Source organism: Mustelus asterias, chromosome 11 (assembly GCF_964213995.1).
Source record: "Mustelus asterias chromosome 11, sMusAst1.hap1.1, whole genome shotgun sequence".
In the NCBI taxonomy this organism is placed as follows: domain Eukaryota; kingdom Metazoa; phylum Chordata; class Chondrichthyes; order Carcharhiniformes; family Triakidae; genus Mustelus; species Mustelus asterias.
The window spans coordinates 94,817,083-94,889,171 of NC_135811.1; the positions used below are offsets into that span (position 1 = coordinate 94,817,083).

At 42.5% G+C, this 72,089-nt stretch overlaps 3 protein-coding genes across 4 annotated transcripts in view; 1 reads left to right on the forward strand and 2 right to left on the reverse strand.

The window, feature by feature from the left end:
* Positions 1-1,274: 1,274 nt before the first annotated feature.
* rpl27 (ribosomal protein L27) lies at positions 1,275-8,689 on the reverse strand. Its single transcript, XM_078224011.1, has 5 exons — positions 8,585-8,689; positions 7,748-7,830; positions 5,477-5,646; positions 2,235-2,345; positions 1,275-1,405 (listed from the first exon to the last, which is right to left on the reverse strand). Exons 2-5 carry the CDS (start codon positions 7,826-7,828, stop codon positions 1,357-1,359), a joined length of 411 nt encoding a protein of 136 aa, XP_078080137.1. The 5' UTR covers positions 7,829-7,830; positions 8,585-8,689; the 3' UTR covers positions 1,275-1,356.
* Positions 8,690-27,669: 18,980 nt separating this feature from the next.
* Positions 27,670-39,836, reverse strand: rundc1 (RUN domain containing 1). Its single transcript, XM_078223993.1, has 5 exons — positions 39,387-39,836; positions 31,833-31,991; positions 30,178-30,376; positions 29,358-29,468; positions 27,670-28,711 (listed from the first exon to the last, which is right to left on the reverse strand). The coding sequence occupies exons 1-5, from the start codon at positions 39,729-39,731 to the stop codon at positions 27,855-27,857; spliced, it is 1,671 nt and encodes a 556-aa protein (XP_078080119.1). The 5' UTR covers positions 39,732-39,836; the 3' UTR covers positions 27,670-27,854.
* Positions 39,837-52,712: 12,876 nt separating this feature from the next.
* The window catches only part of LOC144500683 (ceramide synthase 6-like), a 48,138-nt gene continuing 28,761 nt past the window's right edge, over positions 52,713-72,089 (forward strand). Inside the window, exons 1-3 of one of the 2 annotated variants that reach the window (XM_078223994.1) lie at positions 52,713-53,311; positions 69,830-69,935; positions 71,153-71,283. In XM_078223994.1, the coding sequence (XP_078080120.1) occupies positions 53,118-53,311; positions 69,830-69,935; positions 71,153-71,283 (431 nt within the window). In that variant the 5' untranslated portion in view covers positions 52,713-53,117. The remainder of the gene's footprint in view (positions 53,312-69,829; positions 69,936-71,152; positions 71,284-72,089) is intronic. The other variant, XM_078223995.1, reaches the window with a different exon arrangement.

The following is a 72,089-nucleotide window of genomic DNA, read 5'->3' on the forward strand; positions in this document are numbered from 1 at the left end:
CTGCTTCAGCATCAGTTTGTGGGCCAAATTGACACAGAATATGGAACACTTGGTCATGCACACTGAAGTGCACTGGCTAAGCAGTGGTAAAATACTGGACTGCTTCCTGGCACTTCTACCAGAAATCCAGCCCAGAAATCTCAAATGTACCCAGAGTTGGAAGATGAAAATTGGATTTTGGATGTGGCTTTTCTTGCCAACATCACTGGCCACCTGAATGTGTTGAAAGAGTCATCGCTGGGGAAAAAAATCACCTCTTGCCCACACTAGGTGAAACTCACTACATCTACAGTAAACATTCAGTTATTTTCACGACATTACAAAGTATTGCTGGAAAAACACTGATCAAGTCAAAGAATATAATCCATCCGTTCACATACAAGTGCTGTCCACGCCTATTCTCGCATCCTATTCCTGTAACCCCACACATTTACTCGGATAATCCCCCTAAGCTACAGATATTTGGATACTAAGGGGCAATTTAGCCTGGCCAGTCCATCTAACCTGCGTGACTGGGGGGAAACCGGAGCACCCAGAGGAAACTTATGCCGGCAGGGAGAATGTGCAAACTCCACACAGTCACCCAAGGTTGGAATCGAACCCGGGTCTCCTGCGCTGTGAGGCTAACCACTGTGCTAACCATTTATCCATGTTAAACTCCATCTGCCAAATTTTGACAACCGCTTATTTCTGAGTGATCAGAAACCCGTCCTCTCACTGCTCTCAAATCCATTTGAATTTGAGCAAATGTGGCATAGCATGTCAAAAGGATCGGGGTTGATAAAAGGGAGTTTGAGGAGGAATTAATTCAGGTCCATGCCCTGGACGAAGGCAAAATTAACCAGCTCAAGAGGAAAGGTATACAAGAACTTTGATTGAGTAGCCCTGGTCCAGTTCTCCGGCATTACATTGCAAAGCTGATGCCAATTTTTGGATCAACATCCACGCAAGAGCAGAGCTTTGTTGCACATCAAATGCAAGAAATGCCACAAGCGGTAACCTCAGTGCTGAATTGTAAAGCATCTGCAATCCTCAAAGAAAGCTCGTGGAGGTCAGATCCAACCAGAAGTCGCACTGCACACTGTGAATAATTAATCATTTCTACAATTGGTTATGAAATATTCAGTGTCTATAAAATGTATTTAATCTTATTCATGGGATCACGGTTAGTGCACATGCCCGATTTCAATCTTGAGGCCCACAGATGAAGGAAAGCCACTCATGCGGCCCATTCACTGATTTAGTGGGCAATACTGAACACTTCTAAAGCAAAATTCAAACAAAGTAAATTTATTCACATACCACACCAATACGCAAAACATTTAAACTGAATATTTATTTATACCGAAATAAAATTTAGAATCGGAGCTTCTGGAAAAACCATTTATTCTTTCCTGTCTTGTACCTGCAGGGAAAAAAAAAATCATAATTTAACATTAGAAACGACAATTTTATTTTTACAATAATATCAGGTATAATCCTGATTAATGCTCAATGCTAAACATAAGCCATAATGGCGCTTAGGTCTGAACCCTTGGTAAAATTTATCGTAGTTTGTTCTCAACACTCATCCATTGAGAAGAAATCATAGCAAGGCAGGCCAAACTGAAATTTGGAAAGATTATATTAAATATTTATTTTACAGACTACGGGTCAGAGGTAAATATTACATCTACTACTGCTTGCATTATGTGACAGCTGGTTTTGGACATCATTTGGTTGTCACCTTGAACTTGGTTAAAACTAAAATGTCAACAGTCGACACTTGTGAGGATTGCTCCATTTCAATGTTACGAGCATGGTTATCTAAACTTAGGGAACCTGCAAAGCACAGAAAACATTGCAGTCTGCATTTTTGGGACAGGTCATTCACACAGCTCTGAGGTTAGAGGCCTTTCTGGCCTGCATATTTTTAATACAACAATCTCTTAAAGATGTTGCCTCTCTGTTGGTCGACAATCTTGCTTTTAAACAGAGACCTTTCCTCTGTACAGCGATCAACAAATATATTCACTTAATTGTAACCTTGCTGGGTGGGTATGACATTGGCAGAGTTAGCCTAAAAGGCTATTTTGATCATTAACCTGCTGCCAGCTGCCAAGTACAATGGGAGTAAGCAAAACGGACAATGCCCAAGCACAAAGCTTTATTAAAACAGGTAAAAATATTTTTGAAAATATTCCACCTTATTTGACAATACTTAAATTTTGTCTTGAATCCACACTGACTCATACCTTTCTTCAAACTTTACTTTGGCTTCCCGCCTGGCTTTGCGTTTCAAAGCAGGATCCCTAAAAACATCCTTGTTCACCACGGTCTTATCCAGGGGAATGTCAACTGAGTACCTGGAAGTAAAGAAAAACAATTAAGATTCAGCAAAAGGAAAAATTACTCTTTACCCATTATGAAGGGTTGCCAACGGCTCATTGATATTGGACATTTAATAACACCAGCCCAGGTTTTCACAACTCCCACAAACAAAACTAGAACTCTACTTTGATCTGATCCAAAAAAGCAGGAAGCTGGAGCAGTGACGGGGATGGTAAAAATTGTCCCAGTGCACCTGGTAGAACTATGTCATATGTGAACAGGACTCTAATTTTCCATGCTTCACAAGGTGAACATTCGCTGCCTAGGATTACAAAGAAAGAAAGGAACTGGAAGGGAACCAACATCTATAGAATCATACTTCAAAAAGAGTCAACAGTATCTGGAGGAGAAAGGCTCAACAGGAAAACCATTGGTTTTGTGTACCAAGCTCCATCAATGTCAGTAGTCAATAGTTAAGGCAGCTAATGGAATGTCAGCCTTTATTAAGGAATTAACACAAAAGTGAGGGTTCTAAGCTTCAGTTATACGGGGCATTGGTGAGGCCACACCTCGAACAGTATATGCAGTTTTCATCTCCTTATTTAAAGGATGCAAATGCATGGGTTCAGAGATGATTTACTAGATAGTTAGAATGTGTGCTGCCCCATGACAAAAGGTTGGACAGACTGGGTTTCTTTCCACTGGAGTTTAGAAGAGTGAGGGGTGACTTGATTGAGTATACAAGACCCTGAAAGGTTACAACAAGTTGGATGTGGAAAGGATGTTTCCTCTTGTGGGTGAGTGCAGAATTAGGGGACACTGGATTAAAATTAGAGGTTGCCCTTTTTTAGGCAGAGATTAGGATAATTTTTTTTTGCTCAGGAAGTTGTGTGACTTTGGAACTCTGCAGCAGTGGAGGTGGGGTCATTGAATATCTTCAAGGTGGAAATGGATATTCTTGTAAGGCAAAGGAATCAAATGTTATCCGGGGTAGATAGGAACGTGGAATTTGAAACACAAACAAATCAGTCATGATCTTCTCGAATGGTGAAGCAGGCTCGAGGGGCTGAATGGCCTACTTCATATTTCATATGGTTTGTATGAATCATGACAACAGGTCAACCGGGTTAAACAATAAATGTTACCTTATCAGCACTGTCCAGAACACATGATTTATATCAAAGAAAAACATGTGGTCCGTGGTTGTTGATAGGTTAAAGTGAAATCTGATCTTGTCTTAAAATCTACCATCGCATACACATCCAGTGGGAGTTTCGCCACCATAAGTGCAAGAACATCCACTGTCTTTCCTATTCTAGCCCAGGTTCTGCCAGGCACAAATTCTACCCCAGCTAAGCACAAGTAAACTCAACTCAGCTGAAATCTGGGACTTTACCTCCATATTTATGGTATTCAGTGCTTTAACCCTGGGAAGATACCGAAGAGTCCGGTGCATTGTCTGCACTGCATCTGACAAAGAGCTCTTAAACAGCAGGAAGTAGCTGTTGTTCCTCCACCTGCTTACTGACTAGAAACCCTTGTTCGATGTGCGAGAACATTGGGATTCTTCAGTTCTCTGCCCAAAGACAGATCAGACCCTTAGAGCCAGAACCTCCACCTTGGTTAGGCAAAGGAGGCAGTTCCAAAGCCACCCCAGCTGGAAGGGAGAACGAACCCCATGCAGTTGGCACCAATCTGAGCCATACCTTCTGTCAGTCACCTGAGCCAACCCTTATTGTGCTGATTCGATCTTTGACTTCACTCCTTGGAACCATGTTCTGAACGTAATGTGACTCTAATGATTTTCATTCCACCCCAAGTGTCTTGAGGTACCATTATGGCCAAAATATTAATGCAAGAACTGTTCATTTTCCCAACACCATTTCTCATCTTGTCCAATTCAAGGAGGGAAGTTAAATAAAAAGTACCTTTATTTCACACATTAGGTCTCAACTTTCAAACAAAGGGTGCACTTTACACAGCAAAGAAAAATATGCAACTGCTAAGTACATAAGATATTTGCAGTTAAACCTAACCAGAACATCTTTCATTTTGAAGATTATGTTTAGAGACAAATGTCCATTATTTTCTCTGCATGTTTATAAGCGCTTGAAGCGGGAAGCAGCTTACAACTGCAGCAATCCAAGTAAAGGGTCAGTGACATTTAGGTAATTTAGCGCTCCAAATATTTGAATCAATCCGCATTCCCACTTCTAGTCATGCAGTGAACAACCTTCATAACACTCCACACCATCAGACCACAACTAATTAGATAGCCAAGATTCAATTTTCAAATTGGCATTTCAATTCTCTATTCAAGTTGATGGATTCCTTCTACGTGAATTCTGTACTTTCTATCTAACGTACAACAGCAATCAATCTATTCATTCTCTCTCACTTTTGTATAAGGGGAGATGAGTGATTTGCATTCAGGCTCCCAACACCTCACTTCATTCTAAATGAAGGCTACGGGGACATGTAACATTTTGGTGAACTGTTTTTTCCACCGTAGCAAAAATTGTGGCTGGACAGGTACAAAATTTAAGAATGCCCAATACAATTACTTCCGCAATCAAAAACCGCTATCCATAAATTTCATACAAAGCATACCAAGGTTGAGTAGGGGATAGTGTGGGTCAAGGATAAAGATAATAAACTGAGGGTAACCAACTTATCACATCCCTTTCTTCACCTGGTCCAGACATGCAGCAGATGATGGACAGGATGGAGCACCACCGTCCACTTTAAAAAAAAATTATCTCCCCACATACCAAGCTAATGTTTTCCACAGGAAATGTTGACAAAAGCACCAAAGCTCCCAGGATAACACTATGGAATGGCAAATAAAATTGCACATAAAATCAAACAGTTAAGTCAACCTTGTACACTGAATTTTACAACATACGCATTGGATCTGAAAGGTTCTGCACCAGCAATTCAACATTGCTGTTATTCTGTTTAAAACTACCTGTTAAGTCGACAGGTCAAGTTCTGAAAAACTCTCAGTACATCAAATATCGGAGGATTTTATAACAGAAGTGCATCTCCCAACCTTGGAATCTGGCCTTCTACCTAGGAATGATCATCTAGCCCAAAAAACATTTGGAACATACCACTGCATTGTTAAATAAACTCTCATGATTTGCACATTTGTTCCGACACTTACCTGGTTGGCATCAGGTGGTTGTAGTTGTATACTTTCACAAAGGATTTGATCTTGGACCTCTTGGCTACCTTCTTCTTTCCCATTTTGGCAGTCACTTTGCGGGGGTAACGATCTATACCAGCGACAAGGGCGTGACTGTAGGGTCGGTCAGAGGTCCCATCATCGATGTTCTACAAGATTAAGCACAGTATTTTGTTTATAGTATTACAATATGGAAACAGCTGGTACCAGCAATCTAGCCACCACACTCAGGGCAATCAAGCTAATTTTCTGCTCAGTTGCTGGCAGGCTGGGTGATGTGTAAAACCCACTCCAGAATCAGGTGGCATTTTTCACCTCGAGTTTGAAGGCTTTGGATTCCACAGCTCCAGCACATAACACAGGCTGACCTTCAATGCAGAAATGAGGGCATATGGAATTTTATAGGGCTCTCCAACAGATGTTAAAGACCCCAGTGCACACAGACAGAAATTTCCCCCATGACAGTGGCCAATATTTTACCTTTAACCAGGAACAACAGAACAGCAGATTACTAATTTCCTGTCATTTCTGGAATTTTCCAACACAAGTCATCAGTTACTGTGTCTTTGCAGAAACAGTCACTGCATATCAAAATAATTAACCTGCTAAGAAGTTGAGCTGATATATCAAGGCATGACACAAATAGAAGTCTTCACCATTGCCCTGCAATTATTGCAGATAAAATACCAGATTGATGGCTAGATTGTCCTGGTCAAAACCATGGACATTGTAATAATGAGCCCACCATAGTATCTTTCCTTGCCTATCTTTCCACAGCCTTATTAGTTCATCAAATGCCACCCTTTGACTGTGGTCTGCCTCCTTGGCACTGCTCATGGCCAGTGCCACACCCACCACTGGAGCCAACAGAGCAACAGTCATGCAGAGGTCCCATCACCGATGTTCTACAAGATTAAGCACAATATTTCGTTTTAGTATTACAATATGGAAACAGCTGGTACCAGCAATCCAAATCCTCATGTAGCCAAAGGATCACATGTTCAGTGCTCAAAGTCTCTCCCCCACATCCCATTTCCCCTACCTCATGCCAAATCTTGCAACATTATCCACAGGTACAGCAGACATAGGGATGCTGGACCAAATACCAGCTACAATGTGCAGGGAATCTTGACATAGGAACAGGGAGCAGACAATTCAACTCATCGAGCCTGCTCCATCATTCAATAGATCATGGATGATCATCCAACCCAACGCCACTTTCCCGCACTATCTCCATACCTCTTAATGTCATTAGTCCTCAGAAATATATTGATTTCACTCTTGAACGTGACTGAGCTTCGACAGCCCTCTGGGATAGAGAATTTCAAGATTCACTACCCCCAGTGAGGAACTTCCTCAGTCATAGAATCCTATAGTGCAAGAGGCCATTCGGTTCATCGAGCCTGCACCGACAACGATCCCACCCGAATCCCCCTACACTGAGGGGCAATTTAGCATGGCCAATCCACCTAACCCACACATCTTTGGACTGTGGGAGGAAACCAGAGCACCTGGAGAAAACCCACACAGATACGGGAAGAATGTGCAAACGCCACACAGGCAGTGACCCAAGCCGGGAATTGAACCTGGGTCCCTGGCACTGAAGCAGCAGAGCTAACCACTGTGCCATCCTTAAAGGGCCTATTCATTATCCTAGTTATTTACCCTGGTTTTAGATTCATCAGCCAGGCTATCTACATCCCCTCTGGGGCATGCTGTAAGTTTTAATCAGGACACCCCTTTATTCTTCAAAACTCACAGAAATACAAATCCAATCTCTTCATAAAATCACCACCCTATCTCAGGGATTAATCTGGTAAATCTCTGATGCACTCCCTCCTCGGCAAGTATATCAGTCGTTAGAGAAAGTGCCAAAATTGTACACCATGCTCCCGGTGAGGTCTCACCAAGGCTCTATACAACCACTGCAAAACATCTTTACTTCTCTACTCAAATCCCTTTGCAGTGAAGGCCAATATAGCATTTGCCTTTCCAATTGCTCGATGCACCTGCATGCTAACTTTTAGCAACTCAATTCCCTCCACAAATATTGCTGCGCTCTGGACATCAAGACAGATGTTTCTCCAGTTGACTATAAAGCCACGTAATTTAGCTCCCACAAAAAAACACCTGTTAAAATAATGCCCAATACGCCATGAAAAAAACCCACTACGGGACAGATTTAAGTCTTTGAGACCAATTCACAATATGGTCGAGTGCATCTCTTAACTATAATCAGAATCAGGGTACCTTCACGATGACACCTTTGCGCCCAGCGTAGCGTCCGGCCAGCACCAGGACCACCTTCCCAGGTTTCATAAACTTGCCCATTTCTGTAAAGGCAAGGCAGACCAGTGTCACACAAAATAGGTAGCAAATCAAAACAGGTGCACCGCCAAGAGATAGGAGCTCTCTTAGGGAGGTGATCAGCACCTAGCCCACAATTCAGTAATCATCTTATTGCATTTGTACGTGAACCTTGTTGTTTCTCAATTTGCTTTTTCAACGCAACTTTAAAAGTAAGTCATTGGCTGTGAAGCACTTTGAGAAGTGATTGGGGGGGGGGGGGGGGGTTGGTGGTGGTGAAAGACATAAATTACATTTCTGTCCTTCCACAACGAGTGCCACTGGTTTGAGTGCAATGCTGGATTCTGCCATAGGCACAGCTTCCCCCAGTTAGTGGAGCCTCATTGGGAAGCCAGTCTTTCCACATTTAACACTGTCTGACCTAAGGCAGTTTCCCCGCATGGGTGGGGAGGGGGACACATATGGCTGGAAAGCAGTCACCCCGGAAGCTGAGTGCCATCCCTGCGGTGAAAACTGAGGTCTTGCTGCCCAGGTATGGGAGACGGGGAAGCCGCTCTGAGGCCTCGGGCAGAGAAGCAGGGATGGAGTCGCACGCAAAGGCCTGGAGGAGGTGGGGGGCACTCATAAACCTCATCATCGGCGGCCTAAGCTGGGAACCCAGCTCACAAATAGGGCGCCGGTCGCTCTCGGGGGCGCCCCGGGTTTCACGCGGGGCTGGAACGGGGAAGGTGTGCTACGCCCCGGCCACGGATGGAGACTGATTCAAATGGTTCCATTCACCAGCTCCGCTGCTGCTGCTCAATGGCCGCCACCCGCCCGAAAGGAAGCTGCCCGGCTCGCGCTGAACTTTGACTCCACGCTCCCCCCCCCCGCTGACGTCACACCACTTCCGTCTTGGTCCTGGAGAATCTGCAAAGAATCCAGGGGCAATGCAGAGCAGCAACTTAACACTCCCAGTGAAACACTGAGATATACATATAAAAGCAAATACACTGCAGATTAAACACCAATGCAAAAGTATAATATTGTGGATGGTAGAATGCATAGAAATAAATTTATTTCATTTATTTATTAATGACACAAGTAGGCTTACATTAACACTGCAATGAAGTTACTGTGAAAATCTCCTTGTCGCCACAATCCGGCACCTGTTCGGGTACACTGAGGGAGAATTTAGCACGGCCAATGCACCTAACCAGCTTGTCTTTCAGAATATGGGAGGAAACTGGAGCACTCGGTGGAAACCCATGCAGACACGGATAGAACGTGCAAACTCCGCACAGAGTGACCCAAGCCTGGATCGAATCCGGGTCCCTGGCGCTGTGAGGCAGCAGTGCTAACCACTGTACCACCATGCTGCAGCCACATACTCAATAAAGGTTTAATGTTGCTGGGTGCTATGTTATGGTGTCATTATTTTCTTCATAATAATATGGGCAGGATAGAACTGCTGAGCGACCAAGGACATATAACAATTGTTGATTATGTACTCTGAGCAGCACTTACATTCTTCCACTCTGCCCATGTTTTGGGGTGAACTACCATGCTCCCGACATGGTGGCACAGTGGTTAGCACTGCTTCATAGAAACATAGAAACCCTACAGTGCAGAAGGAGGCCATTCGGCCCATCGAGTCTGCACCGACCACAATCCCACCCAGGCCCTACTCCCACATATTTTACCCGCTAATCCCTCTAACCTACACATCCCAGGACTCTAAGGGGCAATTTTTAACCTGGCCAATCAACCTAACCCGCACATCTTTGGACTGTGGGAGGAAACCGGAGCACCCGGAGGAAACCCACGCAGACACGAGGAGAATGTGCAAACTCCACACAGACAGTGACCCGAGCCGGGAATCGAACCCGGGACCCTGGAGCTGTGAAGCAGCAGTGCTAACCACTGTGCTACCGTGCCGCTTCCTCACAGCACCAGGGACCCAAGGTCCATTCCAACCTTGGGTGAATGTGTGGAGTTTGCACGTCCACCCCATGTTTGCAAGGGTTTCCTCTGGGTGCTCCGGTTTCCTCCCACAGTCCAAAGATGTGCAAGTTAGGTTGATTGGCCATGTTAAATTGTCCCTTAGTGCCCCAAGATGTGTAGGTTAGGGGAATTAAGGGGGGAAATGTGTGGCGTTATAGGGGATAGGGCACAAGGTGGTCTTGGGTAAGATGCTCTGTTGGAGAGTCGATGCAGACTCAATGGACGAAATGGCCTCCTTCTGCATCGGAGGTTTCTATGACATATGACCCCTTAAGTAACTATGTTATATAGGGAGGCAGTGGTGTAGTGGTATCGCCATGGACGAGTAATCCAGAGACCCAGGGCAAGAGTTGGGAACCCAGATTTGAATCCCACCATGGTGAAATTTGAATTGAATAAAAATTTGGAATTAAAAGTCTAATGATGACCATGAAGCAATTATTGTAAAAACTCATCTGGTTCACTAATTTCCTTTAGGGAGGGAAATCTGTTATCCTTACCTGGCCTGTGTGTGACTCCAGATCCAGATCCACAGCAATGTAATTGACTCTGAATTGGAGGACAGTCAGGAATGTCCAGCTAGTGACGCCCACATCCCCTAAATGAATTCTTTAAAAATTCACATTGTCAGGGTGGCATGGTGGCACAGTGGTTAGCACTGCTGCTTCACAGCTCCAGGGTCCCAGGTTCGATTCCTGGCTCGGGTCACTGTCTGTGTGGAGTTTGCACATTCTCCTCGTGTCTGCGTGGGTTTCCTCCGGGTGCTCCAGTTTCCTCCCACAGTCCAAAGATGTGCGGGTTAGGTTGATTGGCCATGCTAAGAAAATTGCCCTTAGTGTCCTGAGATGCGTAGGTTAGAGGGATTAGTGGGTAAATATGTAGGGATATGGGGATAGGGCCTGGGTGGGATTGTGGTCGGTGCAGACTCGATGGGCCGAATGGCCTCTTTCTGTACTGTAGGGTCGTCTTGCGGACGACACGAAAATGGCTGGACTTGCAGATAGTGAGGAACATTGTCAGAGGCTACAGAAGGATATAGATAGGCTGGAAATTTGGGCAAAGAAATGGCAGATGGAGTTCAATCCAGATAAATGCGAAGTGATGCATTTTGGTAGAACTAACGTCGGGGGGAGCTATACGATAAATGGCAGAACCATAAAGGGTGTAGATACGCAGAGGGACCTGGGTGTGCAAGTCGACAGATCCTTGAAGGTGACGTCACAGGTGGAGAAGGTAGTGAATAAGGCATATGGCATACTTACCTTTATAGGACGGGGCATAGAGTATAAAAGTTGGGGTCTAATGTTGCAGTTGTATAGAACATTGGTTCGGCCGCATTTGGAATACTGCGCCCAGTTCTGGTCGCCACACTACCGGAAGGATGTGGAGGCTTTAGAGAGAGTGCAGAGGAGGTTTTCCAGGATGTTGCCTGGTATGGAAGGGCTTAGTTATGAGGAGAGATTGGGTAAACTGGGGTTGTTCTCGCTGGAAAGGCGGAGGATGAGGGGTGACCTAATAGAGGTGTATAAAATTATGAAAGGCATAGATAGGGTGAACGGTGGGAAGCTTTTTCCCAGATCGGTGGTGACGTTCACGAGGGGTCATAGGTTGAAGGTGAGGGGGGGGGAGGTTTAACACAGATATCAGAAGGACATATTTTACACAGAGGGTGATGGGGGCCTGGAATGCGCTGCCAGGCAAGGTGGTGGAGGCGGACACACTGGGAACGTTTAAGACTTATCTAGATAGCCACATGAACGGAGTGGGAATGGAGGGATACAAAAGAATGGTCTAGTTGGGACCAGGGAGCGGTGCGGGCTTGGAGGGCCGAAGGGCCTGTTCCTGTGCTGTATTGTTCTTTGTTCTTTCTATGGTAACTGTCATGTGATCTACATTTTCCATTTTTAAGTGGGGACAACAGGTGTTTCTGAGCTGCAACGGTGTGTGCAAACTTTAACTGTGTGCAAATCATTTTACAACATACAAATTGAACAGATTTACAACACATTTTACACTGGGTGAAATACGGATTAGGCTGCTGAAGCTGGTGCTTATATCTGTGGTTGAAGTTTATGGATTCGTGTCACAAGTAGGCTTACATTAACACTGCAATCAAGTTACTGTGAAAACCCCCTAGTCACCACTCTGCCACCTGTTCGGGGACACTGAGGGAGAATTTAGCATGGCCAATGCACCGAACCAGCATGTCTTTCGGACTGTGGGAGGAAACTGGATTACCCGGAGGAAACCCACGCAGACACGGGGAGAATGTGCAGACATCGCACAGACAGTGACCCAAGCCAGGAATTGAACCGGGGTCTCTGGCGCTGTGAGGCAGTAGTGCTAACCACTGTGCCACCGTGCTTTGTTCCATTTGCCACATTTATTGCAATGTTTATCAAAAGTCAAACATCCTGTTCTGTTCTGAGGGTGATGGCCACCACAGTTGGGAGCAGGGCGTGCCCCTGTACCGTGAAATCTTTCCACCGTAACTCTTTGCTGCCTTTTTCTGACTTTGTTTAGCATGCAGATGCCGATGGCTGATTGCAATGTTAGATCTTTCTTACAAAGAAGCTGCTTGTGGACAAGATCACAGTGAACCCCACAGATTGTGTGATCCCTCATTAACTCATTGGTAAGGGTGCCAAAAGCACATTTTTTTGCTAAGATTTTGAAAGTTGCAGTTTAGGACTATATCATTTTGTCAGATCTTTTGTTTGTAGAGTTAAACACATGCCTGCCAAGTATTCTGGTCTTCACTGCAAGCAAATGTTCTCAAACCTTTTCAAGATTATCTCAAGGCCCTCTTTCTCCTCCACCATTTGGAAAACAAAAGATTCAAACTTCTCAATGGCCTCAGTGCTTGCTACATTTAGTAACGTATAAGCCAATATCTTTTTGGATTGGTCCGATAAACTGGCACTGCAGTAGATAGAGTCATAGTCATAGAGGTTTACAGCATGGAAACAGGCCCTTCGGCCCAACTTGTCCATGCCACCCTTTTTTTTAAACCCCTAAACTAATCCCAATTTGGGATTTGGCCCATATCCCTCTATACCCATTTTACCCATGTAACTGTCTAAATGCTTTTTAAAAGACAAAATTGTACCCAACCCTACTACTACCTCTGGCAGCTTGTTCCAGACACTCACCATCCTCTGTGTGAAAAAATTGCCCCTCTGGACACTTTTGTATCTCTCCCCTCCCACCTTAAACCTATGCCCTCTAGTTTTAGACTCCCCTGCCTTTGGGAAAAGATATTGACTATCTAGCTAACCTGTGCCCCTCATTATTTTATAGACCTCTATAAGATCACCCCTTAGCCTTCTACGCTTCAGAGAAAAACGTCCTAGTCTAAGCAGCCTCTCCTTATAACTCAAACCATCAAGTCCGGGTAGCATCCTAGTAAATCTTTTCTGCACTCTTTCTAGTTTAATAATATACTTTCTATAATAGGGTGACCAGAACTGTACACAGTATTCCAAGTGTGGCCTTACCAACATCTTGTACAACTTCAACAAGACGTCCCAATTCCTGTATTCAGTGTTTTGTCCGATGAAACCAAGCATGCTGAATGCCTTCTTCACCACTCTGTCCACCTGTGACTCCACTTTCAAGGAGCTATGAACATGCACCCCTAGATCTCTTTGTTCTGTAACTCTCCTCAACGCCCTGCCATTAACTGAGTAAGTCCTGCCCTGGTTCAATCTACCAAAATGCATTACCTAGCATTTATCTAAATGAAACTCCATTTGCCATTCGTCAGCCCACTAGCCCAATTGATCAAGATCCCGTTGCAACCCTAGATAACCTTCTTCACTGTCCACTATGCCACCAATCTTGCCTACTAAATTCTCATCCAAATCATTAATATAAATGACAAATAACAGCGAACTCAGCACCGATCCCTGAGGCACACCGCTGGTCACAGGCCTCCAGTTTGAAAAACAACCCTCTACAACCACCCTCTGTCTTCTGTCATCAAGCCAATTGTGTATCAAATTGGCTACCTCACCCCTGGATCCCATGAGATTTAACCTTCTGCAACAATCTACTATGCGGTACCTTGTCAAAGGCCTTGCTAAAGTCCATGTAGACAACATTGACTGCACTGCCCTCATCTACCTTCTTGGTTACCCCTTCAAAAAACTCAATCAGCATATTAGCAATTAAAATTTGGCAGCTAGCACAAAAGGAGACAACAAGCTTTTATATAACACCTTGAATTCAGCAAAACAGTCCAAGGCATTTCACCAGAGGTTCCATCAGAATTTGAGCCACAGAAGGAGATATTAGAAGAGATGACCAAAAGTTCCAGCAAAGAGGTAGGTTTTAAAGATTATTTTAAAAGGCTGAGAGAGAGTTAAAGAGATGGAGAACTAAGACTAGTCTAAGCAGCTGAAGGCACCCTCGCCAATGCTATATCGATTAAAATATGGGCTGTGCAAGAGGCCAGAATTGGAGTGCAATGAACATGGAGGGTTGTAGGAGCTTAGAAAGATAGGAGGAGGATAAGGCCATGGGGAATTTGAAGGCAGGGATGAGAATTTCAAAATTGAGATGTTGCTGGAGTGAAGTCTAGTGGTTATCCCTCAAGCAAAAGGCTGATGGGTGAATGCCAAGTTATGGACACCAGAGATTTTGGGTGAGCACAGGTTTACATTGGATCAAAGGTTGGAACCTGGGCACGAGAGTATAGGAGCACTTGAGTCCAGAGTTAACAAAGGCATGAAACACTAAAATAACAAAATTGCATTACAAAGAACAAAGAACAAAGAAAATTATAGCACAGAAACAGGCCCTTCGGCCCTCCAAGCCTGCAGCGACCATGCTGCCCAACTGAAGTAAAGCCCCTTACCCTTCCGGGGACCATATCTCTCTATTCCCATCCTATTCATGTATTTGTTAAAAACTCACTATCGTATCTGCTTCCACTACCTCCTCCGGCAGCGAGTTCCAGGCACCCACCACCCTCTATGTAAAAAACGTGCCTCGTACATCTCCTTTAAACCTTGCCCCTCGCACCTTAAATCTATGCCCCCTAGTAATTGACTCTTCCACCCTGGGAAAAAGCTTCTGACTATCCACCCTGTCCATGCCTCTCATAATCTTATAGATGAGATTAGCCAGATTAAAACAAACACTCAACAAGTGACTTGAGGGAGGGACGGAGATTGACTCTATTATGCTAAAGGAGGAGACAGTTTTGTTGGTGGATCATATATGAGGATCATATTACTGAAGATGCCATAAGGTCATAACATCAGAGTTTTACAGCACAAAAAGAGGCCTTTCAGCCCATTGTATCTGAGCCAGCCATGTAAGCACCTATCTATTCTTGTCCCATTTTCTAGCATTTGATCCATAGCTTTATATGCGATGACATTTCAATTAAATATTGTGAGGGTACCCGCCTCTACCACGCTTTCAGCTAGTGTGACAATATTGCGCCTTTAAGAGCGAAAACCAACAGCGCGGGTTCAATTCCCGTACTGGCTGAAGTTATTCATGAAGGCCTCACCTTCTCATCCTTGCCTGAGGTGTGGTGATCATCAGGTTAAATCATCACCAGTCACAGCCTATCTGGGACAATGGTGACCTTGTGTTTACCTTATTACTGAGCAACATGAATAAGGTGCCATAATTCAAGAAACAGTAACATTCAGAAACACACTGACGCAGAGAAAGATTTTATGAGCTGGTGATTCACACTTGTGCGAACTGAGTGTCTGGGTGTACAGTTTTGAATGCTTATGATGAAAGCAAATGCAATGTCCATTCTGTACGTAAGAAAACCCACAAACCTCAATCAGATGAACAGACAGTTTATCTGTTTATGGCAATACTGGTTGAGTGAAAAAGCTTTGTCATGACAATTGGAGATCTCCCTGGACTGAAATATTAGCTGAAACCTTGAGTTCAAACTCATGGAATAAGTACAACCACTGACCTTGAAGTGAAGGAGCCACAATCAAGCCAAACGCCTACATAGTAATTCCTTGGAGAGATAGCATAGAACAAATCACAGTTCAACATTCACAGCATCCATTGATGACTGGGTCATTTTGGTGGATCTTTGAAATAAGCAGCCCAAAACCCATCTAAACTGGCAGGCACTTCATTAGTCAACACAAATCAGGGTTTTATGACATGAATGGTATGCTTTGTCTGTATAGCGCACAAGAAACAATACTTTTCACTGTATCCCAATATATGTGACAATAATAAATCAAATCAAATCAATAGGACTCCAGAGCAATTTTCCGATATCCACCTGGAGTATAAAAATTGATAAAGGGCTCTTGATTTGATTTATTGTCACATGTATTGGTGTACAGTGAAAAGTATTGTTTCTTGTGTGCTATACAGGCAAAACATACCTTTCATAAAGTATATAGGGGCGATGGGAAAGGAGAGAGTGCAGAATGTAGTGTTGCAGTTACAGGTAGGGTGAAAAGAAAGATCAGCTTAATATATAATAGGACCCGTTCAAAAGTCTGATGACAGCAGGGAAGAAGCTGTTCATGAATCTGTTGGTTTGTGTTTTCAGACTTTTGTATTTTTTTTCCCGATGGAAGAAGGTGGAAGAGAGAATGTTTGAAATGCGTGGGGTCCTTCATTATGCTGGCTGCTTTCCTGAGGCATCAGGAAGTGTAGACAGAGTCAATGGATAGGAGGCTGGTTTGCGTCACTGGCCAGCAATGTATGTGCTCCACCTACCTGATGTCTACCAAGAGAGAAAATTAGCTTCAGTGACTCATTTTTTGGGGGGATGACAGGAGGGTTAGTGCCATTTTACATGAGCTGCAACATAATCATACCACCAACGATCAGTAGATGTCAGTGTCCTTCTGTTTATGTTGACATTTTTTAAAGGGGGACTACATAGGAATGCTGTTACAAAACAGAACTCGCTGCTATAGGAATAATCTTGAAAAAGATACACATTGTAAGCAAATCTGTGTTTGGATCAATGCTGCCAAGAGAACATTTTAACTATAACCTCTGTTTGTCCTGCAAAACCTAACTCAACCTAATGGACCTCAGTAAGAGATCACCTCCAGTGATTTGGGTGAAGTTACACATGACACAGCTGATAGCCAGTAGCAAAAGACCCAGCTTGTGAGCAATGCAAAATGTGGTTTAAAAACTCTTTGTTTCTCAAAAGAAAATAAAACTGCAATTTCCAGACTTGAAGCAGAACGTATAGAATCTTTATGAAAGAATCCATTTGGCCCATCGAGTCTGCACCGACTCTCCCAAAGAACATCCCATTCGGGTCTTCCCCTCCATCCTATCCCTGTAATCCTGCACATTTACCATGGCCAATCCACCTAACATACACATCTTTGAACACGAAGGGGCAATTTAGCATCTCCAATCCACCTAACAGGCACATCTTTTGACTGTGGGAGGAAACTGGAGCACCTGGAGGAAACCCATGCAGACATGAGAAGAACATAAAACTCCACACAGGTAGTCATCCAAAACCGGAATTGAACTCGGGTCCCAGGTGCTGTGAGGCAGTAGTGCTAACCACTGTGCCACCATATCCTTCAAGCTAAACTAGTAACTTCAGATTCTAAGATAAAGCAACTGATTAGTTTGAGGCATAACAACATCCCAAGCAAATGTTAAATTCTGAATCTACTGTCTGTGCAGTGGGAATTTCTTCCATATTGTAAATTTACAAGGTACGCCCTTTGCAGCTTTCAAACAAAACGGAGTGATTACAAGTCCGTTGCCCTGATTATAAAAACATTTTCTTCCCTATCATTACCACAGGAAGTAGTTGATGCCAAAACACTGAATGTATTCAAGAGGCGGCTGGATATAGCACTTTGGGGTGAACGAGATCAAAGGTTATGTGGAGAAAGCAGGATTAGACTATTGAGTTGGACGATCAGCCATGATTGTGATGAATGGTGTAGCAGGCTCGAAGGCCCTAATGGCCTCCTCCTGCTCCTATCTTCTATGTTTCTATGAAATAATTTGATCAGAAAAGCTCCCCGTCAGCTAGTCCATATATAATGGCACATTTTAATGAATGGGAAATTTTTATGAGACTTTGACCCACAATCTTCTGAACCAAAGGTACTATCAATCAAGTTAAATAGTCGCATTCACTACAGAATATACTTTGGAAATAGAAAAAGATTAGATCAATGGTGGGCAGCTTGCAGCTTGGGGGGCCACACGTGGTCCATTTGGGTCCTGAGTGCGGCCTACGAGACATTATGTTGACTGTTGCCCATATGCAGGGTTGCCACATTGCACTGATTTCCATCAGCATAGTTTTTTCCTACTGGTGTGACTGAAGCAATACGCACATAAAGCAAGGGTGACTGTGAGAGCCATGCACACTCTCTGTGCCCAACGTGTAAATATTACTTGTGTTTTTACTAATTGAAGTTTATGACAGTTCTATTCTATATATATATTATATAAATTTAAAAAAAATATTATATATATATGATATATATAGAATATAGATATTCTATCTATATATCTGTATATATATATATTTTAAGCATTATCTATAACTCATTCTGAAATATTGGGTGTGTGTATTAAATGTATTTAATCTTATTCATGGGCTCAGGGTTAGTGAACAAGCCTGGTTTCAGTCTTGCATTCTACTGAGGTGAAGGAGGGCCACTCATGTAGCCACTCACTAGCCTAGGTTGCCCATCACTGGATTAGATAGTTAAAAAAATTGTAACCATCATAAATTTTGACTGGAGAGAAACAGGGAAGAATAGATCAGCTAGCCTAAAATCAGTAGTAGGTAAAATGCAAGAACCTATGACCATATTCAACTTGAAAAATTAACTGATTTTCTCTCCACAGATGCAGCCAGACCAGCACTTCCTGTTTTAATTTCAAACCTCCAGCATCTGCAGTACTTATTTTTTAATATTGAAAATCTCCCTCACCAAGACACCCGCATTGAACAACATAAGATCCGTCACTACGATCAAGTCAACATAAATTTATGAAAGAGGAAGTGTTGGATAAATCTGTTGCAATTTTGTTTTTAGAGGATGCATCTAAAGATAGATATAGGGAACCAGTGGATAAAACATTTGGGTTTCCAAAATTCATTGCTGAGATGCCACACAAGGCTCATGGGATGGTGCCAACATATTAGTATGAACCTATCCTCAATCCATGCTAAGTGTCATTATATACCAAGGTCCCTGGTGTTGCAAAGGATGGGTCCTGGCGATGTTGCCATGGAATGTTCCATTCAGTTGAAAATCGCTGTACCATTGTACCTTGTAGAAATGTTTGTGCAGAAAAATTCGATTGACCACAGGTCCCTAAGGCAGTAGTTGCACATAATGACCTTGGGAAACTATGATGATGGATTATTAGATGGTTCCCTGAGCAGACTGTCAGCCATTTTCAGAATAGTTCATTAAAGTTAATTTATTAGTCACAGTTAGCTTACATTAACACTGCAATGAAGTTACTGTGAAAATCCCCTAGTTGCCACACTCCGGCGCTTATTTGGGTACACTGAGGGAGAATTTAGCATGGCCAATGCACCTAACCAACATGTCTTTCGGACTGTGGGAGGAAACCCACGCAGACATGGGGAGAACATGCAAACTCCACACAGACAGTGAACCAAGCCGGGAATCGAACCTGGGATCCTGGTGCTGTGAGGCAGCAGTGCTAACCATGTGCCATTCATTGCCATTACTTTCAAACAAGCAACAAGAGGTAGCATGACTGGTAATGAGAAGGGCCCTCCCCGTATACCCAGTCTCTCTGCCTCTGCACGCTGACTTTAACTGCAATGGAGAAAAAGAGACCATCGCACACCTACCGTTGCAAAGATTTGGATGGAATGCAGAACTCTACAGGCCAAGGATGCACTCCTAGAAAAACATCAACTGCTGGAGGACCATCAACTCAGTGACCTCTTTGCATTTTCTGGTCTTCCAGTGCAAAGAGATGTTGATAACTGAGTATTGCAGACTGATATATTCCAAGGGCCATGACTACGTAGTGAGGGACACACTAAAGCCCAAGGCAGCTGCCGCAAAAGGTTCAATGAGGAAAAGCCACTACGGTCCTCTCGTCATAGTATGGCAAGGGGCAGGAACCAGTGTAAAATTTTTGGACTGTATGCAGCCGAGTACGCTTGACATGGAATGCAAATGACACTAAATATAACCTGTATGAGGAAATATGTTGAGGCACCTCATGCATTGATAGAAACAAACAACCTGTATTGCACTTTATATGATGCCAAATTTGAACAGTTTATTCATAAAATTTCTAAAGGTACTTTACATAAGGTACGTTTTGGGTGAAAATAAAGAGGATGCTTTTGAATGGTGAGAAATGCTTACATCGAGGGACCTGGGAATCCTTGTACATGAATATTAACAAATTAACATGCAGGCAAAGCAAGCAATTAGGACAGCAAATGATATATTAGCTTGTGTTACAAAAGCATTGCAAGGACAAAGAAGCCTTACTACAATTATTTAGGCCATTGGTGAGGTCACACCTGAAATAGTGTGTGCAGTTTTAGTCTCCTTACCGAAGGACATAGCCAGGGATCATGTCAGCCAGAGAGAGCACCATCAAGTGCATTAGATTGGTTCCTGGGATGAGAGTTTGTTGAACAAAGAGGGATTGAATATTCAAGGCCTATATTCCATGTTGTTTAGAATGAGAGGAGGTCTAACTAAAATTCTTAAGGGGTTTGACAAGGTGAATTGAGATAAGGGGTGGAGTTTTCCAGCTGCGCACACCCCTAAACTGGAAATTCACACCCCCAGTCAACGGACCTTTAGATGGTACGTCAAAATTTCAGTCCCGCCTACTACAATTCCCACATCGGGATGGGATGGAAATTTCTGGCAATATTTCTCCTGGTTGGGGAATCTATGACATGGTGTCAGCCTCAGAATAAAAAGTTAGCCATTTAGGACTGAGATGAGGAGACATTTCTCTACTCCAAAGTGCTGGATGCTCAATTGCTGACCAACCTGAATAAGCGTTCTCCAAGGCGGCCTTCACGACACACGACAGCGCAGAGTTGCTGAGCAGAAACTGATAGCCAAGTTCCGCACACATGAGGACGGCCTAAACCGGGATGTTGGATTTATGTCACATTATCAGTAACCCCCACAGCTTGCCTCCTGGACTTACAGAATTTCACTAGCTGTTCTGTCTGGAGACAATACACATCTCTTTAACCTGTGTTGAATGCTCCCTCCACCCACATTGTCTGTACATTTGAGACCTGGCTGGCTGTAGAGATTTGCATTCTAATCAGTATTCTGTAATTTGATTTCTGTGTCTGTTTGCACTGTTTGAGAACAGATATCCACTCCATCTGACGAAGGAGCTGTGCTCCAAAAGCTTATGGTATTTGCTACCAAATAAACCTGTTGGACTTTAACCTGGTGTTGTGAGACTTCTTACTGTGCTTTTAAAGCACCAGGGCTTATGGGGATAGTGCAGGAAGGTGGAGTTGATATAGAAGATTAGACATGATTTCATTGAATGGCAGATCAGGTTCAAATGATTACTGCTCCCATCTCTGATGTTCTTACAATAACTGCACATTTTGGATATTTTCTTAGTATTTTATTGAGTCTTTGTGTACATATTTTGGTACTTGGACAGAATTTCAAATACAGCAATAATTCATGCCACAAAATTATTTGACTGCATGATGTTACAATAGACCCCAAATCATACATTTACCTTAAATATCAACCATATACATAACATTTTTAAATTATGCAGCTTTCACCATTATTCCAAAATTCACAAATGAGAATTTGACAATGTGTTTCAATATAAAGATTGTGGGACAAAGGAATTCAGTTTATCCATGAGTATGTACAACATAATGGCCACTTGCTGTTTAAATCTCCTGCTATCGTGGTGTGATTGATTTATGTTTAATCGACGAATTCTTTTTCTAGAACAGCACAACTTTTAAATCAGGATATTGATATTTTAACATATACATATCTGTGTAATATGATTATGTACTGCCATCCTCCATTACATAGTTTTGTCTTTAGTGTTTAGAAAAGCATTCACAGAATTTCTGTTTTCATTTCTGAGAAAAATCATTAAGGCTAATTTCTGGATGAAAATATTACCATAGACCTTTTCCAAATTAGTCTGTTCTGTGCATAGTGTAATATAAATATTGAAGATTATGTTGCATATTTTGCTACAATTGGCACTTACCTTTTGGTGATCAGAGAAACCCTATAGATATCACAATACTATTCTGACCTGCAGCTCAAGGCTTTTAAAAATAAATACTGTACCATGAAACTCACATTTCAATTTCAGGGTGAAAAGTCAGTTAAAAACCAGAAACTTGTATTAGGAAAAATTAGATATTATGATTTTTATCAAATGATGCATATTCCACCTAATTCCAATTTTCCAAATGTCATGGTTGATATAACATTGCATAATCAGCTTACTACAGAAGCTTAAGTTAGCTTCCCTTCCCTCACTTAAAATATAAGAGATGTTTCTAAAGAGTAAACAGGATCATTCTATGCCCCTTTGGGCTATGGAGAGTAGCAGGTTTTGGGGCAATGGTCACTATGAAAGCATAGCAAATGTAGACTTTGCTAACAAGGTGGGCTGCAGTGTGACGCGTGACAAATAGTGTGTTTGAGCAGACAGCTGAATGCTGAAGCTTTAATGCCGATTTATTGGATATTTCTTTACCCAAGGAACATTGTGGTTAACTGTCAGTTAAGAGAACTTCAGAAGTCATTGGTTTCCATTGAGAGGTCAGAGCCCACAAGTGTCAGCCCTGTCATTAATCAGAGGCCAGCAATCTATCAGTCTTGATGGTGGCTCCATGAGATTCGAGTCATCTTGTCAACCATCATTTTATGCCCCAAAGCACTCTTCAACCATGAATTATTTCTGAAGTGTATTAACTGTAGGGGGCAAATTCAGCACCAAATTTTGTAGAGAGCAAATTCTCTCAAATCATATTTTGGGTTGGCAGGTCTTAAGTGGAGTACACAGTGATCAGTAATAGGAGCTTACAATCTATAATCAATGATTTGGATGAAGGGATAAAATGTATAATTGCTGATGAGCAGGAAATTAAGTTGTGAAGAAGACATAAGCAGTCTGCAAAGGGATATAGATAGGTTAAACGAGTGAGCAAAAATTTGGCAGATAGCATATATGGGAAAATGTGAACATGTCCATTTTGGCACGAAGAATAGAAAAGCAGCATATTATCTAACTGGAGAGATTGCACAACTCTGAGGTACAGAGGGATCTGGGTGCCCAAGTACTTGAATCACAAAAAGGTACAGCAAATGATTAGGATGTCAGATGGAATGTTGTCATTTATTGCAAAAGAAAGGAATGCAAAAGTCGGGATGTTTTGTTAGTTGTCTAGGATGTTGGCAAGACCAAATCTAGAGCACTGTGCGCAGCGTTGGTCCATTTTCTTTGTTCATGGAATGACAGCATTACTAGCTGGAGAGTATTTATTGCCCATTCCCAAATGGTGGTGGTGAGCTGCCTTCTTAAACTGCTGCAGTCCATTTAAGAAAGGACACAATTACATTAGTTTAAAGAAGGTTCTTTCAATTATTCCTCGGATGAGGGGGGCTATCTTATGAGGAAAGGATAGACAGGTTGGGCCTTTATCGATTGAAATTTAGATGAATGAATGAGTGTTGATCTTATTGAAACGTACAATATCCTGAGGGGACTTGACAATGGATGCTGAGAGGATATTTCCCCTTGTGGGAGAGACTACAAAGAGGGGACATTTCAAAAATGAGGGGTCTCTCATTTGAGAGATGGGGAGAAATTGTTCTTTAGGGTTGAGGCTCTGGAAATCTCTTCCTCCAAGACAGCAGTGGAGGCAAGGGTCATTGAATATTTTTATAGCAAAGGGTAGATAAAGGAGGCAAAGGATAAGGGGTCGGCTAGAAAGTAGAGTTGGAGGCCACAAACCCAGATCAGCCATAATCTATCAAAAGGCTGAGGGGTTGAATGGCCAACTCATGCCCCTAATTTGTAAATATTAAATGAGATACATAGTCGTTTAATCTGTTTTTGATGATATTGGCTGGGGACAAATGTTTGTTCAAACATTAGATTTTAAACAAAGCTAAACAGGCAGCTAGTTGAAGGCCCAATATCATGTTTCAACCAAAAATACAGCATCCCCTTATTATGTCACTGAAGTGAAAATTTAGATTATATATCATGTCCTAAAGTGAGAAAAATATCAACTTAAATCAGAAAACCATAGATGTTCAAACAGTAGGAGGTCACCAGAAGACCTCAACAGTAATGAGCTTGAGAAAGTGTAAACTAAATCCAAAGACCAGATTGAGCCGAAATGCAGCAGAACAAGACGATACCTCCTTCTAGTGCCAGGTGGATAGGAAGGTAGGGCTTGACACCAGATTAAGGCTGCATTCACACTTTACTTGTGTTGGTGCAAAGGGAAACAACTTTAATTGTCCAAAGATGTGCAGGTTAAGTGCATTGGCCATGCTAAATTGCCCTGTAGTGTCCCGGAATGGGTAGGTTAGAGGGATTAGCAGGGTAAATTTGTGGGGTTACAGGGATAGGGCCTAGGTGGGATTTTTGTTGGCGCAGACGTGATGGGCTGAATGGCCTCCTTCTGCATTGCGGGGATTCTATAATTTCCAGATGATAACACATTGGTAAGCATGGTTAACAAGAGGAGGACTGCACCAAATTGCAAGGATGTCAACAAACTTGTATAATGTCCATAAAATGGCAAATTAATTTAAGTGTGAATTGGTGCATTTTGGTACATGGAATAGGGAGACCACATTTCAGCTCAATCTGGCTCTTGGGGTTTAGTTTACACTTTCTCAAGCTCATACCCGTTGAGGTCTTCTGGTGATCTCCTACTGCTTGAACATCTGTGGTTTTCTGAATTAAGTGCTTGGAAAATAAGAATCTAAATGGACCCAAGGCACAAAGAGATCTGAGTGTACAGATGCACAAATCAGTAAAAGTAGTAATGAAAACAAAGCATCTAGATTCATTTCTAGATGAATAGAATTCAAAAGCAGAGAAGCTATGTTGAACTGTATAGAACCTTGGTTTGATTACACCAACAGTCTGGTCTCCAAATTAGAAAATTGGAGTTCTAGAAAATACTTTGAAAGGATTTACAAGGATAGAATTGAGGGGACATAATTATGAAGAAAGATTGACCATTTTACTGCAGAAAAGGGAAAACCATCAAGTGATTTGAAATTATGATGGATTCACTGGGGTAGGAGTAGAAAGAATTTCTATAGAAGTTTGTCGGGTAGTCCAAAACTAAGGTACATTTATATACTGATGAATTTGGAGAATTGAACTTTTGGTTTAACATGAAAAACCAGGATAAGTTATGAATTGTCTACTCTTATTGTCTCAAAGTTTCCTATGCTTTGAAAAAAAATTGAATTTTCCAATAATGTTGAACTAAGCAATATAAATAGCACAAGAGACTGTTTGTGCTGCGGGAAAAAAACCTCAGACTTTGCTATTACCAATACTTATTTTTAAAAAAACATCAAAGTGTGACAGCCAGATTCCATTTCTGACTTGGTCAGTTTTTTCTTTGGAAAAGACAAAAAAATTCTTGTCAGAGTAGTTGTTGTTTCAATGCTAAACATCAAAATTGTTTTCATTTGCTTAGATTTTTAACAAATGAAAATCAAATTAATACACAGGATCCAAGTTACCAAATATGCAAGATTAAAAACAGAATTCCTTCTTTCCACTATTAATGCGACAAGAAAATAACTTGGAATTGTGCACAGAAATGGACATATTTCTTTTGATTCTTAAAATTTCTTTCAAAACAAGAGTTAGAGCTTACAAAGGAATTTTCACATCAATATTACATAAAACATTTTCATTCCTCAGTTCTAATTTGGGGTGTACCCTAAATGTTCCAGAGGAATGAAACATTTGATTGCTAAACAACTATGTTAGCACATGACATTGCACATTAATCACAGAATCCCTACAATGCAGAAGGAGGCTATTTGGCCCATTGAACCTGTACCAACAACAATCCCACCCAGGCCCTATCCCTGTAACCTCGTGTATTTACCCTGCTAATCCCGCTGACACTAAGGCAATTTAACATGGCCAATCCACCTAACCTGCACATCTTTGGACTGTGGGAGGAAACCAGAGCACCCGGAGGAAACCCACGCAGACATAGGGAGAACATACAAACTCCATACGGTCACCCGAGGCCGGAATTGAACCCAGGTCCCTGGCGCTGTGAGACAGCAGTGCTAACCACTGTGCCACACCTCTTAAACCTTCCTCTTAACTTCTAGTATGGATTCTTTGAGGCATAGAGCTTATGCATGAACTGCACATGTCCAAATTCAATTGACACTATTTTGAATGACCTCACAAATGTAGTGGTTAATTGATTACACTTCATGATTAAGACATGTATGGATGCATATGAATTTGTGAAAAATGGGATTTTAGAAAGAAAAAGTATCAATATTTTTCTTCCAATAGGTATGGTTTATATTCTGCGTACCAGAAAGCAATATTGGCCACAGGCTGTATTCAACATTAGACAGAATAACTTCTCAGAGTATACAGCTAGGAAAGGAGTGAGGAAAAGCAGTCAAAAGAAAATGGAATTCCTAATACATATATCAGAACATCCCAATCGCACTAAACATTACACCATAACTGAATATATTATATATGTATAAATTGTAGATAAATCTATATTTAATATTTGTAACCAAAACATTTTAGATAATTGCCTAATAGCATCCATTAAGTTATAGTTGAATCTTGCTGATCCTCCAGAAATATCAGCATCTGAAAGAAAATAACATTCCCCTGACCAAAACATAGGACACACATAGTAGTCTGTACAGGTCATACCCATTGCTCAGCAAGTACAAAACTATTATGCATGACAGAAACACAGATATATCGTTAAACACAATTGGGACACAAGCTACACAACTTGGATGATACTCCAATGCACAATGCCATGGAGTGGCAGATGTGTGCAGCAATTCACTACGTTACGTTATTCAAGCCGAACGATAAAGCTTGAGACTTAAAGCCATGTTCCACCCACCCTGAACTGCTCTCTCATTCTTTCAAAACAATTTTGCACAGGCCCAAAGGATGGTAACTGTCCATCTTCATTGGTCAAAACTGGTGGGTGTACAATGAAAAGAAGGCAAAAATTAAAAGATAAAATGAAATTCAAAAGTTAGAGAGTAAAATACTTGCTATCTAACTTACTAATAACGTGCTCTAGAACCACAAGGTTCTCTAACATAGGGGGCCTCATTAAAACCAATGTGAGTTTGTACCGATAATTATGGAGTTAAATTGTAGATCAGCCTGGGACGCATTGAATGACAGGACAGGCTCAAGGAGCTAATTGGCTTACTTCACTTTTCAGCCAGGCTCCAAAACTGATGACCTGGCTTACTGTAGTAGAAATTACTCTGACTAGCTGATGATCAGAAATTATGACAAAGATCGAGTATTCATAAAAAAACGAGGGGAACAAAAACCCAACAACTCCCTAGTGTTCCTTTTATAGAAAGCAGATTTAAACCATCTACCTGTAACAAATACAGTAGTAGCAATATACAGTAGTGTGCACTTCTCGTGAATGTCACATTTTCTTCCTGTAACATGATTCATATAATATATTGCTGAAAACACTATTGTTAGAAGACAGTACATCCTATGTCTCAACGTGAGCTATGCTACCTGTCATATTTTATAAATATTAAAATCCAGTCTTAAAACTTTTATAGTCACTTATAATCTTGATTTAAAATACAATTGTAACTGACCTCTTTTGGGGGGGTAGGGGGGGTGTGGAAATGATCCAGTCATCAATTAGACATACCTCAAACTTTCAGTTAAGGTTGTGATATTCAAAATAAGAGTAGCATAGATTTAATTTGAAATTGATCTGAACATTCAAATCAATCTTTGTTAGGACAAAATAGAACATCTTGAATAAAATATATACAATCAGGAAACACTAAAAAGCATCTTTGATATTTTTTAACTGTCGAACCGCAGTGTCGACTGGAAGGTTGAAGTGCAGGTTGCTAAGCTGGCTGAGTATGTTGAGTGTACTCTCAAACCCAGTAGAAGCCATATAGCTCCACGGCTGGTAGTGACTCTGGATAAGTGTCCCTGACTTACAAATCAGGTTCACCCAGGAAACCAAACGCTGCTCGTTCAACGCCATGCATATTAAGGCCTTAAATTCTGAATCCGCACTGCGCTTGTAACGGTCATGTTCGATGAGCACAGTGTGGACTGCGGAAAGTAAACTTTGTTTTGGAGTTACAACGCCACTTCCAGTCACTGGCAAGGCAAAGGATTGAGAGAGCTTGCGAGCAGGAGACTCTACAAAAGCTCTACCATTTCTGGTATTATAGTACTTCACAAAAAGTTGCCAGGGATGCATGGTTTGCGGAGAGGTTGTGAACGAAGGAAGGAGGCACGCAATTGGAGCTAGGACCAAACTCATTCCTTGAGAGGAGGCATACAGACCATGGCCCATCAGGTCTCTGAGAGCTATTGACAACTCTTTTCGTACAGTGGTTATAAGTTCATTCTTCCCAAGACAAATGTCACGGCTGCTGACCACATGCTTGTCAGCCTGTTGATGACTCAATGCCAACTGCTTTACTTTACCTACAGCACCCTCTAGTTTCAGTAGCAGTGGACTGTAGTCCTTGTCTGTTTCATTAGGCTGCCACAGTCCACGTGGGATCTGACCAGCAGCACATCCAAATTGACTGACAGCAAATATCTGCAATATTGCCAGTGCTCTGCGCACAAGGTTTAACCCAGTCTCTCTCATCTTTCTGGTTGTTTCTTGATCCACTGTAAAACAACAAAAAAGTCGGTAAAAAAATATACATTTCTAACAACAGAAAAAAAATACTTGCACATATGTGTCTCCTCTTGTCATATTAACTCAGTCTCAAAATTAATTACCACCGAAGGACAGTGACAATCAGAACAGTCTTTTGCTCTACTGCAGGTATACGGTAATCACACATGACTTATGGGTCTCAGGGGTAACCTTAAGAGTTTCGAGAGTTGATGCTTTGTAAAGATGAAAATGTTTACTGAATTTTAATTGTCACAAGCATTAGACCGTACTTCCAACATCAAGTTAATTAAATGAGAAGTGGTTATTTTTATCCACACAAACATTGGAGGAAAGAAGAAAAATGTACACTAATATAGAGTTAGATGATAGTTTCTTTGGCAATAATGTACTGACAGAGGGTAGATTACTCAATCATAGTTGAGTGGCACAGATTTTCTCTAGTTAGGACAAAAGGCCAACAATTAACACTTTAGATAAAGTTGCACTGATTACACCTAACGTTTTAGGGATATCATGGAATGTCCGCTTTACAACTTAAAGACTCTGGACAATGACCATGAAAAGATAACTTATCTTTAGTACAAGAGCCCCTCACACCCAGAAATAAAATGCATCAGAAAAATTAGACCTCACCATGATGGCTTCCACCTGAGAATTTTGTACTTGATGCTTTAGACTCATTCATTCCATGCACAGTGCATGTACACCTTCCATTCTGAGGCTGTGGAGGGCTTCCAACCTCATCTGTGTAATGAAAGCACAAACGTAAAGACCACATTACTTCGGCAAAATTCTTAGGGAGCCACTTCAGTAAAGTTTTTGGGCCTTTTCGAGCATTCCACTCGAGGGATTGAAAGAAAAATAATACATGAACAGGATTCATATTGATTTAAGGTCAGAATCAAAGTTCCATGTCACCTATCACTTACGACCTTTGAGACCCAGTCATAAAAAGGCTTCTGGCAGCTAGTGTTGTTTAACCTAGAAAAGAGCATCATAGTATTCCCCCTCCCAATCCCACCGAGTTAAACAAACAGCAATATAAAATGCTGAACAGCGTCTTTATCTGGTCAAAAGATTATAGATTCTGATAATGCTGATACAGCCTTTATCATTTCTGGGGGAAAGGAAACAAGTATAGGCATTTCACAATTGAAATTTCTCTGGCTGGTTGCATTTTTGTTGCTTGGTTTTGGTTGGCACACACGACCCTTCATTTATCAAATTGCACAAGGGACACTGGAGATTTTATTTTTGAGTGGTGGTGGGTTGGGTGAAGGTAGTAAGGATTGACGTTCCCTGACAGACACCAATTCATCAAAAAAAATTAAGTTGCAAAACTTTTAAATATATATATATATATATATTTTTAAAAATTGATCAAAAGATCAATTAACCTACGAGTGCAATAAACACCAGTGGCTATTTAGAGCAACACAATAGTTCTACATACCCTGGAGAAAGTTGATGAACATTTCGAGGTCACAAATCTGCGTTTTAAGCTGCTCTACCAGCTGTTCCTTCACTCTTGCTGGATTCACAATTTGGGCAATTGCCGCATCGACACGCTGTCTGAGCTCTTCTGGTGACAAATTGCTAAAGTCTTCATTTAGATTCACATCTAGCTTCTTAATCAATTCATCAATGATTACCTTAAAAAAAAGAGACACTCATCAATGCACATTTTTTCTGCACCTTCCCATCATATTTCTGGGCCCCATGAATAACTTCCAATTAGGAGGGCATGCAAATGTTTTGTTTCCAGATAGAGTTCTGTCCATCACAAAGTTTAGACAGTATCTGATTATCACAGCACCTGTGGGCAGGGACAAGTGGTCTGGCTCTCTTTTATCCTTCCACTGCAAAATATACCTGACATGTGGAAAATTGTGGCTGCAAGCTGGCACCTTGCCAGAATAGAGCCCAACATCATATGTTAGCCCCAGACTCAGTGACATTACTCTTGAAAGAAATATCAGAAACCTATGGTTCAAACTCCATTACAGAGATAAGTTCCTAATCTAGGTTTGCACTTTTGTGCAGTACTGAGGGAACGCTGCACCATCAGATGCGATTTTACAACCTAGGTTCTATATGCTTGTCAGATGGATGTAAAAGATTCCTCAGCACTACTTGACAAGGAACAGTGGCATTCTTCTCATGTCTTAAATTTACCCCCTACTCAATATCAGTAAAACAGATAATCTGGTGGCACAGTGGCTAGCACTGCTACTTCACAGCGCCAGGGACCCAGATTCAATTCCAGCCTCGGGTCACTGTCTGTGTGGAGTTTGCACATTCTCCCAGTGTCTGCGTGGGTTTCCTTCGGATGTTCCGGTTTCTTCCCACAGTCCAAAGACGTGCGGGTTAGGTTGATTGGCCATGCTAAATTGACCCTAGTGTCAGGGGGATTAGCAGGGTAAATATGAGCGGGGTTACAGGAATAGGGCCTTGGTGGGATTGTGGTCAGTGCAGACTCGATGGGCTGAATGGCCTCCTTCTGCACTGTAGAGATTCTGTGATTGTTCATTTCAGTTTGTAATTCGTGTGCAAATTGGCTGCTATACTTCCTACATTAAAACAACGACTATGCTTCAAAAGTACTTCATTAGCTGTGAAGTGCTGTGAACATCCTTAAGTGAAAGGCATTAGATAAATACAGATCTTTTTCTAAACCGATGTTATTTAGGAACATAGACTCAGGTAGATCATTCAGCTCCCCAAAGCTAGTACGTTATTCAATTAGATCATTATTGATTTGTATCTCAAATCTGTTTATCCATTTTGATACCATAACTGTGTATACAAAAAGTCTATCAATCTCAGTTTTGAAATTTTAAGTTGATCTGGCTGTAACAGCTTTTTTTTGGAGGAGATAGTTCCAGAGTTTAACTAGTTTAGCTAGTTGAAACACATCAACTACCCTTTGTACTATTCATTGGTTAACTTGATACTTAGGCAGGTCCAAGTCTAAACACTTTGTGGCGGTTGAAAACTTTGTAGTTATTATTGGTTGATTATGCCTCTAGATTAAATTGATCATCAATGAAATGAGAAAACGTCTGCTGTACACAATGGCTTTCAATTGCACTTGGTTACAATCCTTACCCGCTGGCGTTCTAGGACTATTGACTGGGGGAGGGATTCATAGCTGCCCTCCTGGTAAGCAAATGTCTCCAAGTCATCCAGCTGTGTCTTTAACTGTATAATCAACTCCCTCTGTTTCTGCCGTTGGGCCTCCAGTCGTTCAAGTTTCTCCCTTTCACTCTGAGAAGCAAAGAAAGAAAAATCAAGCTGACCCCTTCAGTGAGTTTTCAAATATACAAGAAGAAAATACGCGTAATAATTGCAGACTCCATCTAAACTGACCAAGCGTTGGGAAAACTGCAGGCTTACTCTTCATAAACAAGTTTATTTATTAGTCACAAGTAGGCTTAGTAACAGACACTGCAATGAAGTTACTGTGAAAATCCCCTAGTACATATTCACTCAGATTGCACAGAAACCAAAGAAACTGTGTGAAAATATATCTTTTCACAAAGTAACAGGGAATCTGAATACTGACACAGAACTAGATTAAACGAACCAAGCTGGAAAATGCTGAATTAAAGTTAACAAAACACAAGACATGCAGCTACATACCACAGGGAAACTTAATAAATGCAAACTATTGGAACAGGTAAAAGTAATAATCTAAAGCAATAATAAGAATGCTGAAGAATGAACTGATCAATGAATTCCTTTTGTTCAGCTTCTACTTTTGACAGTGCGTCATACTCTATCTGGTACCTTTCGAGTTGCATTTTCTTATCAGCTATTAAAGCTGAAGTGCATGATTTGTGATAACAGATCTGCTGCACTTAATTCTTTCAATGCTGAATATTTTGGTAGTTTTAAAAATATTGATTATAGTTTTTGCCTTAGCATTAACAAAAATATCCCAATTTTGCCATTTTCAAATATGGAATATAGCAAGCTAGAAATAATGGACAAGGCTGCTAAGTCTAACCCCTGTTCAATTTAGCCCTCTCCGTGATCCTCTCCAATTCCATGCTGGGACAAATCCGCTCTGTTCCAATTCTATACTAGCATAGTTGTCACTTTCCCTGATTCAACTTCATGCTGGCACACAACTGCTCTTCTTCCTTCACTCTCCCAATCACTGGTGCTTTGATCCTCCATGAATTAACTAATCCATCTTCTCATTACTTCCACAAATTATTTTTACACCTGCTTCTACAGGCATTGGCAAATTAACGCCGCCTGACTCCACTGATGACTTCAATCACTGGTACATTTGCCTCCAGCACATGGCACCAAATTCATTCACATCCCTGTACCCAGCTGGTTGAGACCCATCATGAGTACACACATCAGACACCAAAGTAGGAGCATGCCCCAACAACCACACACCCAATAGGCAGCACCTGTCTGCAGAACTGCATTTCCTATCCATGCTAACTGCAAACCCCAACAGTGCCAGCCACCGAGGTATCGGCAAGATGTACATGCTCCCATCCCAACTGAAGCCACCTTGGTCCCAAGTTCAGTCACCCCCACTGCAGTCTGTAACATAACACTAATGGATCCGGCTGTATCCTCCTTCACATTTTGAAATAGAACAATTAATGTGCACTGCTCCTAATATCAATCTGACAGATTGTTTCAGACAAAAAACCTGTTGCTGAAAACAAGCCTGCAGAATGTAGCAGGGAAGGAGTTCCACAGTTTTGAGGCCTCAAAAGAACAAAAGTGAAATAAAATTAACTTTAAAAAAAACTAACCATGCTCATTCATGCAGGCAAATTCAGATTTACAGCTGTGCGTTTTTAAGGCATACAAAGAACAGACATGGAAATTATATTTTTCATAGTTCCTGAAGCATTCACATCGACTATTTATGAATCAATGTCGGTTCATTCAAATTCTCAGTTAATTCCGTCTTTTCGGTACTAAGTTTCCACCTTGCTGTTATTATTAATGGCCTGGAATTTACGGTCAGTGACAAAGCAAGAGTACTTGCTGTTGACCTCAAATAATGCCTTGCTGAGAGATCTGGTAATCTTGGTGGCAAGAACATGACCTTTCTTGCCATGGAGTGGATTACCATGTTCCATAATGGAAATTCTCAGTGTGATGTGATGGTGGTACAATCAAGCTGCCCCAACAGCCATTCTCACAGAGGGCCAACTAGGAAATGAAAAGCACTAAAATTAAAATGATTCTCTAAAAAAATTTACAAACAGCAAAATAAAATTTGGGACATACAAATGGAGTGAAGGTAGATGCTGAAATATATATATCTATTAAACCTTTTTAAAATTAGTTTTAAAAAGTCTGTAATTTATAGGTCAAATAAAACATTCCACAAGTAGAAAATTACTTTTTTCAGTGCCAGATATGTTGTTCAGCAATAGTTATTACTCAACTGGCCGTTAAAATCCTGTTACACCTGATTGCACAGGGAACAGAAAAGAGGAAGCTCTCATCAATCACCAACCAATTTCAAAATGATGGCTGGCTCGGAAATAGGGGTCCACAGCTGCACAGTTGATATGGTGAGGACTTCCCTCTTTCACACCCAAACGCAGACAGCTCATTGTCAAAAAGCTCTGCATAATCCCAGCCCACATTAATTAATTCAAATGACTGGATGTTCCATTTGCAATGCAAAAAATGACCCAACTATCAGTGATCTATGTTCACAACATTTTCATTTGCTATGCAAAAAAATAAACAATTAGTGAATATAAAAACTTACCAAACCTTCCTGTAAGTTAGGCAGGATTGTTAAAAGAAAACAGAATATTAGAATCATTTGATATATTACAATTACTTAATTTCTTCCAAACTTCAGCTGTTTTTTTAGTTAATAATCTCAGCGTTAACCTGCTTGTTTGAATTTTACATTCTAGTTTATTATTGAACTATGGGCTACATGGGTAAGATGATTGATATTGGAAATTGTAAAGCTACACATCACAATTTTGTGACAGGCCCAATACAAAACATCATAATCATTTATAAAATTAACATGTAAAAATGAAAATTTTGTAGATCTGTCATTTTTCTGAGATTATATTTGGATGCTACCCTGAATGTCACATGCATAATGCATTGCAATAATTTCACTAAAGTAGGCAGGGTGGGCAGCTCTTGGTATTGAGCATGAGTAATGGAAAAATCAATCATTCGTCTTCTTTAGAAATGAGTGAAAAGAACACAATATCCCTGTTTGGAGGGGGATGGGGAAAATGCTCAGCCAGCAACACAGAAAATAAACTTGTTGATATTCTTCAGGACTTGTTGTTTAAATGTTAAATATCAAGCATACTCCTGAAACATCAAAACCTACTTTTTCTTTTTAGTGATGCCAACCGATTGTGTGTATTTACAGCAACAGCAATATTTTTAATATTTGATTTGCGATTACAATTAAGAAATTTACTTGCACAATGGATATATACATTCAAAGTACATTATCTGCCAAGTTTAATACTCTAACATAATATTGAAAAGATTAATTTTGATTACGTTATTGATATTTTATATATTCTAAACTAGGGTCTAACTATTCAGTAAAGCATGGTACGGTATAGGACACTAACCTGGGGAATTCCTGCAGTTATGTGTTAGGATGGAGACGATTGGCCTCCAACAACCACAATCCACTTCCTTTGGTTGGAGTTGTACTTAGCACAAAGGAAGAATGCTACGGTTGCTGGAGGTCAATCATTTCAGTCCCAGGACATTGTTGCAAGAGATCCTCAGGGTAGTGTGCTAGGCCCAACCATTTTCAGCTGCTTCATCAATGACATTGCCTCCATCATAATATCAGAAGTGGGGATGTTTGCTGAGGCCTGAAGTGTTGTGTACTTATTGTGACTCCTCAGATACCAAAGCAGCCCAAGTCTATATGGAAAAAGAAATGGACAACATTCAGGCCTGGGCTGATAAGTAGCAAGCAACATTCACACCACACATGTGCCAGGCAATAACTAATAAGAGAAAATCTAACCATCTTCCCTTGACACTTAGTGGCATTGTCATCACTGAATCCCAGTAATCAACATCCTGAAGGTTACCATTTACCAGAAACGAAACTTGATCAGTGTTATAAACACCGTGTATACAACATCAGGTCTGAGGCTGAGAATTCTGCGGCGAGTAACTCACTTTCTGACTTCCCAAAGCCTGTCCACCATCTACAAGGCACAAGTGAGGAGTGCGATGAAATACTCTCCACTTGCTGGAGGAGTGCAGCTCTGACAACAATCAAGAAAGCAGACACCATCCAGGACAAAGCAGCCTGCTTGATTGGCACCCCATCCACCACCTTAAACATTTGCTGCCTCCACCACTTATGCACAAGAGACACTGCAGCAACTCACTAAGCCTCCTTTGACAGCACCTTCCAAACCCACAAACCCTACCACCTAGGACAAGAGCAGCACCTGCATCAGACCACCACCAACTGCAAGTTCTCCTCCAAGTCACACAACATTACAACCGATGGAACTACAATTGCCGTTTCTTTACTGTTACTAGTCAAAATCTTGGAACTCCCTTCCTAACAACACTGGGTGTTTATCCTATGCCAGTTGGACTGTGGCATAAGGGACAGGCAACAAAAGCTGGCCTAGCCAGCGCCTACATCCAATGAAATATAAAAAATATCCTTCAGAATTCCAATTGTGTAGCTTCATATCCAGTTTAAGTATTTTGGAAAAACGTTTAATTACTCAGTAAAAAGGACTGTGCGTGTCAAAGGCAATTTAGGTTTATTTATGATCATCTAATGCAATGTCTCAATTCTGTGCATCTTTCTTCGAAAATTTCAACATTCAAAAACTGTAGAGGTAGCATCCAGATTCTTTCAAATTTGAAATACAGTACATCTGTACAAATGCTGTAGGAATAATCCCAAGTGCTGTCAATGTGCTGAATTTACACAATACAGTCTTGAAGTAGGACAATTACTTAACAGCTGTTCAGTATGCAAGAAATATGTTCTGCAATTGTTCACTATTTACATTAATAACCTGGAGGAAGGAACAAAATGTAAGATTTCCAAATTTGACGATGATACAAAGATAGGTGGAAGGGCAGGTTGTAATGAGATTATGATTCTGCAATGGGACATAGATAGATTGGGTGACTCGGCAAAAGCCAGGCAAATAGAGCTTAATGTGGGGAATTATGAGGTCACGCACTTTGGTAGGAGGAATCAAAAGGCAGATTATCTAAATGGAGAGAGACTGCAGGTCAGTGATGTACAGAGGGACTTGGGTGTTTTAGTGCAGGAATCACAAAAAGCTAACAAGCAGGACCAACAAGTAGTTAAGGCGGCAATCAGCACTTTGGCTTTAATTGCAAAGGGCTTAGAATTTAAAAATAGGGAGCTCTTTTTGCAATTGTATAGGGAGCTGGAGAGGCCTCACCTGGAATACTGCTTACAGTTTTGGTCCGCTTTCCTTAAAAAAGGATATAGTAACATTGGAGGCAGTCCAAAGGAGATTCACCAGGCTAATTCCTGGAATGAGAGGGTTGTCCTATTGAGAGAGACTAAATAGCCTGGGTCTGTATTCCTTGGAGTTTAGAAGAGTGAGGGGTGACCTTATTCAAATATTTAACATCCTGAGGATGCTTGACAGGGTAGATGGTGAGATATTTTCACTAGTGGGAGTCTCAAACAAGAGGACATAGCTACAAGATAAAGGGCTGGTCATTTAAAACTGAGGTGCACAGAATTTCTTTCTCGCAGAGGGTGGTTAATCTCTGGAATTCCCTGCCCCAAAGGGTAGTGGAGGCTGGATCATTAGAAGTAAAGTGGAGGTGGATAAATATTTGATAGTTCAAGGAATAGAAACGATGGGGAAATGGCATGGAAAAAGAGTTGAGGCTGGCACAGATCAATCATGATCATATTGAATGATGGGACAGGCTTGGAGTGCCTAGCTCACCACTCCTGCTTCTATTTCTTATGTTGTATCAACACTTCTTAAAAATTGCTGTTGACTATTCAAGGGCTCACTAGACTATTAACCAAACTGTATCTCAGATTTCTAAGGGATCAATTCAGAACCACTCAACATATTCGAGTTCAACCAGGATCCTAATCATGGCCAAGTTGCTTCCCTTTATGGAGAAACTGTTCATATGACTTGAAAGTATTGATTATTTTTAAAGTTGCCAGCAGAGTTATCCGTCAACCTTTCAGCTGGGGAACAGTATTATTGCACTTGGGTAACCCAATGAGGAGAGAAAAATAATAGTGAAAATAACATGTGCTTTCCAATAGAATTATTATATTTTAGATGCAACAATTTTCATAAATTCCTGTAACTTACTCAGAGCTACAAGTAGTCTTGTGAATAACAGCAGAAATTCTGCTAAATTAATTAATTATACCAGACAAAATTATTTTGGGCAAATGCCTAAAATAAATGTGTGCTGCAGTATTTTTACAATGCCTTTGACATGTGGACAATAAAATTAAGTTAGGTGACAATTACAATAGATTAGTAGACTTTTCCATACACTAGTAAAGTGCATCTAATTATACAGAACCACTTTTGATGTACAAGTGATGACGACAGTAATTTTATACATGGAACTGGTGATGGGTAATAGAATAATTAGTTGACTACAAAACTTTATATCGGGCCATTCCAATACACTGAGCCCATATCATATTACCAGATTAAATTTATGTAGTCGGGTCATGTCTCTGGAGTTCAGTCCACTACAATGGCCAGCAGGTATGCGATACAGATTAAAATCTCCACAGTCGAGTTAGGAAGGAGCTGGCAGTGATGGCTAACAAAAGTAATTCAAAATGAATTGTGCATTTGATTACAGCAAGATTTCAATTATGAATGTGCAATTAGAAGGTCAACATGACAGATTTGGGCATTTTCAGTGCACTTATTCTCAAATTACAATTTAGCAAGGAGTGGCTGGGGAGTATGGAACATATTCTCGACACAGATGAGTGGAGGAGCACCCAGCAAGACACCTCAGATTTGTCATTGGTTTGCTGTACATCATGCTATAGAGAACTTTTTTAAAAAAAATTGTTCATGGGATGTGGGGATCACTGGCTGGGCCAGTATTCACTGCATACCCACGAGGGCATTTAAGAGTCAACCACATTGCTGTTGGTCTGGAGTCATTTCCTTCCCTAAAGTACATTAGTGAACCATTAGACCCTTAATTCCAGATTTTTATTGAATTCAAATTTCACTATTGACCGTGGTGGGATCCGAACCTGTGTCCCCAAAACAATCACCCTGGGTCTCTGGATTACTAATCCAGTGATAATACCACGACACCACCAGAAGTTATTCCAGAAGTTTTTTTGGAAACAAATGAGTTTTCAAAGATGTGCGGGTTAGGTGGATTGGCCATGCTAAATTGCCCCTTAGTTTCAAGGGGACTAGCTAGGGTAAAAAAAAATGCATGGGGTTATGGGGATAGATCCTGGCTAGGAGTGCGGTCGGTACAGACTCGATGGGCCTAATGGCCTTCTCCTACACTATCGGATTCTATGATCTCTGAGTTGCATTCAAATTGGAGCAGACGGTTTTAAAGTGGATCCTGTGGATCGGGCTGCTGTGGCAGGTTGAGTGGAGCAGGGTGTCCTGGGTTCATGGCCCTTACCGCAGTGTCCAACTGCTGCCCGTCCAGAGCCCGGGTCACGAAGGGCTGCGGGCAGCCCTTGAAGGCGAAGTCCTCCAACTCCTTCAGCAGCCGCTCCTTCTGGTCGCTCTGCGCGTTGACGATCTGCTTGAGGCGGAACTGGACCTGGGCGAAGTGCGAGGTGAGGGCGAGCAGCGACGAGTTGAGCAGCTCCTGCTCGCTCTCCAGCCGCTGCATCTTCTCCGCCATCAGCGCCGCCGGGACCGCCTGGGCCCGCTCCACCTCCACGGGGCTGGCCACCGCTCCCACCGGGGCCCAGCGCTCCCCGGCCAGCCGCTCGGAATCTGACAGGGACATATCATCCATGCTGTGCCGGTTGGGCCGTTTCCCCCCTCACCTGTCGCCCGCCGGCTTCAAAACATCCGGAGCCCGACCGCCATCTTGTGGGGACAACACACCTGGCGTTACGTCGTGACGTAGGCCCATGACGTCAGGCAATTGCGTCATCCGCATGACGTCACCGAGCAACCACCAGGTGAGTAAAGGTGTCAGACCATTTGGCCTCTCCCGGTTAAAAGCTATTCTTTAATAACCTTAAGCTACCTTCCCATTTAATATGCTACATGCCCCTGTCTACATCAACGGGGATGGACTTTTAAGATTTTAAAGTTTATTAGTGTCACAAGTAGGCTTACATAACACTGCAATGAGGTTACTGTGAAAATCCCCTAGTTGCCACTCTCTGGCACCTGTTCGGGTACATAGAGGGAGAATATAGCATAGCCAGTGCACCTGACCAGCACGTCTTTTGGACTGTGGGAGGAAACCAGGGCGCCCGGAGGAAACCCGCACAGACACAGGGAGAACAAACTGATGGTGACCCAGCCAGGAATTGAACCAGGTCCTGGTGCTGTGAGGCAGCAGTGCTGACCACTGTGTCACCATGCCGCCAAAGTGGAAATGATTGAGAGCTTCAAGTTTCCAGGTGTCCAGATCACCGACAACCTGTCCTGGTCCCTCCATGCCAACACTCACCAACGCCTCTACTTTCTCCGGAGGCTAAGGAAATTTGCGTGTCTGCCACGGCTCTCACCAATTTTTACAGATGCACCATAGAAAGCATCCTTTCCGGATGTATCACAGTTTGGTATGGCTTCTGCTCTGACCAAAACTGCAAGAAACTACAAAAGGTTGTGAACGTAGCCCAGTCCATCACAGAAAAACAGCCTCCCCTCTATCAACTCCGTCTACGCTTCCCGCTGCTTCCGCAGTGGCCAAGGAATAGAGCCCCAACTTCACCAATTTTACTTCTTAACTGAAATTCCTCATCTCAGGAACCATTCTCATAAATCTCTTCTCCACTCTCTTCAATGCTTTCATATCCTTCCTAAAATGCAAAGCTCAGAACTGTACACAATATTCCAGCTTTGAGGTCGAAATAATACTTTGGTCTTGTTCTCTCTCCCCTATTAATAAAACCTAGGATACTGTATGCCCTTTGTGCATTGAATTCCCACAGTGCAGAAGCAGGCCATGCAGCCCATTGAGTCTGCACCAACTCTCCGAAAGAGCATCTCATCTCTACCCAGTGGCAGACTTACACTTTGTGTGGACCCATGCCCACCTTCTTTTCTGCCTCCCTAATGATGTAATGTCCTATCCCAATGATGACATATCCTGTCCCTAATGAAATCATGGCCCACGCAACCCCTCCCAGCCTCACCCCACAGAACACAAAGGTGCAAGACACAAAAATACACTATTTAACTGCTTTAGTGCTTTTAAATTTGTAAAAATATGCCTGTATGAATAATTGTTGAATTGAAATCCAAGCTTACCTTTTGTCAGAATGATGGCAAAGATGGCCAATATTGTCACCAGTGTGTCTCTAGGTGAGCAAACATGGAACTTGCCGACGAGCAACAAGATGGAAAATTCAGCCAATGACAGGACTGCAGCACAGGCCAGTGCAGGACAGAATGAGCCAGTCCAGTGAAGGAGTAAATACTCCAGTCAACAAGATGCTTAGGCTGCCATTCAGTATATTTCAGAGTCTCAGTTTAAATTAAATTAAATTCCTTACGTCCTCTCACAAAGTCAAAGAAGTTATAGTTATTCACATGAGTGATGCATTTTGGTAGTTCTAATGCAGGGGGAAGCTATACAATAAATGGCAGAACCATCAGGAGTATAGACACACAGAGGGATCTGGGTGTGCAAGTCCACAGATCCTTAAAGGTGGCAGCACAGGTGGAAAAGGTGGTGGAAAAGGTGGTGAAGAAGGCGTATGGCAAGCTTGCCTTTATTGGACGGAGCATAGAGTATAAAAGTTGGCATATGATGTTGCAGTTATATAGAACCTTAGTTAGGCCACATTTGGAATACTGCATCCAGTTCTGGTTCGCCACACTACCAGAAGGACATGGAGGCTTTGGAGAGAGTGCAGAAAAGGTTTACCAGGATGTTGCCTGGTATGGAGGGTATTAGCTATGAGGAGAGATTGAGTAAACTAGAGTTGTTCTCCCTGGAAAGACGGAGGTTGAGGGGCGACCTAATAGAAGTTTATAAAATTATGAAGGGCATAGATAGGGTGAACAGTTGGAAGCTTTTTCCCAGGTCAGAAATGACAAACACAAGGGGTCACAAGTTCAAGGTTCAAGACAGATATGCGGGGGGTGGGGGCCTGGAATGCACTACCAAGCAAGGTGGTTGAGGCAGACACCCAAGGATCATTTAAGACTTATCTAGATAGCCACATGAACAGACTGGGAATAGAGGGATACAAATGGATGGTCTAGTTAGGAACACATGATCGGTGCAGGCTTGGAGGGCCGAAGGGCCTGTTCCTGTGCTGTATTGTTCTTTGTTCTTTGGAGTGTCCAGTGACTCCAAGTCCAATATCAGTGGCTTTGTCTGGCAGGATTCCATTCTTTGTCCGAGAAGAAACTTTCTGAAGGCCAGTCTTGAGACTAATGGGAGATGGTGGTTCGAACTATCTGCACATGACCCACAGCCATTATATCAGACCAGCAAATGATCCCTTTTGAAAAACAGAATTTAAACAAGAGAATTTGGAAGTGGGACAGATTTGAAGATTTTCTTGCTTCATCTCTTGTTGGCATGCCAACTCAGATAGCTTTCCTTCTACACTTTTCTTCACAGTCTCGCTGCTGGCTCAGGCTGCCTGGCTTTGGTATGGCCTCGCCCTTGGTTGGTCAGCCCTCCTCAGCCCTGGCCTGGGGGGGGTCAAATCACCCCAGCTGCTGTTCCCCTCACTGACCTCACCTCCCTTTTGCTGCTCATTCAAGCCACCTGCCCGGCTCTCTGGCCTCTGATCTCGTCCTTGGTTAACCAGTCTTCCTCAGCCCTGGCCTGGGGGTTAAGCCACCCTGTTGCTCCCCTTGACGGGTGCACCTCCATGCCCTCGCACTCCTTGAGCTCAATGACCTCTGTGCTGGCTCAGACTACCAGGTATCACCTCGCATTTGGTTGCCCAGCCCTCCTCAGCCCTGGCCTGGGGGTCAAGTTGCCTCGCTATTCCCCTTGACTATCACCTCCTCAGCCCTTGCACCCCTTGAGCTTGGCAACCTCACTTTTAAAAAAATGTTTTTACTATATCCTTAAAGTTACAAAGCCAATGCTCAGAGTGGACCAGGCAAACCCAAATCCATTCCTTGATCACTTCAAAAACAAAATTCAAACTCAAATTGAATCTGATTCATGGTCCCCATAAAAGGGACAAACAAGATCCAAGCTGACAGGATAAGGCATTGCACCCCATCTTGGGCTTGATCCAACACTTGAACTTCGTCCAAAGGCCGAGAAGCTTGACAACCTCATTTCTTTTTTCCAAAAATATACTTTATCTATAAATCTGTAAAAACATTACAAACATTCCAAAATGGCCATCACAGAAAAAGTAATGATATTCAGGTTCTTTGCATACATCAAGTAACATTCGAGATGCTTTAATACAGTAAAGAAAATGTTTCAGACATTTTACAATGGTCTTACAAATGTTGACAGCCTCACTGTGCTGGCCCAGGCTGCTTGCCTAGCTATTTAGCCTCCTCAGCCCTGAGTCAGAAACCTGGTTGCTGCTTTTTTTAAAAGCACTTTTAGGGAGATCTTTACTGCTGCTCTCTCCAAGTCACCTTCACCTCTTAATGATTTTGGACAGTGTTCTCCTGCTCGAAGGATCTTGACCAATGAGAGCCCAGTGTTGCTCTGCATTGCTGGCTGATAAGCTCATTCATGTTTCATGAGCCTATAGGCAAATTCAGAGCTATCAGGCTCTGATTGGTGACCCCACAGCCACCAACAAGCAGGAGAGGCTATGCATTTGCGGGGCACCGTGATTAGGCATGATGTGTTTCACTGTAAGTCCACCTCTGTTTGCACCACTGTTGCCACTGACCCTTTTTATTCATGAGCTATAGCCTTTCTCTCATGTCTGTTGTGCAACACTGTATCAAATGCCTTTTGAAAGTCATGTACACCACATCAATAGCATTGCCCTCATCAACCCTCTCTGTTACCTTTTCAAAAAACTCCAGCAAGTTAGTAAAACACAAATTTCTATAAAGAAATCTATGCTAACTCTCCTTAACCTGCATGTGTCCATGTGACTTTTAATTATGTTCCAAATTATAGTTTCTAGACGTTTTCCCACCACTGATGGGGAAACTGGCTGGACTGTTTGGCTAATATCACATTTTGCATCCATAACTGTCCCTTTGGTCACAAATGGTCCCAAGGCACATCACAAGAGCGTGAGCAAAAAAAGCTTGACATTACACCTTGAGATTAGGGCAGGTCACCTTGGCCAAATTTTTTGGATTGAAAGAATGCCTCTGTTTCTGCATTGGTTGTGTCGTCATCACAGATTAACGTCAGTAATCATTATAATGCTTTAAAAAAAAAGGAGAGAGAGACTGACTTGCAGAGAGGTTCAGGGAAGAAATTTCAGTAGTTAGAACTTAGACTGGCATGCTGCCAACAGTAGAATAAAGAAAATCAGAGATATGCAATAGGCAAGAATTGGAGGAGCGCAGAGTTCCAAGGTGATTGAAAGGCTGGAGATTGACATTGGGAGCATTGGAGTAGATGAATCTAGAGGTAACAAAGATATGGATGAAGCTTCTGCAGCAGATGGGCTGAAACAGGAGCAGAGATCAACAAGGTTATGGAAATAGAAATAGGCAGTCTTGATGATAGAGAGTATATGGATCAGAAGCTCAGCAAATGGTCAAATTGGACATCCGGGAAGAAGCTCAGCAAATAGTCAAATTGGATACCAGGGATGTAAACAGACTGAGATTGGTTGGACTTGCTCCACAATGCATTGTGACAGAATTAACTTAGTACAGGGTAGATAGTCAGAGGCTTTTTCCCAGGGTGGAAAGATAATCTACAAGCGGGCACAGGTTTAAGATGAGACAGGGAAAGTTTAGGGGAGATATGCAAGGAATGTTTTTCACACAGAGGGTGGTGGGTGCCTAGAATGCACTGCCAGTGGGGGTGGTGGAAGCAGGCATGTTAGCAATGTTCAAACCGTATCTTGATAGACACATGAATGGGAGGCAAACAGAGGGATAGAAACAACGTAACGGCGTAGGCTTAGTGGGCCGAAAGGCCTGTTCCTGTGCTAAGTTGTTCTTTGTTCTTTATTCTTTGTACAGACAGTTGCCAGGAAGAAGGGTGGAGTTGGTTGCAAGAGAACAAAGTTTGTGGTAGTGTCAGAAGACAATGGCTTTGCTCTTCCTTTTGCTTAATTGGAGGAAATCTCTGCTCATCCAATATTGGATGCGACACAAACAGTATAGCTTCTAATCAGAAGCCCTGGAGTCTTCAGGTGAAGTGGTGGTGAGTTGAGCTGGGTATCATCAGTGTACATATGGACCTTGATGTGCTTTTGGGGCAGCTTGTGAATGAGAAAAATGTAGGAGAAGGCTAAGGATAGATTTTTGGAAGGTCCCAGAGAAAATGGCATGGGAGCAAGAAAATAAGTTTGAAAGTTTATTTATTAGTGTCACAAGTAGGCCGACATTAATACTGCAATGAAGTTACTGTGAAAATCCCCTAGTTGCCACACTCATTGCCTGTTCGGGTACACTGAAGCCATTGCAAGAAATGATCTGGCTACAACTGGGTAGATAGGAATGGAACTAGGCAGGGACCCAGCTGAACAATAAAGGAGAGGTCTTGATGGCGGATGGTGTGGCCAGCCAGGTCAAAGCCTGGTCAAGAAGAATAAGAGGATAATTTCCCACAATCATACTCAGTCTTAATTATTTTCACATTAGTTTAAAACTGAATATCTCCCTTGTCCTAATTTAAGGTAAATTTTCTGGATCTATCTCGTCCTCATTATTTACAAACTTGTCCACCTCTTACTCCTGTACTTTCTGACTTACATTAGTTTTTGGTCAGGCAATGTCTTGATTTTAAAATTCTCATCCTTGTTTTCAAACCCTACATGGCCTCATCTCTTCATATCCCTCTATTATTCTCCAGCCCCCCTACTCTCTGAAATATTCACATTTGTGATTCCCGATTTTAATTGCTTCTTCACTGGTGGCCAAGCCTTCAGTTGCTAGACCCCAGGTTCTGACATATCTTCCTTACACCTCACTGCCTTTCTACCTTATTTTCCTCCTTTAAGACACATATTGAAACCTACAGCTTTGACCAAACTTCTGGCCATCTGATCTAATGTTTCCTTGTTTGGTTTGGTGTCATACTTTGGCAGCATAGTGGTTAGCACTCCTGCCTCAGTGCCAGGGATGCGAATTCGATTCCAGCCTTGGGTGACTGTCTGTATGGGGTTTGCACATTCTCCCTGTGTCTGCGTGGGTTTCCTCCAAGTGCTTCAGTTTCGATTTCCTCCCACAATCCAAAGTTGTGCAGGTTAGGTGGATTGGCCATGGTAAAATTGCTCCTTAGTGTCCCAAAATGTGTAGGTTAGGGGGATTAGTGAGGTAAATGTGTGGGATTATGGGGATAGGGCCTGGGTAAGGTGCTCTGTCGGAGAGTCGGTGCAGACCCGATGGGCTGAATGGCCTCCTTCTGCACTGTAGGGGTTCTATGATTCTATGATAATGCTCCTGCGAAGGGTCTTGGGATGCTTTAAACATTTAAAGTGCTGTGTTAATATTTGCTGGTGTTGTTGTTGGAGAACCACATTTCTCCAATCTCTACTCATAATGGGGATAAATTCCCGGGATAATCTTCGTGGTTCTTCTTTACATTGTCTCCAGTTTGATGAAGGAGTAAGGTTGTGTCCTTGCACAGGGAAGCCTAAGCTTATTAGAGATGTAAAGGCTACAGCAAGGCTTTATGATCACAGGGAGAGCAGCAGGCACAATTTTGTTGCCATATAACATCCACCCACAAGCAATTAACAGTAAGATCCCTCAAGAACAATCAGGAATGGAAACCATGTCTAATTTGTTTTCCTTTTATGTGCCCAGGGATGGAGAGGCCAACTGTGGCAATACCTGTAGTCATCACTGTTCAGAGATCAAATGCTCCCTGGCGCAATTCAGCAGAGGGCTCAGACAGCTCCATTTAGCCACTGCGGAAGCTATTGCCTGGCTTGTTGATTACTGCACATACTGAGAAAAAAATAAATCAAACTTAGTATTCTCCATGATTGTTTACTTGGAAGATTTGTATTCATATTCAAAGCACTTTACAGCCAATTATCTTTGAAATGTCATCTTTACTGTGATGCCGAAAATGCAGCAGCCAATTGGACAAGTGCCACAAACAGCAATGATAATAACAAACAGGTAATCTATTTTAATTATGTTTGTGGGGAGGTAAATATTATCCAGGACATCAGGAAGAACTCTCTTGCTCTTCTTTGAAATAGCGCCATTGGATCTTTAACATCCACTGAACGGGCAGACAGGACCTTAGTTTATTGTTTCATCTGAAAGACAGCAACCGGAAAACTCCAAGCTCGTCCATTGCTGGGATCCTCCAGTGCCTCTGCTGTGAATAGAGTTTTGGCTGGGCATTAGATTCTCCATTCTCGCTGGCAGCGGGAGTGAAGCAAACAAGATCAGGGAATCTCGCTCAGCACTTGTAAAATTGCAGCTTTCCCTCAGTACAATATTGGACTATTGGGCCTCAAGTTTCTAGAGTGGGTCTAGAACCCACAACGTTTTGACTCAGGAGTGAAAGCTCTAACTCTGGGCCACTGTGATTGTACTGTTGACAATATTGAATGTCGTAAGCTGCATAAATTTAAACTTTTGTTGGTATTATGATGGAATACTCCCCACTTGCCTGGATGGGTGCAGATCCAACAACACTCAAGAAGCTTGACACCACCTTGCCTGCGTGATTGTCACCATATCCACAAACATCCACTCCCTCGGCCAACGACGTTCAGTAGCAGCAGTGTGTACCATCTACAAGATGCACTGCAGCAATTCACCAAAAATCCTTAGACAAGCACCTTCCAAACCCACAACCACTTCCATCAAGAAGGACAAGGGCAGCAGATACATGGGAACACCACACCTGCAAGTTCTCCTCCAAGCCACTCACCATCCTGACTTGGAAATATATTGCCATTCCAAGGCAGTCGCTGGGTCAAAATCCTGGAATTCTCTTCCTAACAGCATTGTTGGTCAACCCACAGCATGTGGACTGCAATGATTCAAGGAGGCAGCTCACCACCATCTTCTCAAAGGCTATTAGGAATGGGCAATAAATGCTAGCCAGCCAGTAACGTCCATGTCCCATAAATTAAAAAAAAGATCTGATGCGAGTGTTGTTCAGATTATGTGATTCAATAACATATACTTTTAAAAAAATCCTACTAATTGTTTTAAGTACTGTTCACAGGGTAGGAAAACAACTGATCTGGAATTGGTTAAACTTGCTGCATAATACATTGTGATTCAGTTCTTCTGCATATGTGCCACAACATTGCATATGCACAGGGGAGGTTTTTTGCAAACCCCAGCCAATCTTTTTGACACTTTTTTGGGTGCATTTTGTGTTATTTTGGAAGTTACCATACTTCTGCCTTTTAAATCAGAGACATTCACTGATATTTTAACTATGAAAATAAAAGTAATTCTAGGAAATACCATTTAACTTTAAAGCGTAAAATTTAAATAAATGCATTTGTAACCATTGCTAATATGTGGGGAAATGTCAAAAAATATATTAAACATTTGTCCACCATTCCAATCAGTAACATTTTTTTGCTGTTTTGACTTAAGTTTATTTTCTTTCTCTGAGAATAAAATATGCTCTAGCTGTTTTATAAATGAAGTGACAAAATGTGAGTTGGACACACAAGCATTTGGAGCAGAACCTTGTACTTTTAGATGGACCTGATTAGCTCTCATCTGTTGTTGCAATCTATTATACTCGATTCAAGTGGCACAGGCGTTCCAAGGTCCAGGACCTCATGCTGAGAGCTGCACTAAAGCTTGAGTCAGCTACCACAAAGGCTCTGGGGGGGTGGGGGGGGGGTGGGGGGAGGCCATTGTCTCAGGCCTACTACCCTAGGAGACTGAGGGCTGGATACCATGTTAAAAACTCTCGGGCTGTATGCTTGGTATTAAATCAATATTGTAAATACATATAAAACCTGACAGTGGCACAGTGGTTAGCGCTGCTGCCTCACAGTGTCAGGGACCAAGGTTCAATTCCAGCTTGGGTCACTGTCTGTGTGGAGCCTGCATGTTCTCCCCCGTGTCTGTGTGGGTTTCCTCCGGGTGCTCAGGTTTCCTTCCACAGTCCGAAAGACGTGCCATTGGCCATGCTAATTTCTCTCTCAGTGTACTCGAACAGGCGCCGGAGTGTGACGATGAGGGGATTTTCCACAGTAACTTCATTGCAGTGTTAATGTAAGCCTGCTTGTGACTCTAATAAATAAAGTTTTAAAATTTTGAAATTGTAAGTGCACCTCGGAATGCTGCATAATGTTTAGGGAAAAAAATGATCAGTTTAGCACTTCATTTAATGTTAAATTGGAGCTATTATATAATGTACATTTACAAATTTCATGAATAAAATACATTTTTGGAAAATTCTATTGCACTCTTTATTACTCCTTATATCTTACCATGATGTTGACTGCTCCAGTATGGAATGAGATGTGAGCCCTCTCCTTGATTACCACAGAGTAACGTCACTCAAAAGTGCCTAAACAAACCTAACAGTAAATTACAGGGCATAATCAGGCACAATGACTCACGCACAAATAAGCCAGTTTGCAGAACACTAGAGTAAAATCCTAAATGAGAAACAGTGTAATTTGTTTAAATTAAATTAAATTCACCATCCCCTCTCTGCAGTCTTTATTTTCTGGGAGTTCTATATGAGCAAGAATGCACAATAAAGCCATGTGATATTTCTAGCCAGGGACCATCTTCCCCAGCTCAAAAAGCAACTACAACTAGATTTTTTTGTATTCTTTCACGGGATGTGAACATTGCTGGCTAGGCCAGCATTTGTTGCCCATCCCTAATTGCCCTTGAACTCAGCAGCTTTCTAGGCCATTTCAAAGGGCAGTTAAGAATCAACCACATTGCTGTGAATCCAGAGTCAGCAGATAACCAGGATGGCTGTTTTTTCCGCTTAAGGACATTGGTTTCATGGTCATCAATAATGATAGTAGCTTTAAATTCCAGTTTTATTAATTAAATTCAAATTCTGCCAGCCATCCTGGTGGGAAGGGAGAACAGCCTATGGTCATCTTTTTTAAGTACAGTAAGAGTTTTAACAACACCAGGTTAAAGTCCAACAGGTTTATTTGGTAGCAAATGCCGTTAGCTTTCGGAGCGCTGCTCCTTCGTCAGATGGAGTGGAAATCTGCTCTCAAACAGGGCATACAGAGACACAAAATCAAGTTACAGAATACTGATTAGTATGCGAATCTCTGCAGCCAACCAGGTCTTAAAGATACAGACAATGTGTACACTCCATCTGACGAAGGAGCAGTGCTCCGAAAGCTAATGGCATTTGCTACCAAATAAACCTGTTGGACTTTAACCTGGTGTTGTTAAAACTCTTACTGTGTTTACCCCAGTCCAACGCTGGCATCTCCACATCATTTTTAAGTCATAGAATTCCTACACTGAAGAAGGAAGCCATTCAGCCCATCAAATCTGCACCGACTCTCTGACAGAATATCTTACCAGGCCTCTACCCGGCCCTATCCCCGTAACCCCACACATTTACCATGGCTAAGCCATCTAACCCACTTGGGACACTAAAGGACAATTTAGCATGGGCAGTCCACCTAACCTGACTGTGGGAGGAAACCCACACAGATACGGGGAGAATGTATAAACTCCACACAGTCACCCAAGGCTGGAGTCAAACCCGAATCCCTAGTGCTGAGACAGCAGTGCCAACCACTGTGCTGCCCATGGGACTATGGTAACTTTACAATTACTTTTATTTGAACCTGTGTCTCCAGAGCATCAGGATTACTAATCAAGTGATAATACCATCACCCCCAAAAAAATCAATCATAGTAGCTGGGCAGAAAGTTTAGAATCATAGAATCCTACGGTGAAGGAGGCCATTCGGCCCATTGAATCTGCACCGACCACAATCCCACCCAGGCCCTATCCCCATAACCCCATGCATTTACCCTAGCTAACCCCCCGACACTAAGGGGCAATTTCGCATAGCCAATCCACCTAACCTGCACATCTTTGGACTGTGGGAGGAAACCGGAGCATCCAGAGGAAACCCACGCAGACACAGGGAGAATGTGCAAACTCCACACAGACAGTAACCCAAGCTGGGAATTGAACGTGGTTCCCTGGTGCAGTGAGGCAGCAGTGCTAACCACTGTGCCGCCACAGTTTGTTTGAAGGGAAGTTAAATTGATTCCAGGGACAGCGGGACTGATGTATGAAGAGAGATTGACTAGGTTAGTATTGTTTTCGCTGCAGTTCAGATGAATGAGGGGGCATTTCATAGAGACTTATAAAATTCTAACAAGACTAGACAGGCAGATGCAGGGAGGATGTTCCTGATGGTGGGGGGAGTCCAGAACCAGAGGTCACAGTTTGAGGATTCGGGGTAGACCATTTAGGATGGAGGTGAGGAGACATTTCTTCACCAAAAGAGTGGTGAGCTTAGAAATCATAGAAACCCTACAGTACAGAAAGAGGCCATTCGGCCCATCGAGTCTGCACCAACCACAATCCCACCCAGGCCCTACCCCTACATCCCTACATATTTACCCACTAATCCCTCTAACCTACGCATCTCAGGACACTAAGGGCAATTTTTAGCATGGCCAATCAACCTAACTCACACATCTTTGGACTATGGGAGGAAACCGGAGCACCTGGAGGAAACCCACACAGACACGGGGAGAATGTGCAAACTCCACACAGACAGTGACCCAAGCCGGGAATCAAACCCAGGTCCCTGGAGCTGTGAAGCAACAGTGCTAACCAGTGTGCTACCGTGCCGCTTGTGGAATTCATTACCACAGGAAGTAGTTGATGCCAAAATATTGAGCGTATTCAAGAGGCGGCTGGATATAGCACTTGGGGCGAATGGGATCAAAGGTTATGGGGAGAAAGCAGGATTAGGCTATTGAGTTGGATGATCAGCCATGATTGTAAAGAATGATGGAGCAGGCTCGAAGGGCCAAATGGCCTCCTCCTGCTCCTATCTTCTATGTTTCTATGTAAAACCTGCATTTTAGCAGCTTCCTTGTGGAGAACTAAATAAAATGGTGACCACTGGGGCTCTTTGAACCCATCTTATTCCTATTCTTCGCCCATGTTTATGCACAGCAGTGGGAAAATGACTCACAACCTTTGATACCACATTAATTGATTTGATTGGGTGAAGTTTTCCAGTGTGCTTTCCAACTGATAGCGGCTCCGAATCCCAGTGATTTTCTTTTAATGAATGAATGACACGTGTTGCCAATTTAGACCAGATAATTCACAGACAAGAGAAATATTCTGTTTTATTGTAACTTCAGTGTCCAGGGGTTAAAAATGGTTTATTTTCCTATAATGTCTGTTTGACTCAATGGTCCCCAAGTAACGTTTTGCACATGTTTATTACACGCTTTGGTGAAAATGTGTCCAAGCACATGTACAAGACAGTTAAACTGGTTGAGTTTTAAAGTAAAATTCCAGTTAGAAAATACCATATTTGGACCGGGTTCTGTATATTTGCTCCAAAACGGAATGGGCCCTCTGGATATAATCCTCCTCATCGTGAGGAGTGGTGCTTCCGTGTTTTTTTTGGAACGTCGAAAGGGTTATTGCAGTTTCAGTGGGGTGTGTGTGTATATGTAAATCCAAAGCCCTCCTCCCAGTCCCTCCTCTATTATGTCATTCGGTGAAAAAAAATAACTATTTTTCAAAGCCTTCAACTTTTCAAAAGAGTTTTAACGCTGGGGGGGTGTAAAGAAACAAGGTAGTTGACAAACGCCGCTGTTGCTCACACAATGGGTGCATCTTTTTACCTGCTTAATTATTTTTAACGTTATCTAACTTGGCAGATGGATATCTAAACCGCTCTGGTTAATGCAGTTTCCAATTTGTGTCATTTTGAAAGGAGTAAAGGGAGCCCCCTTCTCGACACAACACCCGGAGCGCTGGTTTGTGGAACTCCAGAGGCAGGAATTTGTTTTCGAATATCTCTAACCAATCGATGGGACAGAACGGTAGGGGTCACGTTCGCTGCAAAGGCTGCCTTGTCGCTGTGTGTTGAGGGTTTTTCACTTGGCAGCTGCCGATGATGGAGGGCAGCGCTCGGCTGCCACTCTGGCTCTCCATTTCGGTCTGGGACGAGAGTTTCTGGCTGCCCCACAATGTGAGCAGGACACAGCTGGAAGACTCCCAGAACCCGCTTTACCCCCGGCTCAAAGATCTGTACTTTATTCTGCCCTGGACCTGGGCGATCTACATGTTGAGACTTCTCTTTGAAAGGTATGTGAATGGTGGGGTGGAGGGGAGGGGAGTTAAAAATAAAGGAGGGGTGACTCTGGTGAGGGGAGGGAAGGGGGGATAGAAAAGACATCCATGGGAAGAGTGTGGCAAATATAAGTGTATACGTGGATTCTCATTGGCACCTCCCCAATGTTACAAAGTTCAAATTATTTGAAAACACTTTTATTTGTCAATTTCACTTTGACCCTCCACCCCCCAAAAAATAAAACTATCCCCATAATTAGGAAAAATAAAACAAGGCTGGGTCAGCTCAGCTCGGAACTCCCAACTTTTGAGATGTCTTGACGATTCTTCGCCGACAGACGTCGCCAGGCAGTTGCAGTTTATTTACATTGTCCACGCTGAGAGTGGTTTAGTGCTTAGAATCTGGCAGCACAGACCGTTCGGCCCATTATCTGCTGCTGACCCCTGTGAAAGCGCCCCCCCCCCCCCCCCAGGTTTGGTTCGACACCTCCTTGCCCGAGCCGTGCACTCATTATTTTCCCGGTTAAGTTTACACATTGGTTTCATTTCGTTAAGCAGCTACAGCCTAGCATCAGTGTGGCGCTTTCTAATGTAGTAAAAGCACTTCACAGGGTGTGACCAAAGCAAAGTTTGACATCGAAACAGAAAATGCTGGGGAAACGCAGCAGGTCCTGACAGCAGTTGTGGAGAGATAATAGAGCCAACCTTTCGAGACTACAAAAGGTGTCAATGTCTTTAAGAGATCGAGACCTGGGCCAATCTTTCCAGAGTCTGCAGCCTCCCTGGACTCACTCCCTTTCCCCGTCAGTTGCTGCAGGTCGCCAATTTCCCCCAGAATGAGAAAAGAAAGGGGGAAATGTTGATTGGACGACAGACAAGAAACGTTAGCTTTATTCTGTCCCCACAGATGCTGTCAGACCTGCTGAGTTTCTCCAGCATTTCCTGTGGTGTGTTTCAGATTCCAGCATCTGCAATATTTTGCCTTTTATCTTAAAATTTGACCTTTTAACAGAGATGGTAGGATGGGCAGCCAAAGAGGTGGGTTCAAGCAGGATCTTAAAAGGGAGACAGGGTAGAGAGGGGCAGGTAGGTTTAAGGAGGGCCTGGCCACCAATAGGAGAGTGATTTAAAGTAAGGTTTGTGCAAGGGGGCAGAGAGGTCTCTCAGGGGCTTGTAGGGGAGGTCAGAGTTGAGATGGAGCGAGAACGTGGAGGGATTTGTAAACAAGAATGTAAATCTTAAAAGTGAGATATTGCTTAAACTGGAGCCAATGGAGGTCAGTGAGGTCATTGAATGAATGGGGCTTCTTCTGAGTTGGGGTAAAGTACAGAGTTTTGGATGAACTCTAAGTTTATGGACTATAAAAATATTTTTGTAATGACATAAAAGACACCAATCACTCAAGGGATTAAGTAACGTGTGTGTTTATTTATTTAAACTAGGCACATAAGAACATGTGTACATGGATAGAAAGCTTGGACACATCAGCAGAGAGCTGTGTGTGCTCCCAGGCCTAAATGAAACCAAAGCTGGATCACACGATACACTTCCCTACTAGTGATGGCATACTGCTATCCATTTAAAGGCATATTACAACATCACCCTTCCTTTTTAAAGACATACTTCCACCCCCACCTTCCAAAACGTTGAACTATTTAAAATGCATGTTCATGTTTAGTTAACTTAAGGATATAGAACTGAAGAATCTATAAGCCTGATACGTAGAATCATAGAACCCCACAGTGCAGAAGAAGGCCATTCGGCCCATCGAATCTGCACTGACCACAATCCCACCCACACCCTATTCCTGTAATCCCACATATTTACCTTCCTAATTCCCTTGATACTCAAGTCAATTTAGCATTGCCAATCAACCTGACCCGCACATCTTTAGACTGTGGGAGGCAACCGGAGCACCCGGAGGAAACCCACGCAGACACGGGGGAGAAGCAAATTCCACACAGACAGTGACCCGAAGCCAGAATTGAACCTGGGTCCCTGGCGCTGTGAAGCAGCAGTGCTAACCATTGTGCCACTGTGTCTCCCACAAATCTGGTACGCCCAGATCTTGTTAGAGTAACCTTGTCTGGAAGTTTCTTTAATTGTTGACAGTGATCTGTAGGATTGGCATTCTTGGATCTCGCTCCAGGTTGGATTTGGGATCTTGTCCTTGATGCATTAGGATTGTGCAATGATCTGATTTGCAACTTTGTGTAATGACTTCATAGGATCTTGGTTCTGAACAAATCCTTGTCACCTCAGCTAATTGGCGCATACCTTCTATGGAATTCCGGATATGAATTTGTTTTCCCAACTGCAAACCTAACAATTCTGTACCTGCATTTTTATTGTGCACACTGGCCATCTTTTGCAGTTTTAAAAGTTGTTCTCTTTCTGAGAGCGTAGAATGGGTAAGAGTAGTAAATTGATACACACAAATCTGCCGAACATGAGCTCCGTCAGTGTTGGAATAGTTGCACTTAAAGGTGTCACTGTCAGATGTCACATTGCAATGTGTAAATCTTGCTTGGTCTGTCATTTTGAGAAAAAGGGATTTCACCAGGTGAATCATTTGTTGAACTAGGCTATTGGATCGAGGATAATGAGGAGAAGTTGTGTGATCAATAGTCCATTTCTCTTTCTCATCCTGAAATGGTTTACCAACAAATTGCGGACAGTCATCTGTAGTGATCTCTCGGGGCACACCAAATATGTGGGTATGAAAATGCACAATTCTAAACATTAAAGCTAATGATGGCACTTGCACTCCAGGACTATGGATCCTGCATATGGAATTGGTTAACCTTTGGTTAACTGAAGTTACCCAGTAGAAGGTTTTGTCATGGCCTTCCACATATGTGGATACATGTATTTTAGAACCTGCGGGGACAGAATGTGTGAACTTGCCTTGAAAGTTGCCAACTTTCTTAGGATGGATAATTTGAATTTTGGCAAAGATGGTATGACTGTCTGTTTTCTACTTGTGTGACAGTGCTCTTTGTCTAATTGTTCACATTTTGGTTTGTCAATCATTTCACAAATGTATTTCTAATGGGATACCGGGTGATCATTCATATTGCTTGAAGGTACCTATTGTGTATGGTCTGTTTGAGTCAGTGCACGGCCCTTTGTAGCCTCATCAGCCTTTGTGTTAGTGCACTGCACTAAAGTGCACTGCACTTTTCCACTGTTAATGGCCTTTTCTGCCTCTTGCCTTGCAGAATTGTTGGAAAACTGGCATTCACTTGGTACTTGCAAAAGGCCGCACATCTCACAGGGGGTCTTGCTAGGTTTGGGTGTTCTAATGAGTGCATCAAAAATTGGGTTGTATCTGAGACTGGTAAGCTTCATCAACTCGAGTGGATTGCTTTCTACTTGCAGTCATCCTTGTGTAGTTCTTCAAAGCTATATGTTGTGGGCTTGTCTAGCAGATCTTCTTAGAACATTTCCATGGGAGTAGATGCAATCACTGGTCCTGTTTTTGAAAAATCGCAGTAGTATTCTTTTCTCTGCATCTCCTGATGAAGTGGTCTATAGATTCTGCAGACTTTGTTGAAAGTACATGAATTGTAGTTAACGAATGCAGAATTTTAACCTGATTCTGAAATGATCTTCGAACGTAGTCCAGATCTGTTGGGGGTCCTTTTGGCTCTTCTGTTAATCCTGCCATGTTCAGCCTATGTAGATCTTCACTCCCCGTTGTTCGGCAAATTATTACAGCTTGCTTGTCAGGTTCAGGGACATCTGAATCAAAACACCACAGCTCTGTATGTTGTTTTAACCTTTGAATTTGAATAGCAGGTCAGCTGCATTCCAATTCAAGTTGGGAAATTTGCGGACATTTTGACCTTCCTCCTTGTTTTATTCAGTTTATTGTTCAGCAGCTCCCAAAGCTACCTCCTTTTCTAATATAATGGGTTTGTTTGTTTGACTCTCCCTTGCTCTCTATCAGTCCAGCCCACACCGTGGTCACTTGTTCATCCGACTGAGCCAACCTGCTGCTGGTCCCCTCAACACTGTCCCATTCAATGAACTGACAGGTTACACACTGCAATCTCACCATGAGGGGATCTATCTGTTTACCAGCTTTTCTTTTAACTTTACATTATCCCGGGCTGTGTTTATGCCTCTCTCTGCAGTCATCAGTCACCATTTCAACACTCTCTGCATTGTGAACTCATTGCAGTCTGACCAAAGCATAAAGGGTCATCTCATGCCTTGTAGCATGATTTAAGACTGTTAACCATATTGTGCCTGTACTAAATCTTGCTGCCATGCTGTTTGATCACCACTGAACACTATATTGTGTTTTTATAATGATATAAAGGCACCAATCACTCATGAAGGGATATGTGTAAATGTTACAGATTCATTTATTTAAACTAGACACAGAAAGGCATTCTAAACATGGATAGAAAGCTTGAAGACATCAACAGTGTTGCATCTGCTGTGTTCTGCTCCAGATCAAAGTGAGACCGAGGTTGGATAACATGGCACACTTCCTTTCTAGTGATGGCACACTGCTTGCTATCCCTTAAAGACAGGAGGCACACCACTGGAACAGGCAAGTTTAGAGGTAACGAAGATATGGATGAGGATTTCAGCAGCAAATAAGTGGTGGCAAGCAGAGGCTGGCAAGGTTTAGGAGGTGGATCTAGGCAATCCTGATGTTGGAACAAATATGTGAATGGAAGCTCGTCTCAGGGTCAAATAGAATGCAAAGGTTCTGATTCAACATAAGGCAGCTGCCAGGAAGAGGGATGGAATCGGTGGTTTAGGAGCAGTGTTTGTGGTGGGAACCAAAGACGATGGCTTCACTCTTCCCAATATTTCACTGGAGGAAATTTCTACTCGCCCAATAGTGGATGCCAGACCAGCTGTGTGCTGGTTTGGAGACAGTGGAGGGGGCTACAGGGTGGTGAAGTACAGCTGGGTTTCATCAATGTACGTGTGGAAACTGATGCTCTGTTTTTGGATGATGTCACAAGTGCAGATGGGAGCATTCGGATGAGAAATAAGAGGGGAGGCCAAAGGTAGATCCTTGACGATCACCAAGTTAGTTTGCAGGTACAGCAAGTCCTACTTAATAAAATTTTATTGTGAGGGGAAAATATAAAAGTAGCAAGGTTGCGCTTCAGTTACGCAGGACATTGGTGAGACCACATCTGGAGTATTGTGTACAGTATTGATCTCCAGATTTAAGGAAAGATGTAAATGAGTTAGAAGCAGTTCAGAGAAGGTCTTGTGAAGAAAGGTTGCACAGGCTAAGCTTTTATCCGCTGGAGTTTAGAAAAATAAGAGGCGACTTGATTGAAGCTTAAAATCCTGAGAGGTCTTGACAGGCTGGATGTGGAGAGGATGTTACATCTTGTGCGAGAATCTAGAACTTGGGGTCATGGTTTAAAAATACTGGGGTTTCCATTTAATGATGTGGAGATGCCGGCGTTGGACTGGGGTGAACACAGTAAGAGTTTTGACAACACCAGTTTAAAGTCCAACAGGTTTATTTGGTAGCAAATACCATTAGCTTTCGGAGCGCTGCTCCTTCATCACTGGCCACTCCATCTGACGAAGGAGCAGTGCTCCGAAAGCGAATGGTATTTGCTACCAAATAAACCTGTTGGACTTTAACCTGGTGTTGTTAAAACTCTTACTGTTTCCACTTAAGGCAGAGATCAGGTGAAACTTTTTCTGAGGATCATGAGTCTTTGAAACTCTTCCTCAAATGTCGGTGGAAGCAGATTCTCTGAATATTTTTAAAGATGTGGTAGATTCTTGATAAGCAAGGAGGGGGGGGGGGGATGTGAAAGGTTGTTATTGGGGGTAGGTGGAAATGCATTATTGAAATTACAGTCTGATCAGCCATGATCTTATTAAATGGTGGAGCAGGCTCAGGGGGCTGAATGGCTTGCTCCTTCTCCTAATTGGTTTGTTTGTAAGTAATGGTGAGGGAGCTGAAAGAGAACCAATTGCTGACGATTCTCTCGCTATGATTGGATCATCAATAAATGGTGACTGGATCATTAATGAGTACAGTCCCACCTAGCCGGATAATGGAGGAGAGGTATCGGGAGAGGACAATGTAGTTAATATGTCAAATGCTGTTGACAAATTGAAAAAGATAAGGAGGGATCATTTATTATTATCACAGTCACAAAGGATGTTATTTGGGACATTGATCAGTGTCACTTCAGTACTGCAGCAGGAATGGACACCATTAGAGGGATTATGGGCATAGATTTGGAAGGTGCCAACACATTTCAGGACTTTGGAGAGGAAAGGGAGGTTGGAATAATAAAGGTTGCAATTAATGTTTGTCACAGTTAATATTTTCCAATGGATCATGAAGCTCCAAAAATCATTTTGTAGAAATGTTTGGATTGTAGTTCCAATCAAACCACTGAACACCTAATAATGGTAGACAATACATGCTATTGAATTGCATTTATTGTTAAAATGTTATTTTGATTGCAATGTTTTTCCCTATTTTCTTTCCTGCTCACCTTATCTAAAGGCATCAGCTGGCAAAACATTCTGGTGCACCTCATCAAATACCCAGTATTCATTGGTGACTGACAGCTTGCATGAAGAACAAAGAACAGTACAGCACGGAAACAGGCTCTTCGGCCCTCCAAGCCTGTGTCGATCATGCTGCCCTAACTAAACTTTAAAAAAATCTTCTGTCCTTGTATGCCTCTATTCCCTCCCTATTTGAATGTTGGGGCATCACAGCCAAAGCCCGTCCCAGTTTTGCACAACCTCATGTGTGTGTTTTACCAGTAGTGGTTCCTGAATAACAACCATAAATCAAACCTGGACCCTCGAAGTTCAGCTATCTCCTGGGACCAAGGTGTGAAGTTTGCAAAACTAGTAAAGTCAAGGTACATAAAAGGTCACATCACACACATGATACGCACACTGGCTAAGTCAGGGTCCACATGACTTCAAATGTTTTTTCACTTCAGAAAGTATGAGACATACGTGGATGGTTGAATACATTTAGGGAGCACAGCCTATAATCTCACCTATTACTTGGGTGGACTTGGAATGTTGGATGCCAGATATTGGTATGTGAGTGAGTTTCAAATTTACATTGGTGCTTGGTATTGAACTGCATATTTAAGTATATATTTTTTCAAGTTCCCTTAACCAGGTGGGACATGAGGGCGATCCCCACTCTGCATTGTGTTTGGTGATCCAAAAATTGGAAGAGATCTAAAAAGGGCTGCTGATTCACTATTATCACTATTGATAGATGCAGGGAGGATGTTTCCGATGGTGGGGGAATCCAGAACTAGGAGTCACAGTCTGAGGATTCAGGGTAGACCATTTAGGATGGAGGTGAGGAGACATTTCTTCACCCAAAGAGTGGTAAGCCTGTGGAATTCATTCCCACAGGAAGTATTTGATGCCAAAACATTGAATGTATTCAAGAGGCGGCTGGATATAGCACTTGGGGCAAATGGGATCAAAGATTATGGGGAAAAAGCAGAATTAGACTATTGAGTTGGATGATCAGCCATGATCGTAATGAATGGCGGAGCAGGCTCGAAGGGCCAAATGGCCTCCTCCTGCTCCTATCTTCTATGTTTCTATGTGTCTATCCATTTTACACTATCACACAGTCAAAATTATTCCTATTGTCTCAAGTGAGACAAGAGTAATGGCTACTTGGGTGAGGAACTTTTCCCTTTCTATTTAATGAATGCTGAGACTGATTGTTTTGCTGGTCTAACTGAGATCAGCTAACACTGCATAGACTAGGAATAAAGCTTAGGAATTTCCTGCTGTAAATGACTTACTTACTAATTGTGTCAACTCGCTAATCCATGGAAAACCCTTGTCAGTAATTTTCTATGATCAGGTAGAGTACATGGAAATTGAGAGCAAAACTGAATCTCCAATGAGAAACCTCTTGTCTCTGTCCGGTTGTGACTTGCCACATTTGTAAAAAGACTTGTGTATTAACTTTACAGGGCCAACTCATTACTCAAATATGCAAAGAATTCTGATTTTTGTACCAGAAAAGCCTTTACTTTTTCAACAATTGAGCCAAAGCTCCAGACTGTGAATAGCTTTGTCACATTCTCACCAAAGCGATTCTCACCAAAGCAGAACAATAGAAGTTGACAGCACAGAAGAGGCCATTCAACCCATCACAACTATGCCAACTCGTTGAATGAGCAGTCTTATTGCCATAGCTTTTTCAAACAGTTTGGCCCGAATCATAGAATCATTACAGTGCAAAAGGAGGCCATTTGGCCCATCGAGTCTGCACCAACCACAGTCCCACCCAGGCCCTATCCCCGTAACCCCACATATTTACCCTGTTGATCCCCTGACACTAGGGTCAATTTAGCATGACCAATCAACTTAACACGCGCATCTTTGGAGTATGGGAGGAAACCGAAGCACCCGGAGGAAACCCATGCAGACACGGGGAGAATGTACAAACTCCACACAGACAGTGACCCGGTCTCTGGCGCTGTGAGGCAGCAGTGCTAACCACTGTGCCACCCTATGGCCCAAATCTTACGGTCGATCATGCTGGTGGGATTTTAGCTGGGCACCAAATTCTCCGACCTCGCTGCAGCGGGAGCGTGGCATGAACGGCCAGTAAGATCGCGCCCCTTGTTTCAAATGTTTCTCCATTTCCCTTTTTAAAAGCTACCAGTAGCAAGTAACTTCTATTTCAACAGAATTATAGTTCCTTTAATTTGGGGAAATGTACCGAGGTGCTTCAGAGGAATGGTATCAAGCAAAATTAGACACTAAATCAAATAATGATCTATCAGGCTAAACGACCAAAAGTCAGAGATTTTTTAGAGCATCATAAATGAAATGAGAAAGAGGGAGCAATATTGGGAGGGAATTTCAGAGCTTAGGGCCTAGGCAGCTGAAGGCACAGTTGCCAATAGTGGAGTGATTTACCGTTACTCCTGGTATGCCTTGCATGTCCTAGTATTTCTCTCAGTTTATTGAAGTAAGTCCTGAACATTTCCCTTTGGACTTTTGGTGAAGATCTTAAATTTATTCCCTCAAGTTACAAACTCACTATTTCGTGAGAATGTTTTTTCCTTATCTAACTTATCTGCTCTTAACCATCTCTACTTAACTGAAAAGTGCAGCAGATTCCCTTCATCTCTATATACCTATTTGAAAATTTGCACATCTACCTATTGTGTGGCACTCACTAAAATTAAAAATATATGTTATAGGGAACCTAACAAATGTATTAATTTAATATTACGGCACAGTGGTTAGCACCGCTGCCTCACAGTGCCAAGGACCCGGGTTCGATTCCTGGCTTGGGTCACTGTCTGTGTGGCGTTTGCACATTCTCCCTGTGTCTGCGTGAGTTTCTTCTGGCTGCTCCGGTTTCCTCCCAAAGCCCAAAGATGTGCAGGTTAGGTGGATTGGCCATGCTAAATTGACCCTTAGTGTCAGGGGGATTAGCTAGGGTAAATGCATGGGGTCATGGGGATAGGGCCTGGGTGGGATTGTGGTCAGTGCAGACTCGATGGGCCGAATGACCTCCTTCTGCAATGTACGATTCCGTGATTCAATTCTATGATTATCTCTTGGCTATTGTGTCATGCAAGACAAAGATATAGGATCAAGCTCACGTTTTCCCCACTTGGTGAGTTCCAGTCTCTGCTGTGCGTCAAAGGGAGTTTCTGGGCTGAGACAGAGGGAAAAAAAACTGAAAGGTAAATCTTCCAAGTAGAGATTATTTCAGACTATTTCACGCTATTGACAAACACCACTGGTAGAATCTAGAGCATTACTGACAAATATCTATGGTAGACTATAGTATGCCAGTCTTGCATTTGTTAACACCTCAGTGTGTCTTCTCATGGTTTTGCTCAGTATAAGCTTACTCCTCACTGTGACTTCCTGTGTGGATTTTGATTTTGTACTTCTGATTCCAGAGTCCAAATCACTTGTGTAAATGGTGAAGGACATAATCCCGACACTGACCCATGTAGAACACCACTTCCCAACTCCCTCCGTTCTGAGTAACTCTCTCAAACCTCCACTCTTTGTTTTCTTGTTTCTTCACCATTTAGCTTTCCATTCCACTACTTGTACCCCTGATTCTACAAGCTCTGGATATCAGTCATGAGTCTGCTATGCAGCAACATATCAAAGGACTCTTGAAAATATTACATTCACTGCATTAACCTTGTCGACTCTTCCTATGACTTCAAATAATTCAAGCGTGACCTCCCCAGAATCACAGAATCTCTACAGTGATGAAGGAGGCCATTCGTCCCCTCGATTCTGCACTGGCTCTCTGAAAGAATATTCTACCTTGTCCATAGAATTACAGAATCTTTACAGTGCAATGTGTTCTGTATGTTCTTTATTTTCACTTTCTAGATGTTTTCTGTAATATCTATGAGTAAAGATTCCATTATCTTTCCTACCACAAACATTGTCAGATGGCCTTCAGTACTTTTCTATCTCACCTTTTAAACATAGTAGTAACATTACCTCTCCGTCAGACCTTTTGACACTTTCCCTTTCTGAGCAGAATTTTTATACATCTATGTATAACAGGCCTCTGCTATCTCTTCCCTAGTTTCTTTCAGTATGTGTCCTTGCAATCCATCAGGACCAAGAGTTTTACCCTTTCTAAGTTTTCTATCAGCTAAAATATTTTGAGAATTTTTAAAGAATCTCTTTCAACGTCATGCCCATCATGTTTTTCTCTCTCGTTATTCATCCAAGACATTTTATTATTGGTCTGGTTATTCTTACTTTTCAGCAGAATGTATTTCTCCCGCACCCTATCGATTATCCATTTTAAGAATTCTCACTGCTTTTCTCTCTCTCATTTTTATCAATGCTTGTCAGTGTTTAAAAAACACATCACTAGTTCCAGCCTTAGTATTGTGGCGGCACAAGGGACTTGGGTTCGATTCCCGGCTTGGGTCACTGTGTGTGTGCGGAGTCTGCACGTTCTCCCCGTGTCTGCGTGGGTTTCCTCCAAGTGCTCCGGTTTCCTCCCACAGTCCAAAAGACGTGCTGGTTAGGTGCATTGGCCATGCTAAATTCTCCCTCAGTGTACCCGAACAGGCGTCGGAGTGTGGCGACTAGGGGATTTTCACAGTAACTTCACTGCAGTATGATTTCTATGATTAATGTAAGCCTGCTTGTGACACTAATAAGTAAACTTAAACTTAAAATCCCCTCAAAATTAGTTTTACTGCAATCTGCTGTACTTTAAAATAAAATTATTTCACCAGCACCACTGGTTAGGCCTGCATTTATTGCCCATCCTTGATTGCCCTTGAGAAGGTGATGGTGAGGCACTTTCTTGAACTACTGCAGTCCATGTGGTGTAGGAATACTCACAGTACTGTTAGTTTTTTTTTTACTTGAACAAGAAACATTTTACAACTCTATGGGGAAAGTGTGTCTCTTGAAGAGGCGGGGGGGGGGGGGGGGGGGGGGGGGGGGTCGGTTAGCTCATATGGCTAGTTTGTACGTCATGATGTGGAGATACCGGCGTTTGACTGGGGTAAACACAGTAAGAAGTTTAACAACACCAGGTTAAAGTCCAACAGGTTTATTTGGTAGCAAAAGCCACACAAGCTTTCGGAGCTCTAAGCCCCTTCTTCAGGTGAGTGGGAATTCTGTTCACAAACAGAGCTTATAAAGACACAGACTCAATTTACATGAATAATGGTTGGAGACAATACACATCTTTTTAGCCTGTCTTGATGCTCTCTCCACTCACATTGTTTTGTTTCTTAAAGACTTGATTAGTTGTAAGTATTCGCATTCCAACCATTATTCATGTAAATTGAGTCTGTGTCTTTATAAGCTCTGTTTGCGAACAGAATTCCCACTCACCTGAAGAAGGGGCTTAGAGCTCCGAAAGCTTGTGTGGCTTTTGCTACCAAATAAACCTGTTGGACTTTAACCTGGTGTTGTTAAACTTCTTACTGTAGTTTGTACGTTACAGGATGATGCCAAAAGCATGGGTTCAATTCACATACCAGCTCATGGAGGTCTGCTTCCTTGATTTATTCAATGCTTGATGCAGAGAGGTGCCCCTCAAGCTATATAACCATGTTTAAGAGAGAATCCTACGGCCTTTTGGCTAAGATAAAGTGTAGTATGGATTGGATGCTGCACTTGGTTGAGGTCATTAGGTTACATTGAAGCTTCATATGTTTAATATGAAGCAATTTTTAAAAGCGGTATCTCGGCCTTTTGGCTAAGATGCAAATGAGATCAAGTCTTGGAGGAGGAATTGCTTTCCCTCCTCCAATCAGCTTGGCTCATGTAGATCAGGCTCAGGACAGGGTAAATGGTCGCTTGCCCTGTCTTGTCAGCTTTGATCGGAAATGTCTCAACTTGTTGAGACTCTGAATTGGACTTGATTTGATTGAATTGGAAAAGTATAAAAAAAAAGAGAGAACCCTATGGCCCCTCATGCACAATGGCTACTGACTTACTTACCTTTAAAAGGCCAGCACACAAGCATGGATTAAATGACTTCCTTCTGTGCTGTATGATTCTATGACAACAGATCATCACTGATGAATAGTAGTGGTAGACTGTGGACCACTAGTGATGGATTTATTAGCAGATAACTTGTTTGTCATTGGCTAGCTTTCTCCCTTTCTGTAGATCTCCTGTAACATTTCCTTTCCTCTGGGTGAAAGTATGGTCTGGAATACTATGAACAGTTTTGGTCCCCTTATCTAAGGAAAGATATTCTGGCATTGGAGGCAGTCCAGAGAAGGTCCTTGTAGTAGTGAGACCCTTTAAGGGAATGAGATTTCAAAAGGTCACATGACCCGATTGGGTCAAAGAGCGGGTAATCCCAGGGCTGAGCGTGGGCTTTCCTGGGCAGAATCGACCCTGAAACTGTAGAAGACAGTAGCACATCCTAGTACTCTGTATGTAAATATAGTTGCTGTTCAAACCTGGTGATCGCCAATCACTCGGTTGCTACGTTGGCGACGAGGACCATCAGGAGCACCTTCGAATCGCCGTGGGAAAGAGGAAACGGACCTCATGTTCAAATAATTGAGGTCAAGCCTGTCACCAACCAGTGAGTCACCAAAGTGCCTCTTAATGGCAAATTAGAATCGTTTGATCTTAACTCCGGAGATTGGGTTCCATACTTTGAACATCTGCCGTACTTCTTCCAGGCAAATGAAATGTTGGGTGGAGGAAAAGAGGAAGGTCATACTACGAATAGCCTGTGGAGCCCCAGCTCATAATTTAATCAGGACACATTTGAGATGAAGTCCATGACTACCTATGCCATAGTAGAAAAGCTAGGTCATTGCTTTGCTTTGAAGAATTGGTTTCAGATAGTGGGTCAGCATTTACCAGTGCTGAGTTCTAACACTTCATGTCACCAAGTGGGATTAAACGCAAAAGTACTGCACCGTACCACCCTTCCTTGAGGGGACTCGCTGAATGTGCTGTACAGACCTTTAAGGCAGCCATGAAAAAACACCCTGAAGCCAAAATTGGCGCATTGCCTCATTTACTTACAGAGCCATACCACACGTGACCACTGGAGTAACGCCTGCTGAGTCAATGATGAATCATCAGTTAATTACCGGATTGGACCTGGTGTTTCCAAATTTGGCAGGGAGGGTGGAGTCAAGAAATAGTGTTCTGGAGAAGAATCACGATGCATCAAGGGGTAAGAAGACAATTGAAGTTGATGGTCCAGTGTTTGTCAAAAATGGGAATGGGCCGAGTTGGGTCCCAGGTGTTATGGTGGCTGGAACAGACCAGGTGTTATTTGAGGTGGAGATAGAGGACAAAATCCAAAAAAACAAAGCATGTGGATCATTTGAGGAGATGGGAGTCACTTCAAGAACCAGAGGGGCATTCGCTCCGAATGTACCTGCCAGTAATGTCGTTGTTAGTCAAGGAACTGAAGAGGTGAGTCAGCCTGAAGAAAGGCCATGTACTGTTCTGGTAGGAACTGAAGCCATAATGAGCACTGATGCACCTTGCAAGAAGGAAGTCAGGTTTCTGAGAATCCAACTGAGACTACCGCTACTGCTGAGACACAACCTGTTGAGCCACGTCACTCCCAGCGGAAGAGAGAGTCTCCCAATAGACTGAATTTAGAATGAACAATGTTAAAAATATTTGTTCTTGACATTGCCTTGTAAATGGCTTAACTTCTTATAGTATTTTGTAGTAAGGAAGGAGGAATGTAGTAGCGAGCCCCTTTTTTAAGGGGCAAGGTTTTGGAGGGTCATGTCATCCAATTGGTTAATCAGGCTGAAGAGCGGGTCATCCCAGGGCTGAGCACAGGAGCTGCAGAAGTCGCTAACACTCTGTATATAAGAATAGTAGTTCTAATAAATAGATTGTAGTTCAAACCTGGTGGTTGCCAATCGCTCAGATACTACAGTTCAAGAGATTGATGATCCTGGGTAAGGAGGGATTTTTATCTGAGGAGAGTTTGAGTAGGTTGTCCCTGTACTCATTGCAGTTTAAAGTTTATTCATTAGTGTCACAAGTAGGCTTACATTAACACTGCAATGAAGTTACTGTGAATATTCCCTAGTCTCCACACTGCAATGAAGTGAAAATCCCCTAGTTGCCATACTCCGGTGCCTGTTTGGGTACACTGAGGGAGAATTTAGCATGGCCAATGCACCTAACCAGCAAGTCTTTTGGACTGTGGGAGGAAACCGGAGCACCCCGAGGAAACCCACGCAGACACAGGGAGAACGCGCAAACTCCACACAGACAGTGACCCAAGCCGGGAATCGAGCCCGGGTCCCTGGCGCTGTGAGGCAGCAGTGTTTGCCACTGTGCCACCGTGCTGCCCCTTGCCACCGTGCCACCCCTAGAATGAAAGGCAACTTGATTGAGACATATAGCATTCTCAGTGGTCTTGACAGGGTAGATGCTGAGAGGTTATTTCCCCTTGTGGGAGAATCTATGACCAAAGGACATAATCTCAGAGTAAGGGGTCGCCTATTTAAGACAGAGATGAGGAGCGATTTCTTCTCCCAAAGGCTAGTGAATCTGTGGAATTCTTTACTACAGAGGGCTGTAGAAGGTGGGTCATTAAGTATGTTCAAGACTGGGATAGACATATTTTTAATCAGCAAGGGAATTGAGGGTTATGGAGATAAGGCAGGAAACTGGAGTTGAGGGTTATCATATCAGATCAGCCATGGAGCGGCAGTGGTTAGCATTGCTGCCTCACAGTGCCAGGGACCTGGGTTCGATTCCCGGCTTGGATCACTGCCTGTGTGGAGTTTGCACATTCTCCCCATGTCTGCGTTGGTTTCCTCCGGGTGTTCTGGTTTCCTCCCACAGTCCAAAGACATGCGGGTTCGTTGGATTGGCCATGCTAAGTTGACCCTTAGTGTCAGGGGGACTAGCTAGGGTTATGGGGATAGGGTCATGGGTGGGATTGTGGTCGGTGCAGACTCGATGGGCCAAATGGCCTACTTCTGCACCTACGTCTTATGGTCTTATGTGGTTTTAGGCTGTTTCTACCAATGGCACTCTGTAGTCACCTACAAGAGAGGGGCATCAGACCAGTGACTGGCTTTACAATTTACCCTTCCTGGTGGGAAAATACTTAATCCAACCATCTGAGGTACTGAGCAAAGGCTATGTTGAAGCATGAACATCTGTCAATTTATGACATAAACCAATGACAGGAAATCCTCCTTTCCTAAATAATTTGAAATCCTGTCAATAGCAGATAGGATTTTCTAGACCAAATTACCATTGCCTGGTTTTATAAATTTGTACAGCTGAGTGCAACAAGTAAATTTTGATGCTAAAACCATAATTATTATTTCAATTTTTTTGTGTCAGATGGCCTTTATCACAGAAGTTAGATACACACGTACATGAGTATACTATATATGCATGCTATACACAGTGGAAACCCACTTATGAACATGGGGGCCATATATTAATATATTATTGCTGTGAGATCTCAACATTTTACATATGTTGCTTTTAGTTTAATAAGTTCAGTATGAGTTTTAAGAGGTACAGCAGTATCTGACACAATCCGCAGTAGACTCTGACAAAAGTCATGGTCTATTTTGATGGAATCCACTGCGGTCCCATCAGATGTGGAATCACATAGACAAAGGGTTGTTTTCATTGTATTGGGGTGGCACAATGGCTAGCACTGTTGCACCACAGTACCAGAGTCCTGGGTTCGATTCCAGCCTTGGGTGACTGTAGAGTTTGCACGTTCTCGCCCTGTCTGCATAGGTTTCCTCCAGGTGCTCCAGTTTCCCCCCCACTCCAAAGATGTGCAGGTTAGGTGGATTAGCCATGCTATGTTGCCCCTTAGTTCCCAAGATGTGTAAATCAGGGGGATTAGTAGAGTAAATGTGTGGGGTTAGGGGGACAGGTAAGATGCTCTTTCAGATTCGGTGCTGACTCAATGGGCTGAATGGCCTCATTCTGCACTGTGGGGAAACTCTGCACTTGCTGGCGTGCTGTTACTTGTGCTTCCTGGCGTATTTTAAAATTTCTGTTTTTGTTAAATGCGTTTAGGTTTATCGCAACACCATTTGCTAAGTTCCTCGGAATAGACTGCAGGCCAATCCAGAAGGCTCAGCAAAACATTGTTCTGGAAAAAGTGTTCAAAGATATAACTACGGTGAGATTATATCAATGAGTTTTGGAATTATTACAAGATAAAGGTTTTTAGTAGAATGTAAGCTAAATAAAATATCTTTGCACTAAATGTTTCCAAATACAGAAGAGGAACTCCAACACAACAGAAAATGCTGAAAAATCTCAGCAGGTCTGACAGCATCTATGGAGAGAGAACAGAGCCAACGTTTCGAGCCTTGATGACTCTTCATCAGAGACATCAAGCATCGGCTCTATTCTCTCTCCACAGATGCTGTCAAACCTGCTGAGATTTTCCAGCATTTTCTGTTTTTGTTTCAGATTCCAGCATCTGCAGTAATTTGTTTTTATCAGAGAAAATGAACTGTGTGTTTCCAAAATCAAGCGTCTCATCTTACATAATACTCATCAGGAGCAACTTTATATTATTGCTTTAGTGTAGAAAAACATTCCAAGGTGCTTCGGAGGTATGTAAGTAGAAAACAAAATGGAAATGGGCCCAAGAATGAAATGTTGGGAGGGCGATGAGGTGGGTAAGGATGCGGAATTCAAGGAGAATGGTGAGGGAGGAGTTTCCAGAATATAGGACTTAAATGGCTGGGAAGTATGGCCAGGGGTTAGCACTGCTGCCTCACAGCGCCGGGGACCCGGGTTTCTCCCCATGTCTGCATGGCTTTCTTCCAAGTGCTCCGGTTTCCACCCACGATCCAAAGATGTGCAGTTTAGGTGAATTGACCATGCTAAATTGCCTCTTGGTGTTTCAAGATTAGGAGGATTCGTGGGATAAATATGTGGGGTTATGGGGTAAGGGTCAGTGCAGTCTTGCAGTGTAGGGGTTCTATGATTCTTCTATGAAGGGTGGGAGAGATTCCTGGTCAGCCATGTGATGGAAAGAAAATTGGAGCTTGTACTGTCACTATACATAGCTCCAGACTAGAATGAATGTAAAAGTACGTGTTGTCCCAGCAACTCGGACTCCTCCGGATACTGGTTGGCTCTGTTTGCTGGTGGATCAGATTGGTGCCAACAGTGGGTTTGATCCTTGTTCCACTGGGGTGAATTTGGGAGCAGAGTCTTTGCCTAGCATGGGGTGGAGGTTGTGATGCTGTGGGTCGGACCTGCCTTTGGGCAGAGAATAAGCACAAAGCACACCAGTACGTTAATTGGCAAATTGTAATTCGGCTAAATAGCTTCTGACATTTCCTTGAGTTTTATGTGGCTGTTTTTGTAATAATTTTGTAGGAACCAGGTAAAAACCACCTGACTCGTTTGGCAAAACAGCTGGATTGGGATACAAAGAAAGTGATACAATGGTTCAAGCTGCGGAGATACCAGGACAAACCAAGTCTGCTGACAAAGTTCTGCGAGAGCATGTAATTGATTCTTGCAATACAATGTTTTACAAATAAACATTCGGATCAGGAGTAAGCCATTCGACCCTTCGAGCCTGCTCCACCATTCGATAAGACCATGACTGATCTGTTTGTTATCTCCCGCCTAACCTCGAGAATATTTTATCCCCTTCTTTACAAAGAATCTATCTAGCTCTGTATTTAGAAACATTCAGATTCTGCTTCCACTGCCTTTTGAGAAAAGGAATTCCAAAGACTCACCACGCTCTGAGATTTCCTTTTTCATTTCTGTTTTAAATGGGCGATCCCTTATTTTTAAACAGTGACCCCTTGTTCTAGATTCTCCCACAAGAGGAAGCATCCTCTCCACATCCATGCTGTCAAGACCTCTCACACTTCTAAACTCAAGCGGATAGCGTGAGGAAACTTTCCTCCTGAGATAACCTGCCCATTCCAGGTATTAGGTTAGTGACCCTTCTCTGCACTGCTTCTAATGCATTCAAATCCTTCCTTAAATAAAGGGACCGATAATGTACATAGTACTCCAGATATGGTCTCGCCAGTGTCCTGTACAACTGAAGCATAACCTCTCTACTTTTTATTCAATTCCCCTCACAATAAACAACAACATTCTATTAGCTTTACTAATTACTTGCTGCACCTGCATACTAGCCTTTTGTGATTCACGCATGAGGGCACCTAGATCCCTCTGAATCTCGGAGCTCTGCAATCTCTCACCATTTAGACAATAAGATTTTCGATTCTCCCTGCCAAAATGCGACAATTTCACATTTGCCCACATTATACTCCATTTGCCAGATCCTTGC

Coding starts and splice junctions, on each gene's coding strand:
- rpl27 (XM_078224011.1), bottom strand. CDS start 7,828: ATGGGCAAGTTTATGAAACCTGGGAAGGTGGTCCTGGTGCTGGCCGGA. Junction 2,346..5,476: donor AACCACCTGATGCCAACCAG/GTAAGTGTCGGA, acceptor CTTTACTTCCAG/GTACTCAGTTGACATTCCCC. Junction 1,406..2,234: donor AAAGTAAAGTTTGAAGAAAG/GTATGAGTCAGT, acceptor TTTTCCCTGCAG/GTACAAGACAGGAAAGAATA.
- rundc1 (XM_078223993.1), bottom strand. CDS start 39,731: ATGGATGATATGTCCCTGTCAGATTCCGAGCGGCTGGCCGGGGAGCGC. Junction 31,992..39,386: donor GGCAGCAGTTGGACACTGCG/GTAAGGGCCATG, acceptor TTTGCTTCTCAG/AGTGAAAGGGAGAAACTTGA. Junction 29,469..30,177: donor GTTCATCAACTTTCTCCAGG/GTATGTAGAACT, acceptor TTCATTACACAG/ATGAGGTTGGAAGCCCTCCA.